Genomic DNA, 72,089 nt, shown 5'->3' with positions numbered 1-72,089 from the left:
TGAATGCAATCCCCACCCCGTTTTCTCTTTAGTGTAACACCCTGCCCTTTTTGTCTTGTCTTCAGACTTCTGTTCCTGGGTATTGTAGTTTTTTCTAGGGTCTTTGAGGGTTCCTCCGATAATAATTCCAGTGAGGTATCCATAGTATCACTATTAACTCGAACCCCCCTATATGATTTCGGGGATGTTATGCGATCTTGCAAGAGTAATGGAATACTACAATCGCTTGTCGGATTTTCTTCTATAACTTGTATGGGGGGGGGGAAGTTACTGTGATAAGGGAACCCAAGGAGGAATTTCTGTTGGCAAGTTCTAGAGACAGTCGGTGTTCAGCGATTGCTATCTCCTGATCAATTTTTGAAGCCGCCTTAGTTAAAAAGTGATCAAGCATCCCTTTATTTGACCCTCCCCCCAATGAGTTCCTGGCCTTAGTTGTTCGTGTAGTCATCTTTTCTATCAGACAATCTAACACAACCTGCCGAGCTAGAAAGACAGTCCTTGGGGGTTAAAAATGATAAAAAGTTTTTTACCGATATCATAGGCTAGATACACAAAAGGAAGTCTTTACTACATGGGCAGTGTCCAGTGTCCAATATCCAAGGGGAGGGTCCCAGCCCCGGCCTCGTCTGGCCACAGACGAGCCTCCCTTTGCCCGGGCTTAGCCCGGCACCGCCCGCGTGCATCCCGCGACGTGGAAGGAGCACCGGTCTTTTGTGCGCCTTCCGGGCGTGGAAGTGGGTGGAGGAGGGCGGAGTGAGCAGGCAGGGGATGCTGGGGGCTGTAGTCCCCCCGCTCGGCAGCCACGTGGTGTTCCTGTCGCGGCGGCGGGGGGGACAGGCAGCCAACGGTGAATGCAAGCGCTGGTAGCGCTGTGGCCAGAAGAGCTCCCAACACGAAATATCTGCAGCCCCAGTATTCACTTCTGGTCAATTTTTCTTGCCCCGTCTGTCTAGACACCCAGACTTCTCCACGGGTATTACTGCAAGACAATGTTTCTCTCCCAGCTCTCCTCACAGAGATGTAAATTGGAGGATCGTGCCAAGAGAATTTTCTATGGGCACTAACAGAGGGCGCAGGGACTTTTTCCAACTGACATGGTTTGCATAAACGGCACTAGCAGAGGTGCTTTTCTCCCTTTGTAAGTCACAATTAAAGCTATACAGGAGGCTTGTGAGCAAAAAATAAATACATTGAATTATCCTTTCTGCACACGCTGTAAAACGCTGTATCACTTGTTGCCAAAATCCAACCAAGTCGCATTCAGCTCCTCCTCACCTTGCTAACCTTCCCCTTTCGCCGCTTTTTACTGATTTAATGATCCTTTAGCCACTCGCTCTTCAGTCTTTTTCTCCCAGATGTGTCTGCCGCTGCAGCTGCTTGAGATGAAGCCACCGAGGGAGGCGGATGACTGGCTTCGCTCCATTCACTCCCTCTGAACGCACTCCCCCATCCAGCCACGCTTCTCTGCTCTCACTGAAAATGCTGCCAAGAGTGTTACCTCGCCTCGCTCGCACGCCTCTACCACGGGAGCTGCCTGGCTTCACCGTTCAATCTTCACCGGCAGCAGTGGCTCGGAGGGGGTAACTCCTCCACAGCGCCTTTACAGAGGACTGCACGCCGACAGGTACCTCAGGTGCGCCATTGCTGGGGACGGAGTCAGGGATCACACAGCACCAGTAGGGTAGGAGTTTTTCCTGTTTCGGTGTTTCCACTCTTGCAATCATTAAGGATGCTAAATGTTTCAGTGTTATAGATGTATCTTCTGCCTACCACCAGCTTTTACTCCATCCGAATTCAAGGCATTTAACATCTTTCGTGACTCCTCCGGGTGCATTCAGATTCATTGCCTATTAACAATCATAGCACATTAAATACATAGGCACTTTGTGTGTTTGCATTTATACAGCCTTGAGGAAGTCGTGGGAACAGACCCCCCAAAAGCGACAAAACACGTGTTGGCCTCAGCTGTATTGACTACTAAATGTAAATGTCGGAATTTGTAAAGCGCACAGCTACCTCCACCGGAGGTGTCCCGGCGCTGTCCGTATACCGCTTAGGAACCCTTCCTGGCTTTCCTGGGAAATGTCCACTCCTGGGCACCCCCCAGGTGCAGCCAGGCATCCCAGCGCTTTTGGGGCCGTTGTGGAGACTAAGCAAGCTATTGCCCAGAGTTGCAACGTGGGACCCATGATCAGGACAGGCACTGAGGCGAGAATATCCAGTCAGGGGAATTAATGAGCCGGAGACCCGCCGAGGCGGGAATCGAACCCTGGTCCCTGGCCAGAGCTCTGCATCAAGGTCTGCCTGCTCTAACCATTGAGCCACACTTCTCCACTGAAAGACAAGAACAAGGAAATAAAACAACGAACAACGAATAACCAGAAGGAATTGTTGATTATTTACCTGTATGATCATGATCAATTGAATGTTTTTCAACCATAATAGGGAAACCTTTTTGTGAATCTGACGTGTGCTGAGGAGTGAAATCAAGTGGCATGGTGGTTCCAATGTTTCTGCTCGTGATCGTGATTCTGATCATGGTTCTGATGATGTGTTTGAATGGTTTGGCCCTCGTGATGATCCCAGTTCTGGTGTGTCTGATCCGAGGAGTTTCAGGAGGTTGAGATCAGACCATCTTGGCTTCAAGACTATGAAATGTCCTGATTAAGTGTGGTCTATTATGGCCTATTGGCTTTGTTTGCCTCTGCTCTTATATTTTCGCATTTTATACATTTCCAAGTTTTTCTCTTTGTGTTTGCATTCTCTCTGTTTAATTTTGAAATATCTTCCTTTTGTTCATTTGTGTGGGAGGGAGATGTGCTGTGGGTTTATCCATCTCCAGACTAGTTAATATATTTCTGTCCTGGTTGCTGGGCTGCATCCCTGCATTCCATGTGTCATCCATGACAACACAATGCTTGAGCTTCTCCAGCCTCACTTCTGGCAGTTGGATGTTAGCTGCTGCCTGGGCTGGTGGTCTGTAAAGTATGACTCTTCCAGATAAAAGGAGATAAGGGTTTATTAAAACAAACACAGGAGCAAGGTAGGGCGCAGCCTACACAGGACTTAATTCACAGCAACTGTCCTGCTGGCTCTGTACAAGAATGCAAACTACAATAGAATCATGTTGAATAAAACATTCTACAACCTAACCTGAAATGGATTTAAAGCAAATGACACATCTTCTTCTGTAACAAAACAACAAAAAAAAAAATAAGAATTAACACACAAAATCATTTAACCATTTAGGTTTGACAGGAATACGTTTCTTAAGGTTATCTACATTGCTATTTACAACGTTACTATTTACAAAATCAGAATTAGACAGCTTATCATTGCAAACAGTAGTGGCATCACAAACAGGATCATGCAAAACTTCATTGCCAGAATAACCAGGCCCAAAAGTAGCATCTCTAGAAGATTGAACAGAATCTGTAAACTCAGGAGACTGAACCACCTCCTAGACTCCACCAGATGAACCAGTAGCACATTCTGAAACAATAATGCCACCATGATCCTCTTTTTGAAGAGTATGGGACTCACCAGCTCCAGAAGGTAATAAAGAGAAAGACATAACGGAATCATTTCTATCCTCATTCTTACCTCTGAAAATGGCTATTCTTCCAAGGTTCCATACCTTACCATCACTTAAAAGTACTGCATTACGTAAAACTTTCTTCACTAACAAAGGTTTAGAAAATTGTGATTCACCCTTTCTTACTTTCCAAGGTTTTTTGACTTTAACCCACATACCAGCTTTAACATCAACTAAACCATCACCAAATTTTTTACCACAATTACATTTGTATTGAAGATGCTTCTCCAGAATTTTATTTTTAACATCTTTCATATTGATGTCAACACAAGATTGCTTATGTAACCAATCAGGATTGCACTTAGTTCTAGCAATACGGCCTCTCATAATCTCAAAAGGAGACATTTGTAACGCATCATGAATATTAGTCCTATAAGATCAAACTGCCTTAAACACATGTGCCTCCCAATCTTCACCTTGGACACCAGCAATTTGGATGGCATTTTTGAGTACTTTATTACATCTTTCACAAAGACCGTTTCCACTAGGATTGTACAAGGAAGTGGTTCTATGAATTATGCCAGTCCTTTCAAAATAAGATTTTGCCACTTTAGACATAAATTGTACTGCATTGTCACTTATGATTTGAACTGGAAGACCTTCCTCAATGAAAACCTTATCCAAAAATTCCAAAACTTTAACGGAATCTACCTTATCCACGATGGTAATGTTAGGCCACCTTGAAAAAACATCAATGATAGAGATTATATATTCATGAAAATCTCCCAAAGGCCCCAAGATGTCAATAGCAACAGTATGCCACGGACCATCAGGAATGATAGGTTCACACATGTCAGGTCTCAAAGTATTAAGTACCTTATCAGAATTGGCACAGGTGATACAATCACGAACAATTCTTTCAGCAGCTAAGTCAGCACCAGGCCACCAGTACCATCTTTTAACATTTTGGGGCCGATTAGGATGGCGGACGGACTTGCGTCCGTCCGCCATCCCAGAGGTGGAGGGACCGTCCGCATGGGCTGCGGCGGTCCCTCCTTGCAAATTAGGATGTGACCGCCACCCTGGCGGTCACATCCTGGATATTTAACATTGCGGCGGTGCTGCTTCAAGCAGCACCCGCCGCAATGTTAAAAGTGCATGTTTTACATTTACATGCACAAAGCGGCAGGCACCGCGCGGTGCCTGCCGCTTTGTGCATGTAAATACTGGGGGGTACCATAGGTACCCCCCATGTGCACCCCCCACCCGCCTACACCCTGGGGGCCCGCAACGGGCCCCCAAAATCAAAAGTACACATGCTTTTCCACGGCGGAAAAACCGCCGCGGAAAAGCATGTTTACTAATGCATCCTAATTTGGCTGGCGGTGTCTGATAGACACTGCCAGCCAAATGAGAGCTTTTCCGCCGCGGTTGTAATCCGACCGCGGCGGAAAAGCAGCGGACAGAAACCAAGACCCACCAGCCATCGTAATGCGGCGGTGGGTCTTTGGTGACTCCGCAGAGGATTTTCCGCCTCCTCCGGGCCGGCGGTGGCTTCCGCCGGCCCGGAAGAGGCGGAAAATCCTCCATCCTAATCGGCCCCTTTGTTTGGTCTTAACTATTCCACAATGGTCCTTATGACATAATTGAAGAATGGAATTTCTCAAAGAAGTGGGAGGAACAGCCTTATCGCCACGAAAAATTGTGCCCTCCACAACTGTTAACTCATTCCTAACTTCCCAAAAAGGTTTAACCTCCGAAGTCAAACTGTTTTTGTTAGGCCAACCATGACAAATATAGGAAATGACCAAAACCAAAACATTCTCCATTAAATATTCCTCACTGCATTTCCTTTTATCTATGCAAAAATGATTCTCATCATGAACTAATGGCACTTGTAATGAATCCCATTCATTCACATCACACTCCTGTAAATCAGAAGGCATGCAAGATAAAAAGTCCGCTAGAACATTGCTTTTACCAGGAACATATTCAATTTTAACCAGAAAGTCTTGAAGGCGCATAGACATCCTTGCTATCCTGGCAGTAGCATTGTAAAGTCCATCAGTAGAAAGGAGCTTGGTCAACGGTTTATGATCTGATCTGACAACACATTCTTTACCCCTTTTTTTTTTTTTTCCAAAGATGAACAATATACAAGTTATATTTTTGCTCCACTTCTGACAAGACCCCCCCCCCCCCTGGCACCAACTCAAAACATTTGTTTACAATCGTTCACTCTTGTATTTTCAAACATAAGCGGGAATAAGTTCAAAGGTATTAGGTACAGAAGAAAAAAGAAAAAAAGAGAAAAAAAAAAGAAAAAGCAAGGAGAAAAACAAACAGTTCCTAATTCCCAACTACTACTTAACATTCCAAAGCAAATACAGTAAAAAAGTTAAAAAATCAACAACAAAAAAAACAATGTTTTGCTAGCATGCGGCTTAATTCAGCTTTGAATGCCCTCTGCCCATTTCTCTAGATGTTCCCAGAGCACGAGGCCCTTCTTCCTGGCCTTCTTCCCTCTTTTAGCATAGATTGCCTTTTCCAGTTTATAAATCACCAGTAATCTGGCTTGCCACTGTGTGAATGAGGGAGGGTTAGGGTCTTTCCAGTATGTTGCAATGCAGATTCTGTAAATAGTCATAGCTACAAAGATAAATGGTCTCCCTGGTCTAGAGTTGCCATCGCACCGTAGCAGCAATTCAGCAGGGGTGAATTCTATCCTTTGGTCTAAAACCACCCCTACAAATAATTGGATTTGCTGAATGAGTGGATTTAGTTTTAAACAGGTGGCAAACATGTGCATCTGATCTGAAGCATATTCTTGACATCAAGGGCATACAGTCCCCGCCCCGTTCCCCCAAATAGCTATCCTGGCTGGTGTAATGTATAAGAAAAAAGCCGTTTTATAAAACTGTGCCTGCAGTTTAGTGGAAAGTAAAACATTTTGAGACATATCGTGGGCATTAGTGAAAATATTTGGCTCGATATTCAATTTTGTTTGCCACTTCAACCCAATCCTTTCTAAATCATCCGGCATTTTATCATTAAGACTCGAGTAGATGGTTCCTATCCTTGGCGGATTACTTGAGCGCAGTCTATCCATAATGACATTTTTGTTAAATCCGACTGGTCCACCGGTCTTGTGTTCCAAAAAGTTTTTAATCGCATAATATTGAAATAATTGGCTCTCATCTATCTGAAACCATGTTTTAATGTCCTGAAAGGTCCGAACCCCTTCCTGATTAATCAGATCACCCAATTTGATAACCCCCGCATTGTACCATTTATAAAGATATGAGCCTTTAAAAATTGCTGGTAGTGGTGCATTATCTTTGATTGGAGTGTAGTAATTTAGTCTGCCTAGTCCTACCAGTTTTCGTACTTTTGTGAAAACTCGGTAAATATTTATTAAAGACTTAAACCGCACCCGCTTGAAATAACCAAATTCAAGTTGTCTCCACAGTATTCCTCGAGCATTCACTCCAACCAAAGATATGTAAGGAGAGGGAAGATCTGCGGCGCGCTGTGCATCGTCATCAAGCAGCAGCCAAGGGCAATACTGCAAAGCAACCGCCCAATAATACAATTTAAGATTCGGTAACGCCCACCCCCCTCTTACTTTTGGTAAAGATAGCCATTTGTAAGACCTTCTTATATTAGAGTAAGACCATATGAACTGGCTAAAAATGTGCTCAAATAGATAGAGGGTAGCATCACTGAATTCTAGAGGGATAGTTCTAAAAAAGTATAGCAATTTTGGAAAGTAAGTCATCTTTATTACGTTGCTCCGGCCGACTATTGTTAGGTGTAAATTATCAATTCTTTTTAATGCTTTTTTAGTATCCTTGGCAAGTGGGTTCAGGTTGTTCCCCACTATTGCGTCTAGATTTGCAGTGATGCTTACCCCCAAATACTTGGCCTTTGTAACTACTAGGGGGCTGGACCAGCTTATGTTTTCATTTATAATTACCTGGGTTTTTGTTCTATTTAGTAAATAGCCTGACATCTCTCCAAATTTCTGTGTCTCATATTCCAGGGCTCTAATGGATTTATCGGGATCGGGTGTAATTATCGCCAGGTCGTCAGCATAAAACCCAAACCACAGCCAATGTTTTCTTTTCAATCACAGAAAACGTACTCTCAGGAGTAGAAAGAGCTCTAGAAGCGAATGCAATAATGCACTCTTTTCCATTGGTATTGATTTGAGAGAGAACTCCCCCCAAACCTTTGTTACTAGCATCTACTGTAATTACAGACTTCAAATCAGGATCAAAAGGGCTCAAAACAGGAGCATGAATAATCTCTAATTTGATGTTATTGAATTCATTCTCACATATTGCTGACCACACAAATTTTACATTGCTTTTGAGTAATTGTCTGATGTTAAAAACTTTACTTGAGAATCCTTTAATGAACTTAGCATAGAACTCTACCAAGGCTTAAAATGATCGAATTTCATCTTTATTTGCAGGAGGTGGAGCTTCTTTTATGGCATCCACTAATTTAGGTTTGGTAGAAACACCATCAGAACACAATACATGGCCTAAATTTGTAACTGATTTGACACCAAACTTACATTTTGAATATTCTATGGTCAAACCTTTATTCTCGAGAATATTTAAAACCTCTTCCAAATTAGCATTATGCTCAATTTTGTCCTTACCAAAAATAAGGATATCATCCTGGAAGAATCTAACGTTAGGATGCTTGCCAAATAATTGATGCATAATACGTTGAAAGATGGTGGCGGCCGAAGCGAACCCAAATGGCATTCTCTTAAATTGAAAACACCCATTGGTGTGATAAAGGCGGTGAACTGTTTACTATCCTCATTTAGTAAAATTTGGTGGTAAGCCGAGGATAAATCGACTGTAGAAAATATAGTTGCACCTTTCACTGAAAAGAACATTTCCGAAATCTTAGGTAAAGGGAATTTGTCAACAACTATATTGTCATTTAAATGACGAAGGTCAATGCAAAGACGGATTTTCCCATTAGCACGTCTGGCAATAACGACAGGCGAAATCCATTCTGAGGACTCAATAGGTTCAATTATGTCCGTATTCGCAAGCCTGTCTAATTCTTTCCCAACTTCATCACGAATTAAAATAGGTATATTCCTAGCTTTAAATGGTTTAGGATTGGCATCACTTTTTAAAACAATGCGGTGTGAAAAACCCTTAAAGGTACCAATTTTACCACTAAAGACATTAGGAAATTTAGTTAGCATATGATTTCCAATTTCCACACCTTCATTAACAATGAGAACAGGGTCAGGACTATTTGGGTCCAACATAATGTCTAAATCCCCTTGGTCATGCCAGCCTAGAACAGAAGCTCCACGTTTGGCAACATATAATTTACCAAGAGACTCTCTTCCTTTAAATCTTAACTTCAAAGGTCTAAACCCTAACATGTCAATTTTAACCCCTGAAAATCCTTCAGGAGAAATATCCGATTGGTAAAGAGTGTTCCCTAAATAACGCACAAAATCTGAGTTCCATACTTTCTTGTTAACGATGGTATATGGACAACTAGAATCTGCGTACATATTGATAGGAACTCCACCTATCAACATGCTACAAATTGTTTTTTTCCTAATTTCTTTATTGAAAGAGTCATTAATATTTAAAATAAAACTTTTTCCAAAGGTTTAGGATCACACTTCTCCTCCATAGAACAGTGCATAACTTTCTTTACAATACACTCTTCACCATCTGAAGAGGAATCGCAAATAACCTTCACTTTCTTGTTCTTAGTCCTATTACAAGCCCTTGAATAATGACCTATTAAACCACAGTTGGAACACTTCTCTTTTCGAGCTGGGCATGAATTGTTGTTGGCTAAATGCGAATCACTGCCACAGCGAAGTTGCTCATTCTTTTTGGTTTCTTGAGGTTTGCTCTTATTCTGAAATTTCTGTTTAAACTTAGTTTTATTTTGCACTTTAGTAACGGTTTGATCTGTAACAGTTTTATCAGAAAAAAGTTTTGTCATTAATTTTAATAGCTCTAGCACTTCTGCCAGATAACTCAGCCTTTCTGACAATTGCTAGAACATCTTTAAGGTCAGAATCCGCGTTAATCCATAGCCTATCTTGAAGAGCAGGATCAGAAGCAAGCATAACAACCTGATCCCTAATGAACTGTCCTTGAAGATGATCAAACTTGCAATCTTCAGCCATTTTTTTGAGTTCAGAAAAATAAACATCAATAGTTTCACCAGGAAGCTGTTTTCTGCGAAAAAAACTTATATCTGGTAATACCTATGCAAACCTTTGGGGAAAAATGATTGTCAAAATCCTTCAAAATATCAATGAATACATTAGAATCACCACCCCCAACACTCTTACTCATTTCATCATAAATCTTAAGTCCACAAGCACCTACAGAATGAAGAAATAATTTCTTTTCCCTCTCAGGTTTCCTTTTACCATCTTAATCAATAGTTTCAATAAAGTTAAGGAAATAAGCTTTCCATTGTAACCATTTCATACATGGTTCCGAACCTGTAGGCCAAAAAGCTTGAGGTGATTGAATTGTAAAATTTTGTGAAGACATAGTCAATTATCTAATTGATAAACAATAAATGAAGACCTTACTAAAAGTACTTGAGCCAGAGTCTTCTTTTCGAAAGTTAAAATGTTAAAGAAAATAACTTTTTCCTTTTTTAAAACAAAAATGTAATTTCCTTTACAAAAATAAGTTCAGGGATTCCTAGTGTTTCTTCTCCAACCGCGATCCCCAATTGTAAAGTATGACTCTTCCAGGTAAAAGGAGATAAGGGTTTATTAAAAGAAACACAGGAGCAAGGTAGGGCGCAGCCTACACAGGACTTACAGCCTGATTCATCAAGCCGAAATCGGCTCGCAAAGGGCCAGATTCCGAGAATCTGGCCCTTTGCGAGCGCTATTTTTGCATTTGGGATTCATCATCCCAAATGCAAAAATCGGTAATAGCGATTTCGCTATTTTGCGACGATTTACATTTAAGGAATCTCTATTTGAGATTCCTTAAATGCAATTCATCATCCATTTAAAAATTGCGAATTCGCAATTTCGGCCCGCTATTTACCGCGAGGTCAAACCTCGTGGTAAATAGCGAAAACTTTTAAAAGCATTTTTCTAAGTTGCATGTTGCTCACACACATGTCCTTTGGACATGTGTGTGCGCAACACCTGTTTCAATTTGCATTTAAGGGGTGCTACAGGGTGTCCTTTGGACATCCCTGGCACCCTTTAAATCGCTATCTTATTTGCGGATCACTGAAAGAATAAAGACGGACAGAATATCGACCATCAAAAATATCGTTGAGAAAATATCGACAGTCAAAATATCGAGTTTCTATCTACAAACAGGTAAGTACAAAAATATCGAGTTAAAAATATCGTTTACAAAAATATAGTTGTAAAAAAATATCGTATTTACTAAAAACAGTGTTAAATTAAATTAATATTAATAATTAATTACTAAAATATACTTAAAATTACTTAAATTAACTTATAATAATTAAATAATTAATGAAAGTTAAATAAATATTTTTTTATTTCATATTTATTAAACATATATATATAGTAATAAAATATAGTAAAATAATACCCAAAAACTGAAAACTGACCCTGAACCCTAAAAATACCCCTTTACCCAAAAACTGAAAACTGACCCTGAACCCTAAAAATACCCCTTTACCCAAAAACTGAAAACTGACCCTGAACCCAAAAAATACCCCTTTACCCAAAAACTGAAAACTGACCCTGAACCCTAAAAATACCCCTTTGCCCAAAAACTGAAAACTGACAATGAACCCTAAAAATACCCCTTTACCCAAAAACCCAAAACTGACCCTGAACCCTAAAAATACCCCTTTACCCAAAAACCCAAAACTGACCCTGAACCCTAAAAATACCCCTTTACCCAAAAACCCAAAACTGACCCTGAACCCTAAAAATACCCCTTTACCCAAAAACCCAAAACTGACCCTGAACCCTAAAAATAAAAACGATATTACTTCACTTACCTTAAAAACGATATTACTTCACTTACCTTAAAAACGATATTTTGGCTGTCGATATTCTGTCCTGTCGATATTTTCTCCAAACGATATTTTGGAGTCGATATTCTGTCCAAACGATATTTTGGAGTCGATATTATGTCTGTGTACCCTTATTTGCGATTAGCTAATTGCTAATCGCAAATAAGCAATACTCCCTAATCATTCCTATGGGCCTTTTGGCCCATAGGAATGTATGGGGAGTTATTCCTTATTTGCGATTAGCAATTTGCTTTGCTACTCGCAAATAAGGAATGTGTAGGAATCGCTATTTATTTAGCAATTCCTACATGAATCCCGTTTTGCAAGTCCTTAATAGCGATTCCTTATGAATCGCTATTAGGGGCTCGCAAAACGGGAGAATGATGAATCAGGCTGTTAATTCCCAGCAACTGTCCTGCTGGCTCTGTACAAGAATGCAAACTACAATAGAATCATGTTGAATAAAAACATTCTACAACCTAACCTGAAATGGATTTAAAGCAACATGACATAGTCTTTACTTTCATTCCTAAATAAATCTGCTTGGGACTTCCAGATCATGTCTTGGATTTCTTTATGTTACATAAAAAATTAAACTAACACTGCATGCACAATAAACGAAATTGTGACTGGAGGCACAGTGCTTTCCTTTTCAATGTATATTTATTATTTAAAATAACTTGCAAGCCGTCAGCTTTAAGATGAATGTAGAAGCTGTTCGAGTAAATTCCCTGTGAAATAAAATAAGAGAAAATCCCAACTACCACATCTGTAACATCTAGCTTGAGGTTTTGGATTAGTGCAATCTCTGGAGGTAGATAGGGGTTATTTCTTATCAGATGGAATGCTAACTTTACTAACTACCTCACTGGCATTATGTTCTTGTTTAAGTACATTTGTACACCTACTAGATATTTCTGCTTTACGCACTATGTCCAAAATATCATCTAAAGGTGCATCGCCATTTACCCAGAGTTTATCCTGAATTACAGGGTTGGAAGTATGCATTAGGACTTGGTCTCTTATGGTCTCTTATGAACTCATCCTGAATTACACCAAACTTACAATCCAATGCTAACCTTTTGAGGTCTGAAACATACTGGTCAACAGTTTCTCGGAAAAAAATGGTATCTTGTTATACCCATACAAACTTTTGGCATAAAGTAATTGTCAAGATGAACAAAGGTTAAAACATACACATTTAAATCACCAGAAATATCAGCTTTAGTCATGTCATTAAAAACTTTCAACCCCATAGGTCCCAAGGAATGTAATTGTAATCTTTTTCCAAGACATCTATGTAATTAGAAAAATATGCTTTCCATTCCAACTATTTTAAAGTAGGTTCAACCCCTGAGATCCAAAATGCTTGAGGGGGGTTGATGTTGTAGCTTTGGTGGCTCCTGGTGGATAGGCAAACCGTGTCCACTCTTCACCAACAGGACTAGTTCACTGTGTAACTTCCACCACAACAGCTGCTTAAATATGCAGAACAAAAAGAAAAATGCAAAAAAAGTCTTACCAAAGCACAAAAAGTAAATGGAGTTTTTACCGAAGTATGAACTGTGCTAATAAGGCGGTAAACACTGTTATAATTGCATCATCCGATTGCCGATGTGCCGATGCTCAGAAGTGAATAAAGATGGCCGCTGCATGAGGTTGCGTAACGTGACCCCACTTTGAAAGTTATGACACCACAGCTCCAAGGAAGAAGGAAGACATCACACTGAGGTAGGCAGATGCGGGCACAGGCTCTCTGCTTGGCGTTGCTAAGCAATAGCAGCAGTTTGAACAACAAGGCTCCAATGTCGACAGTAAGCCCGTTTTAAACACTAATAAAAGTAGAATTAGTGAAATGACACAAGGCTCACCATACTCTCATGCCATCTCACGCTGTCTCTTTGTGCAAAAACCCTTCCTCAATACTCAAATTCCTCGGAACAGTCAATCATGGAAAATGGACAAAAAGGAAGAATCCTTTCCCCAATAAACAAAATGGGAAATCACAGCATAGGTTCGTAGGCTCCTCAACACTCTTCGTTGAGGACAACACTCAGTGTTGCAAAGCAGGACAGCTAGCAATCCTTTAAGTAATCCTTTATCAGTTGAGGAGAAATCAAAGTCATGGCCGAAAACTCCTGCAAACTCCAATCCAACTGGCACAGAGGATTGAGTATAAACATTCCACATGACATATAGGACCTTCCAGTATCCTGTAATCTAAAGTCTTACCTCATAACATTCTAGTACAAGAATTCTAATACAAGCATAAGAACATAACAGAGAAAATTCCAAGACGCTCCCAAATGTTTATTTTTTATTATTAACACATGCTGAAAAACAAAATGGTGGTTGTGCATGAAGCACTGTTCATGTCATAGTGTGACACATTCAAGGTATGTAAAACAATGCCACCTGAATTTATTGAAAGCCAAGAGACAATATATACAACTTCCCCATAAGGAAATTATCGAAAAACATTTTCAAAAGGCAAGAAAAGATGGAAAACTCTGCTGATCCATCGAGCTTGAGTTAGCCATTGTCATCTTGAATAGGGCACAAGCCATGCCCATCCCCAACACATTCCACACCTATATCTGTATCCCTTCTGTTGTATCTTGGTAATCTCTTGTTGTTCCTTTAATGTTATATGTTGCTATGCCATGTTCACTGGATTCTAGATTGTGGAATCCAGGGGGCAGACCAGAGATGTAATATTGCTGAAGAAGTTGGTCCTTGGCTGCCTCTGGGGTTGTATTACTGAATAAACCTTTTTATTACTACAAACCACTGTACAACAAGTCATTTCAGTGGCCACGAGGATGGGATCGATTTGAAGATCTACAATACCGATTTTATGAAGATTTGACTTGATGAAGATCTACTTTCAACCCCTAAGGCAGTTATAATTTTGAACTTACAAAGTACTTGATGAACATTTTAAACCTTTCTTCTAGTCAATCTCCGTTAAATATAAAAACAATTCTAACTTTGCTTCTAACAACAACTTTCTTATCGTTTTTGGAGTACTGAATACTTTAAAGTTTTTTTCTCCTGCCTTGATCGCGTTGTGAGTGAATTTCATCGTTTACAACTATTTTCTGTGATTGCAATAACCCTTTTCTGAAGGATGCAACCTTTTATTTCAAGATCGCTATATTGTTTACATACGATAAAATTGCTTCGAGTTATTTCAAGATCGTTACCTTGTTTACTTTCGATAACCTGCCTCGAATGCACGTGCAGTGTTGATCTTCAAGCTGTCATTCTTCACGCGCTTCCAAACTGTTATGCCACTCACTCGTCACAGTGCTGCAATCACGTTAAGCATCATCGCATCTTCACGCTTTTGACGCACGGCGGCCATCTTTGATCCCCATGACAACTGTATACAAAAGTATATATCTCCATAATGCATACGACGTCAGCTTCGTTCTCGTTAAGGAAAACCTTCCTTCAAATTGAAATTTCTACAGCACAACTTGAACGATCTTAAAACATTAAATACAGAACCATAACGCTTATCGGAGATTAATCACAGAGTAATTTTGGAAAAAGCATATAAACTTTAAACATCGATCTTTTTGGAAAGTCAGCAATTATTCTAATTCAAAGTCAGCATTCTGCATACAGTGAAGTGTGAAAAAGTGAAGTGAACTTGGATTATTTAAACAACAGATCCAGACATCGGTGACTACATTATTTATTTTAGTTCATTTTTTATATTTCCTATTTACACCGTGAATGTATTAATTCTTGATATTGAATTTTCTTAAGATAATATGGATGTTACATCTTCTGTTGCAGCTCCTCCTAAATTTTTACAAAGTCCAGGACCTCCTTCCATGAATTGGGAAGATTGGTCGGAATCATTCGAAACTTACCTAGAAGCTATTGGTGGCGATGTATTTTTACCATCTAGAAAATTGGCTTTATTAAAACATAATTTAGGAGTTGAAGGGAGGAAAGTTTTAAAAACCCTACCCGTGATAAATCGTGTAGTTTCTACAGTTGTTAACACTGTTGATGAAGGTAGTGAAACTAGTGAAACCAGTTCTAATGACACATCTATAGACGTTTATTCTGAAGCCCTAAAAGCTTTAGAAGAGAACAACTAGCATTGTCGTAGAAAGACATACATTTTTCTCAAGGGCACAGTTACAAGGAGAAAATGTTCAACAGTATGTAGCTTGTTTGAGAACTTTAGCCATTACCTGTAAATTTAAAGATTTACATGAAGAAATAATTAGAGATCAATTTATTAATAGGATTAAAAACATCAAAATTCAAGAACGTTTACTTGAACTTAAAAATCCTTCCTTAAAAAAAACTCTTGCCACGGCTAGGAAAATGGAAATCACTTCTCATTACGTTAAAGAATTAAGTTCCCTGCAACAAAAAGAGAAAGGTGAATCTAGTAGTGTTAATGTCATAAACAATAGCAAAAAAAAACCTGAATTTAGAAGGGATAACAAAGATGTGAAATTTAATATTACCAAGAACAAAAGCAGTTTTAGCAAACGTATTTGCTTTAGATGTGGAAGTCAAAAACATACTGCAGATTTTAATAAATGTCCTGCTATTAAAGTCACTTGCATCAAATGCAAAAAGATAGGTCATTTTGCTAAATGGTGCAGAACTGGTGATAATAGCAATTGGAAGCGTTCTGTTAATCTCGTTGAACGTCAATATGATAGTGAGGATGATGAAAATGAAAACAATGAGACTGAAATTGAAGTAACGGTTGTACATGATGATTCTGTATGTGATATTTCTGAAGATTACCAACCTCCTAAATGTAATGTGTTGATAAACCATGATAACATGGCACTTTGGGCAGACTCGTGTTCACCATATATAATCATAGATAAATGCATGTGGGAAAATGGGAGCAAACCAACATTAATATACTCCGATGTACATCCCAAAGGATATTGTGGTGTAAAATTACCTATGTTGGGTTATTTTGATGCTCAGTTAACATTTAAAGGGAGATCTTGTATGAGCCCAGTGTATGTGGTTGAACAAGGACGTGCCTTATTAGGGTGCCGCTCGTTGTGAGAGTTTCCTGTCATTGCAGCCTGACCCTTCGCTACAGGAGTAGCCCTCAATTTGAACTTGTCTGCCAACTGATCGCCTCTACAGCGTGTGGGAAGGACCATCTGTGTGGCCGCAGCGGAGGTGAGAGGCGCCGCTCCGGGACTGCGAGGACCAGCATTCACCAACAACAGCTGGTCCTCTTCCCGCGTGAGCCGCGCCCCCTCCCAGTGCCACGCCCCCTCTCCGCCCAAGGGAATATCAGCAAGACCTACGACGCGCACAGCGGGACGCGCGCGGGTCGCAGCCGGGGCGAAGACCGGGCAAAGAGCGGGCCGTTTGAGGCCGTTCGAGAACGTGAGGAGACCGGGCCGGGCCCTCCCTCTAAGTCCTCATCTCAACATCACCCTGCTGCATAGTAACGAGGCAAATATCTCCTAATCCACCTCATTGAAAATGAATACCAGGAGTAACAAACTGAAAAAACTAAAAAAGGGAGGGATAGGAGAACAACTTTTAGGTCCAATGGACGATTTTCTTACCAAAGCTAATACCTTTATCGACCAAAGCATTAGCTTGATAGAGGGAAGAGTATCTACAGACCTCGCGATTGCGAGACGTTCCTCTTTGGGCCCATTGGCCACAGCAAGAACTCCAGAGCTAGAGAGTGCCTTAGCCGAATCACTACAAGGCAGTAAAAGGCTCAGTCTCCCGAATAACGTAGACCTCTCAGCCTCTCAACTTTCCATTTCACTTACTAACTCCGACCTAGAAAAAACACCTGAACTCTTACGCGAGCATACGCCAGAAATAGAAAGACAAGCAAGAGGGAGGAGGGAGGGGGCCGTCAAGAAAAGGAAGGATAAGGGAAAAGCAGATACAGCCAATGGAATCGAAACAGATGAGACAACTGACCTAATTACGCCCCCAAACCTGGCGTGCACGCCACCAAGAGTGGCGGATACCATTAATCATCAGGTTTTAGTACACCATTCCTCACCTAATAATAACATAAATACTACTGTTACAGGCTCACCTGTTATTATTCCCCACAGCAATGAACCAGGTCCTTCTGATCTGGTAAACAAAATTACCTCAGTATTAAAATCTTTATTTCAACCCCTTGAAATAAGATTAATAAATATCGAGAGCCAAATGCTAATAATTACTAAATCGTTGCAATCTAACTTAACCTATGAAACCCAAAAAAAGGGAACAAATAACCAACCTGTATCCTCCCTACAAAGTAAACAAGTTATTCAAACCCATCCCGTAACAAAACCGCAACCAGCTGCAAAAGATCCTGTAGTAGGAAAATTGCTTCCGGCAACAATAACTCCAACTCATAACTCCAACACACTCCCAAGAGTCCCTGTTACAAAACCAACAAAAGTAACCACGCCAGCCCCTAAAACGCCAGTTGTTACAAATATTCCCCAGAGTAAACCAAATCCCACGGTTAATAAAGGTGCCACGAGGGGAGCTTTTGAAGTCAGATCTTACATGCATCTACCACCTGAAGCATCGCCATTCGTGGTCGTAATGACGGGAGTACCAGAATTAGTAGGGGAGACAACAGAGCCTAATTGGTCCTTAAAGAATAAGGTCCAATATTGGCTGAATACAAATCGTCCTTCTCCTCCTAATTGGACAAGTAGGATAGCAACAGTTAGTAGGACCCCATGGGTGGGACATACAAAAAAAGTAATACAGGGTGATTGCATCGTGATCACTTTTGAGGACCCCAAAGTTGCTGAATATATATGCTCTTGGGATCAACATACCCCAAGCGGGGGTATAGATACAAAGAGCCTTTCCTTTTTTTATCCCAAAAAGCATTATAATAGCCATTACAATGAACAAGACAACTTGTGGCGTAAACCAGTCCCACAGCCTTGGGATTTTACTAGTGCTAGACCCAAAATCCCCCCACAGCAGAATGGCCAAGAGCCCTCCTGGTGGTCGGCCGACCCAAATTATCACCAACAGGACGGCCCATGGCAGGTAATGGGACCCCGTAATAGAAGAAGAGACTGGGAACAATGGGGTGTCCCATCACAGCGGCTCTTTAGACCCAGATATGGAGATACACCATACTGGGAAAATTGGCTGGGTATCCCAACAATGAATCGATATAGTAGCCTGGAGATGGTCGACTGACCATTACCAGATTCCATCAATGATAAACCAATCATTTCATCTCGGGTCTCGGAAAGGAAAATGACTACAGGACAAGATAACAGCCCACGATCACTGTCTGTCATTTTCTGGAATACAGCGGGACTCCGCCCCAAAATAGAAGATGGTTCAGCAGCCCAATTTTTGGAGGATGGCAAAATAATATGCCTCCAGGAAACATGGGCCACAAAAGAGCTACACATCGCAGGTTACAAAACTCTTTTTTCCCCAGCCCTTCCTAGCATCGCGGGTAGGCCCAAGGGGGGTCTGATCACCTATATAGCTAATACAATCCCTAGCCTGAAACTCCTTAAAATTGAGAATACACCAAACTTCCAACTACTCTCCATTTCAGTTGGCAAAGAAACTACTGTCATCCTAGTAAACCTCTACAATAACCTAGAAGAGGACAATTTCATCAAAATTCTACTGACAATCCAGGAAAAAATTGCTAGATATACTAAATTATACGGAAAAAAAGCTACTGTTCACTTATTATGGGGAGGAGACTTTAACATACATCCCTGCCCATCTTGGAACAACCATAACTGTGGGATAGTGGACGAGCAAGATAATCCCCTGGCTCATTTCACCCATGATGGAAAAGGGGAAGCAATGAACAACCTCCTTACAGACCTGGAACTGTCAATAATAAACAAGCAAAACCCGGATGATAATACTTTCTCCCCTACATATTTAGGGAGGGGACACGAGACCACTGTCGACTATGTCCTCTTAACGGATGGGCTGAGACAGCTTACCACGGATTTTACTTTATTGGCAAATAACCTAAGCGACCACTCAGCGCTTAGAGTGGATTTGGACCTCTTAAAGCACCCAACACAGACAACCATAATCGCACACACTCTTTCTCAAAACCGGTTAGAGGTGGGCAGAGTAAATGGTTTTACGGTGAAATGGGGTAAGATTGATCCAATCCAACTAAGCAGTAATATAATAAAGACTTTATATCCCTACATAATAAAATGCCTAGATTTGGACTCTGATGATAACACCGTTCTTGAAAACTTCAAGATTATTCTGGATAAAATCAAACTAATGCTGACTCGGGAAAATAAAACAAATAATACAACAACACCAGGCTGGTTTAATCATGACTGTACCACCTCATTGAACAAGCTAAAAGAGGCCCTCAGACAACCAAAAAGAGACAAACAATTGATTAAACACTTAAGACTCCAGTATTAAAAGGTCAGGAAACAAAGAAAACAAGAGCTGAAACAGTCCTTATGGAACGATTTACACAAAAGCACACTTGCAAAAAACAGTGAGTCTTTCTGGCGGATTGTGAAAACCCCTTTTCTTTCTGACTCTAGCAGACCTCAGATTGACGTAGCGATAGAAGAGGAAACCTGGGTAAATCACTTCTCCCATATATTCAAATTAACATCACCAAATGAAGAAACAACTTACTCTCATCCTCCTGTCGACTTTCCAATAAATATGCAGTTTGATATCCTCGAGGTACTGAAAGCGCTGAATCTAAGCAAAGGGGGCAAAGCCCCAGGACCAGACGGGGTCCCTGTGGATCTTTTCAAACAACATCTGGATCTTTGGGCCCCTATACTCACTAGAGTATGCACTGCTACAGCGAGATTGGGCTTAATTGAGTCCTGGTCCAACTCCATTATGGTTCCTATTTTTAAAAAGGGAGATCGCCAAGATGTCAAATGTTATCGACCGATTTCTTTATTAGACTCTGTAGGAAAAGTAGTTGGCAGAGTAATCTTGGAACAACTCCAACAATGGGCTGACGACAGTAAGATTTTATCGGACCTTCAATTTGGTTTTAGAGAAGGGTTTGGAACCGTAGAACAGGCTCTCAACCTAAGTCTAATCGTTTCCAAGTACATCCACGCAAAGCAGGGGACAATGTACATGGTATACGTGGACTTGTCCTCTGCCTTCGATTGTGTCTCCCATTCAAAGCTATGGACCCTTTTGCGAAACATGGGGGTGGATCCCCCACTACTGGGCTTCCTAAGGGAATTATATACGGACGCTTCCGCGAGAGTGCGCTATGGGATAAAGGGAGAGCTTACTGCGTCATTCAAGGTAGAGCGAGGAGTCAGGCAGGGGTGCGTCCTAGCCCCCTTCCTCTTCTCCCTGTACACAAATGGGCTGGAAGAGAAAATGCTGAGAGGGGGGCAGGACCTCCCAAGACTAAAACAACGCATGATCCCGGCACTGCTCTACGCGGATGACGCGGTCATCCTGGCACGCACCCCCATAGAACTTCAGAAATCCCTAAATAAATACGCTGATTTCATGGGCGCACTAGACCTGCACATAAATGTGAAAAAAACGTTTGTAATGGTGGCTGGTGGTGGGAGAAAACGAATAAAGAACATTACTCTAAATAATCAAAACATTGAGAGAACCCCACAGTATCCTTATTTGGGCATAATGATCGACGAGAAACTAAATTGGAAACCAGCTATCGAGTCGAGGAGACACCTTTTCAGAAGAGCCAATACTGCCCTGATTAGTTTCTCACAAAGACTTGGAAGGAAATCACCAGTGGAGATGCTACAAATCTATTCTGCAAAATGCCTGGCCATTGCTCTGTATGGGGCCGGCGTTTGGGGACACGTTGACGCTGGATCTCTTCAAATAGCTGAGAACTCTTTTATAAGATTCCTTTTATCTGCCCCCAAGTGCTCATCTACATACGCATGCCACATGGAATTGGGAATTCCCTACATAGAGGACCTAATAAAAGTCCAGCCATTGCTACTCTGGAGGCGCATATGGTTATCCGATAAGAACATGCTGACCAAGGCCATTCTAGAGGATTCAATGGCCCTGGATAACGCGCACAGGATAGCCTGGCTTACCTATGTCAAATGATTCTTTACGGATATGGGTCTAGAAAGATTTTATTCTAGTCCACAATCTCTGACTGAGATAAGCAAGAAAGAGCTGAAACAGAAAGCAATGAGTCACCTAGAGTCACTCAGAATTATCCTGCTTTCAAATAAACAATCTGTACAACACGCAAACATGGTACAGCTAACGCCACAAATTCAGCCTTATCTTGCACTGGAAATTAACTCATACGAAAGGATGCTTTTGACCAGGTTTAGGCTCAATCTGTTCCACAGACTAGTAGTTTTCCCGCAAACGAACACTTGGGAATCAAATTTGACTTTATGTCCCTGTGATGAGATTTCAGCACAAACATGTATGCACACGATACTGTTCTGCAAATACCATCTCCCCCACAGGAAAATCTGGCTATTTCCATTACTAAAAGCCTGGGGTTTCAGACAATGTCGTCCGGCCATGATTTCCTTACAGATGTTAGACTCTGAGCGCACCTGCTATCATATATTGAATTTTTTAAAATGTATCATCAGGCACCGAAGGAATCTTTAAAAATCTTTTTGTGTGATTTATTTTTATGCTGTAAATCTTATACTGTTGCTTTTATGGTTTTATAATGACAAAAACCGAATAAAGAAATTTATTATTATTATTAGGATGGAAGGATGTGAAAAAATGGGGCTAATATTAAATCCCAATCATCCTGATCAGATATTGTTATCTGAAGATTATTCTGATCAAGTTTTGTTAACCAATGACAATTATTCATCCAAGTTGGAATCTGTGTCTCCCAAGTTGTTCAGCAAAGAGCTTGGATGTTTGGTTAAATTTGAACATAAAATGATTCTCAAGGCTGACAACATACCAACAGTTCATAAAGTAAGAAATGTGCCATTTGCATTGCGAGATTTATTAAGAGAGGAGTTAAACAGGTTGTGTGATGCTAAAGTAATCGAGCCTATTGAAGCTTCTGAATGGCTTAGTCCTATTGTTTTGGGTCGAAAACCTAATGGAAAAATTAGGATGTGTGTGGATCTGAGAGATCTGAACAGGAATATTTGGTTTGACCGTTATCCTCTCCCACACATAAATGAAATGATATCTAGCATCAAGGATGCCATGTACTTCTCATCAATTGACCTGTCCAATGCATATCACCAGGTCAAATTACATGCTGAATCTAGACATTTTACATCGTTCATTACTCCTGAGGGTGCTTTTCAATATCTAAGAATGCCATTTGGACTAGCATCCGCATCTTCAGTTTTTCAAAGAGTCATGTGCAGCATTTTGAAGGATGAAATAAACGTAAGGTTATTTCAAGATGATGTTCTAATTTGGGGTAAAGATTTATCTACTCATGATAAGAATGTGCACAATGTTCTTCATAAACTTCAAGATGCCGGTTTGACTGTGTGTGGTGAGAAATGTAAATTTGGTGTAAAACAAATTGATTATCTTGGACATACTATTTCCAATGAGGGAGTTAAGCCAAAAATGAAATTGTTGGATGCTTTTGAAAAGGCACCTCATCCAATTAATAAAGATCAATTACGCTCATTTTTCGGACTTGCGGAATACTATTCCAAATTCGTTCCAAATTTTGCCGACAAAGTACATGATTTGAGATTATTGATGAAAAAGGGTGCTTCTTTTGTTTGGTCCACCTTATGTCAGCAGGCATTTGATAATATAAAAAGGGATATTACCAAAGCAGTTGCTCTGAAGCCTTATAATCCCAGTCATACCTCTATTATTGTTGTAGATTCTAGTGCATATGGTCTAGGTGCTGTCCTTATGCAAAGAGACGATGGTGTCGAACGGATTATTGCTTTTGCTTCTCGCACACTCAAGGGTGCTGAACCTTCTTATTCTGTGATTGAAAAAGAGGCTTTAGCGTGTTGGTGGGGTGTGGACCACTTTAAAACATTCATTTGGGGAACAGCATTTGAATTGTGGACAGATCATAGACCTCTCATTGACATCTTCACTACAAAAGGCGCTTCTAAGGCCACACCCAGAATAGCAAAATGGTTATACAGACTACAAGAGTATAATTTTCAAATAAACTACGTTCCTGGTCACAAAAATATCAATGCAGACTGTTTGTCGCGTCTTCCTTTGCCTTGTGATGCAAATAATGTAATAGAAGATAAAGATGAATGGTTGGTAGCCAGTATTGAGGAATCATGCAATAGTGCATTAAATGAACAAGAATGGATTCAAGCTGTAGCCAATGATGATGTGTTTCAACATTTAAAAAATCAATAGTAGATCTGGTGCAAATTCGCCCCTTGTTATTTTGGGTTCGTCTTAGAAGGACCCCAGAACTCTCTAACTATGCCATGGTTTTGGATGAGTTGATTGGTTTGAATGTAGCCAACAAAATCAAATGGTTGAATAATCTAAAGAGGCTCGTGAAAGCCATAGGTTTGGAGGAGAGTTGGATCTCTCAAATGCCACCCCCAAAAACAATTGTAAAGAAATTATATTGGGATTGGGTTGTTGCAAAAGATCTTAGGAACCAAAATTGGGGCCAGTTAACCAACTCCTTCCTTGATCATAAGCCCCTTGGAAAATTGGAGCCCTTTTTGGACTTTATCCAGGTCCCTCGAGATAGAACTTTGTTTCTGGAATTCAGATACGGCATTTTACCTCTTAACACATTCAAAGAAGGTTGGAAGGGATATAGCGGTACAGGGGTTAAATGTCCAGGTTGTCCCTGCCCGAAAGAATCATTAGGACACTTCCTATTTGCTTGTGTAGCCTACAAAAAACCTAGAGATAGGTGGTTGAAACCTGTTTGTAGGAATTTAGGGGTGAGGGAACATAAATTAGCCATGCGTATTTTACAAACAAATGTCATTTCAATGCATATGATTTGTGGGGTGGCTAAATATGTGGCGAATGCTTGGTTCATTAGGTCAAAATTTTTGCCCATTGTCTGAAATTATTTTTATGTTAATAATCTGTTTACTGGTGAAAAATTTTAATTTTTGTGTATAGCTTATTTTGGATATTGTGTGTTGTACTTTTATGAAACTTGTTTCGAATAAAGTAAATAAAGGTTAAAAACATATAATCAATAAGTTGCATGTAGGTGTAGATTCCTCATCTTTGAACAAAACTATTCTTGCTGATTATAAAATGGTTTGGTCGGAATTATCAATTTTTGATGGTATCCTTAGAAGAGGTGACAGATTAGTTGTACCTTCAACACTAAAGGAAAAGATTTTGAGTTTATTGCACGAAGGACATAGTGGTATGAGCAGCATGAAAAGAAGAGCTAGGAATGACTTTTGGTGGATTGGTATGGACAAAGACATAGAGGGATGTGTTCGTAATTGTTTGGCGTGTATGTGCAGTGATAAATCTCACAAATCTCAGGAAACTACTATATCTGCAACTTCTTTTCCCGATAAACCTTGGGACAAAGTCGCTATTGATATTTGTGGTCCTTTTCATGTAAAAGGCATTGAAAATAAATATGCTATTGTTCTGATAGATTATCATTCCAAATGGCGTGAGGTTGCATTTGTGAAGGATATCAAGGCTTCCAACATGATTGATTTTTGTGAGGGAATCTTTCGTAGGGAAGGATACCCTAGTGTGATCTTATCAGACAATGGTCCACAGTTTGTGGCAGAAGAATTTGCTGCCTACCTTAAAATGGTGGGTGTAAAACATATTACCACTTCCGTTTACAATCCAAGAGAAAATGGTTTATGAGAGAGATTTAACCGGGTGTTAAAAGAATGTATTCAACTAGCCAGCAACAATGATGATAACTGTAAAGATGCTGTCAAGGATATGTTATGGTGCTATAGAAATACTCCTCATACCGCTACTGGAGTGTCTCCTTTTTCCTTATTAAAGGGACGAGTGGCGGGATCTAAAGTTAAACCTTCTTGGATGTCCAAAAATAATAGCATGAAAATTTTGGATGGCAAGGATGTCTTGAGTAAGGTACAGGGGTATCAGAATAAATATGTTCATGATCATAATGTTAAGGTTAAGACTTCCTCAAGATCATTTAGAGTTGGTGAGTGGGTACGCACACAGCAGATGGGGAATAAAAAACCTGGTTCTTCTAAATGGTCTAAACCAAAACAAATTGTTTATTCCGCAGGAAATATTGTTAAATTAGATGATGGTAAGCGATGGAATGTGAGGAGTATAACGAAATGTAATGATTTGGAATGTAAGCATTTTGTGAGTCAAGGAAATATTCTTTCAAAAACATCTGTTGAGAAGGGAGGTGAGGTATCTGTTCCTTCGAAATCTTTAGTCATTGCATCAAATGCAGATATGAAGGGAAGGTACAATCGTCCTAAATTCAAACCAATATGGATGAAAGATTATAAATGTTCTTAGTTTAGTGCACTTTAATTGTAAACATTGTATAAAGCTCGCCGTATTTCTTTCTTATGTTTCTATCCTAATTGTATTTAAATTTTAGTGTAGTTATTTATAGGAAGGAGGAAATATATAATATCTTTTATCAATTTTTAATTTAATTTTATTTTGATTATTTTATAGGAAGGGAGATATGTTGTATCTTGGTAATCTCTTGTTGTGCCTTTAATGTTCTATGTTGCTATGCCATGTTCACTGGATTCTAGATTGTGGAATCCAGGGGGCAGATCAGAGATGTACTATTGCTGAAGAAGTTGGTCCGTGGTTGCCTCTGGGGTTGTATTACTGAATAAACCTTTTTATTACTACAAACCACTGTACAACAAGTCATTTCACCTTCCATAACCATCACTTACAAAAATAAATATGGACTTCCTCCAAGGATTCAGTATCTTTATCCATCTCCTTCCATCCTTTTCCATTATCCATGATGTAAATATATAGAACAGATTCATTGTCCATGCATGTAATAACATGTTCTGCTCAATACTCTCATCTTGTGTTATCCGGTCTTAACCATATACTTCTTATCTACTCCTTTTACCATCAGCTGTGTACTATCCCTTATATTTTGGAACACATAGGTAATCAAAATTTCTAGATGGCTACTACCAATTATTCAGGCCTATTCACAAAGTATTTTTTTAGCTTAAATAGCAGCTCCCCAGAAGTACTACTTCCAATACTCTATCGACCTGCTGTATCTAAAGAAGAGATTATCCATTAGTTTCTCGATTGCTACATTGGGCCAGGATACTGTTTTTCTCCTATCTATCATGGCTTTCAAGACCCAGGATTTAGGAATTAAATTTTAATGGCCAGGGTGGGATGTAACCCAATCTACTCTTCCCGCTCACACATGATCAGGGTACAGAGTAATAGTCGTATTTGTCCCTGCCCTCTGAAAGTTAAAAGTACCCTTGTGCATATTCTTATGGACTGTGCCTTTTTTCTTGCAAATATAATAAAGTTTTAAGACCTTTGTTTTTTTAATATGATGCTCTCCATAGGGATAAAGAGGTGGAGTTATTGTCTGAAATGTGTCATCTCGATGTGACCGTTGGAATTGCCGGATTTCTACGATCTGTAAAACAAAATCTTAATCCTGAAATGTAGTGTAGGGGGGTAGAGTAGCTAGGAGGGGGTTCCTTTTAATTGTTTTTAACTGTTTTAATGTTTTAATTGTCTGGGGTGTTTTTTCCTTTAGAATGTTTTATGGACAACTGTCTAAATAAACTTGTTTTTGAACCTGAACCAATACTCCCAAATGCTATTCCCAAAATCCAATCAGCTGTTTGTCTGTCCTATCTTAATGTGTGGTGAATTCTGCCCGAGTGCAGTGATCTCCACATACAGAGGAATACATGTTTGCAGTATTGTGGGAGTGGCAATGGGGAGTGGCTGGAAAATGAGACATGTTTACTATTGAACAGATGAAGATTAGAGAAACTAAAAAGTAGTTTGGGAGAAATTAAATAAAACACTCACAAAAGAGTGGGGCGATTGCTTTTCTCAGTAGTGAAACCTAAATCTACTACAGTAGTTAAACTGACAAAACAGATCCAAATGTACTTCAGCCAAGCCTTGGAGTAGGCCAAGGCCTGCAAAAGGCCGATTAATGGTACTGCAATACACTGTCCTAGTGATTAAAGTCAAGGAACAACACTAACAAGCAGTCCTGGGTGAAATGTAATATCTAAGCTGGAGTAATTCACATAATTTCTTGATATGCGGAATGTCTGAAACTGCGCCATTACGCAACTTTGTGTAATTATGTACCATTTGCAGGAAACAATTTACCATAAATTCGTCACTTTCAGTAAAAGTTTACCAAAAAGATACAGAGACAATAGAACGCGAGTGGCTGTTTGAGGTGCTTTTGCTAAACGTATCCGCACAAAATAGATTCAAAGACCCTTTTACAATACAATATATAGCAAAAAGACAGATTTCAGGTACTTGGCTATTGATGTGAGGAGACTGATAATTTAAATGTCTGGTGCCTTTGAATAAATAGAACAAACAGCCTTACCATGTATTGGGAAGTCTTTCCAGATACCCGGATATAGGTCCAGATCCTCGGTGCAAAGATGGAAAAAGCCTGCTGTCTCTGTTTCTTCTTTTTTAACACTTTTTTGTCTCCAGAAGGGCTACATTCACTAGATGAAGCAACTTTGTGTCCGAATGCCATGTCAAGTTAAGTGACAGAAATGTGTTAGGGTCCACCCTCTCGCGTGACTGCAGTGGCAGTGTTTGCAGAGATTGCACACACTCAATGTACGTAAGAACTGTGTGACAATTAAATTGATTTATATATGATATATATGTTGATTTATATGTGGTACGTAAGTTTAGGATTTACAAGCTGGCTGCTGCCTGTTATAGGTTGAACATCTTTGATTTTTGGTTTACTTTTTCGTGATTAAGTCGTTTTATGGTGTTCTGCACACTGCACATTCTGATGGGTTTACATCTCATCTAAAAACTCCTTATATTTGATTTAAAGTCCCTTGCTTCCATAGAGCAAATAGGTTTTGCATTTTAATACATTTATTTGTTCATACAACCTTTGTGATTGAAAGACGATGTAAAGTATTTCAAAAGGCAGCGTCCACAAACTAATTCAGTCCAAAATCAACTCCCCCCTCTGCCTATGAAAAATATGAATATTTGCATGCATCAACACTTTTGAAGAGTCGTAAATTGACTCTGTTATTCTGAGTTAAATTTAGTCATGCTAACTACTTGCTGCTGCAACATTGTTTTGAAGTTCATTGACTCTTTTTCTTAATAACAAGGCATTTTTGCCTCATTTCACCTGTTTGCACGATTGCACATTTTAAATGGAACTCATTACCTGTAGGAAGAATATACCTTAACAGTAGCATTCTTTTAATTGCAAATGATCAGGGCACTAAAAGTCCTAATTTTAGACAACAGTTCCCTGGAAGAAAACAATCCACATGCAAAACATTGGCAATAAAGTTTATTGCAGTTTCCATTTTCATGCTGTTTGGTCACATTTCGCTGCTCACTTGCTGGCTGTTGATGTGAGGCGCCTGATAACTTTAAATGTCTGCTGCCCCTAAATAAATAAAATAATCAGCCATACCATACAGCAGTTGTCCAATCCTTGGCTCAGGCCACGCAGTACAATCTTCCTAACATTTCCTCTGGGCATTTCTACTAGACAGATGTCTTCCCCACCCTATCCTTCCTATGTTGTCTGTTTCCTGCGCCATCTTGCATAAATCTTTCCATTGACTTCACCTACCAGCTCGGGTGTTTTTTTCATATATGTCATTTACAAAAAAGGTAAGAAAAGGTGCCTTTAGATATTTGTCTACTTTGAAAGCGTTGCCATCAGGGTTTTAATACAACAGTTTTGCATTGGGTAACATTTAACCTAGCTTCTACATAATTAACTTATCATGAGCTTTGGTATGTACTTCTCTCTCATATGAGTTTCAGTTTTAGGTCTCTGCAGCCAATGAGTTTAAAACGCAGATTATTTGTCAGACTAAGCAATGTCAATTTTTGTGTCTTTTATTTGATGATTTTGAGGAAATAAAATCAGTTTACTGAATTTCTTTTTGTCCATGTCACTTTAAATGTATTCTTTATACTTTTAATTTCGTCTGAAGCACAGTCAGGCACAGTCACTTAACAAAGCGTCAACAGTCCTGCAGAGTGCCTCATTGTGAATTGTCTCTTAAATTAGTTAGTGGTTTAGATCGGCAGGTACAGTCAGGTACTGAGTACCTGTACTTCTTTCATTTGTAAGATACCTGCTCTTCTCAGCATTCCTGCAATACAATTATTGAGAGAGTTCTGGTACTTCTCAGGAGCAAACAGGTACTCCATTTAAAGCCCTGCTCTGGAGAACCAATGCCACACATGATGGTAACATCTCGTTTATGGAAAATGCGGCCCATTACAAGTTGGATCCTGAGGGTAGAATAAGAAATGAGAAATTACCAGGTCAATTAGTAATTCTGAATCTCATTCACTGGTTATTCTTCAGACTTTCATTGGAAGATTTCGGCTGCATTTTGCACCAAAATCTCGAGGTGATAGTAAATAAATCTGAGGCATTCCCTCAGTTCCTTACATGTGCTGGACCCCTCGTTAGGAGTGTATCACGTGCAGAGGGAGACTGTGCCACATTTCCCCACGTAGCCCTGCAAAAAACCCTGATTGTAAAAGGCCTTGATAGAGCGCGATAATGCTCTTCAATTCGTTGGGGTGCATTATAATCACGCGTAGTTTGCACCTGCCTATATTATTGTGTTGTGCTAGCCTTTGATCTTTAGAATGTGAAATGTAATAACTTGTAAAGCACTGTTTTTTTCAGTTTAGTAAAGTTTTTTTATTTTGTTTAAGAAAAATGGTACAGCATAATATAACAATATGACAAAAAAAAACAGAACCAATATGAGATAACCATGAGAGATAAATGGAGATGAAAAATGGTTCAGATAAAATATGAAAAGGAAGAAAATGTATGAGAGAAAGAAAGAGAAGCAAAGAAAGGAAAAAAGAGGGAGAGAGAAAAAGAGGAAGGGAGGGTTAGGGAGGGGGATAAGAGGATAAGAAGGTAGAGAAAGGTAGCCATGTAAGGTCAGATTTAATTTTTAAAGTGACAGAAGAAGAAGAAGCAATTGCAATTCTGTGCTCATCATTTAATTTTTAAAGTGACAGAAGAAGAAGAAGCAATTGCAATTCTGTGCTCATCACATACGAAATTCCATCATGTATGCACGGACAATTTAGTGTTATCCTTCCAGCAAGACAAAATTACTTTGAAAGCAGTTGCAATGAGAAGATCAAATAATTTAGCATTATACGAATGCAAGTCCAAAACATCAGATAGGGAACCTAAAAAAATGTGCAACGATGAGAATGGTTCAGAAAAATGAAAAATACGCATGCAATAATCCCAAACTGAGCTCCAAAAAGTAAGGACAGAGGGGCAATCAAACAAGAGATGTTTGAGTGTGCCAGGGTGGGTGGAACAGGACCAACAAAGGGGGGAGGAGGAAGGGGAGAATTTGGTTATGCTTACAGGGGTAATAAGAGCTCTATGGTAAAGAAAAAAAAGTGATTGAGTAATACGAGCTGCAATCGAAGTCTTAAACAATTTACACCATAAGCGATCCCAAACATCAACAGATAACGAGAAAGATAAATCAGTTTCCCAAACAGTTTCAGTAATGGTTTTAGGTCTAAGGCCAACATTATCCAATAACAGTTTATAAATTAGAGCAGCTTTGGGGATTTGTTGAGTAAACATAGGATATAGAGGAGTGGAAGGAGTAAGGGAAGGAAGGAGATCAAAAGTAGGAAGGGTAGATAGGTGAGATAAAATGGCAGAAGTAATAATGTCATATTCCTTGCGAAAATGTATAGGTAAATCAAACACAGTTTGCATTACATCAAATGAAATAATGGAGGAATCAGAGAAAAATTGGTATACAAACATAATATCCTTTTCTTTCCAATACTTGAAATAAAAAGATTTACCCTTGTACTTAAGATATTTGTTATACCATACACTAGAAGAAAGAAAACTTTGTAAGGGGGACGAATCTTTCGAGAATACATTGTGCAGCAGAGTATGTGAGTATTTCAGTACAGGGTGTGTAGTCAAGAATGAACAATTTGACATGAAAAGAGATTGTTGGAAAGTAAAATCTTTTAATAAGGACCGTTCGACTGCAATCCATTTGGGCAGAGGGGTATCATTGAAATCGAAAGCCAATGAGAAGGCTTGTTTTATTAAAAAGGCAGAGTGGTATGCCTGAAAATCAGGGAAGCGAACCCCATCTTCAGATTTTGGGCGTATAAGTTTATGCAAGGCAATACGAGGTCTTTTATTATTCCACAGAAATTTGGAGCATCTGGAGTTCAGCCGATTGAAATACAATTTAGGGATTTTCACAGGAAGCATGGAGACAGTGTATAAAATATGTGGGGAAATCATCATTTTAATGGTGTCTAAACGACCCCACCATGAAAGGAAAAGGGGAGACCATAATAGAAGGAGTGATTGAATTTTTTGAGTAAGGGAGGTAAAGGTCAATTTAAGTGTTTCACCTAAGGTAGAGGAAAACCAAATACCCAAGTATTTGATCTTGGAGGGACACCAGGCAAAATCAGTTGATGCAAACATATATTGGTAACAAGATGAGTTGAGGGGTAGGACCTCCGTTTTAGAGAGATTAAGCTTATAGCCAGAAACAGAGGAGTATAAGCGGACTTCTTCTAAAAATGGAGGAAGGGAAGAGACAGGATTAGCCATGTAAACCAGGACATCATCGGCATAGGCTGAAATTTTTGTCTCAATCGATGACGATTTAAACCCATGAATTAGGGGGTTAGAGCGGATTTTAATGAGGAAGGGTTCAAGGCAAAGAATAAAAAGTAAAGGGGAAAGAGGGCAACCTTGTCTCGTTCCTCTGGATAAGGGGAAACATTTTGAGAATTGGTTATTAACAAAAACACTTGCACGAGGAGCAGAATAAAGTAGTTTAACTAAGGAAATGAAATAGGGACCAAACCCAAACCATTGTAATGATTTAAACATGAAATTCCAATTAATACGGTCAAACGCTTTCTCAGCGTCCAGGGACAGGGCAGCTAGGGGGGTTTTAAATTGTTTACTGTGTGAAATAATATTGGCAAAGACACGGGCATTGTCAGCAGCAAGTCTACCTTTCACAAAGCCAACTTGATCGGTGCTGATTAGTAGAGGGATAAGGGATTCGAGGCGGGCTGCTAAAATTTTGGCAAAAATTTTACAATCGTAATTAATCAGTGAGATGGGACGATAGTTTTTACAAAGGGAATGGTCTTTGTCAGGTTTGGGGATGATGATTATTAGGGCATCCAAAAAGGAGCCAGAGGCTTTGGCATTTGCAATAAAGGAGTTAAAAAGTTGTAAAAGATGGGGGATAAAAATAGAATGCATGTTGGCGTAAAATTCAATTGGAAGACCATCTGGACCAGGAGCTTTCGCTTTCTTTAGGGAGGTAATTGCTTTGAGAATTTCCTGAGGGGTAATGTCAGACTCTAGTTGATGAAATTCGGTAGGGAGAGATGGGGGAGGAGGAAGGTCTTTGAAAAAACGGGAGAGGTCATCATCATCAGGGTGCGTATCATCAGTATACAGGAGTTTATAGTAGTTGTGAAATACTTGTGCAATATCCTCATCAGAAGAAACCAATGTGTTGGTTACTTCGTTGAGAATAGAGCCAATTGATTTCCGCTCAGATTTAATTTTGAGATAGTTCGCTAGCATTTTCCCAGCTTTATTCTGACCCCCATGAAATTTAGATTTAATCTTCAAGAGGGTGTTACAAGCTTCAACTGTGGCAATTTGATTGAGGTCAGATTTGGGTTTGATAAGTTGGAGGAGAGCGTCAGGATTCTTGGACGAAAAGTAAGAGTGTTCTAGGGTCTTGATGTTGGAGAGTTGGGCGGTATATTTATCACGGTTGAGCTTCTTTTTCCTAGATACATAAGAAATTGTGAAACCTCGTAAAGCAGCTTTAAAGGCATCCCAATTATTCGAAACTGACGTGTCATGGGGTAAATTGAGGGAAAAGAATTCAGAGATGAAATCTTTAACTTTAGACATAAATACAGAATCGGAGAGAAGGAAAGTGTTAAATTTCCATCGATTGAAAGAGGAGGAGGTTTGGGCCAGGTCAAAAGTGGCATAAACAGGTGCATGGTCCGAGAGAAAAATAGAACCAATTTCGGACTTCTGAATCGCAGGGAGAAGGGATTTGCTGACTAGAATATAATCAATTCTGGACCGGGTGTGGTGAACATTAGAGTAGAATGTATATTCGAGTGAGTTCGGATTGCATGTTTTCCACACATCAAAAAGGGGACGTGAGGCAATGGCTGATTGGAAGGATTTATGTGTCTTATCAGGCTGGAATTTGGAGGAAGATAGTCTATCTGAAAAGGGATCTAACCATTGGTTAAGGTCACCAGCTATGATAATGTTAGGGCAGTCAATGGAGGAGATGAGGATTTTGACGTCAGTCCAAAATTTAGGGTCTGGTCGGACAGGACCATAAATATTCAGGAGCACCATAGTTTTGTTTTGTATAGTCACTTTTGACATAACCCAACGGCCTTTATCATCTGATTGAGAAGAGAGAATTTGAACATCCAAACCTTTACGAAACAATATAGCAACACCACCTTTTTTATCAACAGCAGGAGAAAATACAACTTGACCCACCCATGCCCTCTTAAGTTTCAATGATTCGACATCTGTACAATGAGTTTCTTGGAGAAAAGCAATCTGAGCATTTAACTTGGATAGATGGGACAGTACCTTTTGACGTTTAACAGGGTTGCCAAGACCACGAACATTCCACGTTACAAAATTACACATGATGGAAGGCAAGGGAGGAGGGTAACATCTGGGTCCAATACACTGCGGGTGAACAACTACAAGGAAAGACAATGGAGACAAACATGTTAGAAATGAGAATCAAATACAAAATATGAACAAAGGCAAGGAAAATCGGGTAAATATAGAGAAACAGTAGAGGAATGAGCATCTCAAGCATAGGAAAAAGAGAGGGGGAACAATGAGGAGTACAAGAGGTAACAAGAAGAAAGGAAATAAGAGATACAAAAAAAGAGAACGGAACATAAATGAGCAAGGGGAAAACATGAATGGCCTGTGAAAAGAAGAAAAAGAGAAGAAAGAAAAAGAAGGAGAGAGATAAGAAACAGATCAAGGCAAAGACGCCAGACCTGAGAAAAAAGAGAATACCTAGACATTAGGAGCATGGAGACGCCAGCGCGGGCGCCTACCCCACAGAGCGAGGAAAACGCGGGAATATAGATAGGATACAATCAAAAAAAAAGAAGAAAAGTTGTAGCAAAGAATTACAATGAAGAGACCGGGACAAGGCCACAACAGTCGTCAAGACAGAAGATAAGTGGATACAGAGAACAGAAAAGAGTTATTTTCAGTCATTAGTGTCCATCGTGGAAGCAGAGACAGTTTGGAGATACTCTCGAAGCTTCAGAGGATCATCAAATGTACGGGAACGACCATTGTGAGTTATTTTTCAGAGACAAGGATGTAGGATTCCATATTGAATGCTCAATTCCCTCATACGTGGACGCAGATTAAGGAACTCCTTGCGACGTGCATTCGTGGCGTTCGATAAGTCTTGGGCTATAAAGATGGTGTGGCCCGACCAAATGAGGCGACGTTTTGATCTTGCAGCTTTAAGAACAGTCATCAATTCGGTGAATTCAAGAAAAAGCAGGATAATACCTCTAGGTTTGGTCGGGTTGGACGTTGGACGGCCCAAACGATGAGCACGCTGTATGTTTAGAGGAGTAGATTCTGGTTGGAGTTCCAAAAGTTCATAGAGAAATTTGCGGATGAAGGACACCATATCAGCCTCCCCAAGGGACTCCGGAACACCATAAATACGGAGGTTATTCCTCCTGTTACGATTTCTGTGTGGAGTTTCAACTGCTGTATCTCTTTTTCAAGAATAGGAATTTTCGTAGATACATCCTGGACGTCACTGATGCGTTGTTCTAGTTGCAGAACTTTGTTCTCCATGACGACCCATCTATCCTCTATCTGCTTGAGCTTCTCGTTAGTTGCCAACATGAAAGGTTGTAAGCCACGAACCTCTTCTAGAATAGAATCCAGCACGGGGTTCTGAGAGGAGCGAATTGGAGGTGGAGGGTCATTCTTAAGCGTTTCGGTGTGGTACCGGTGACAGACGATCTCGCGTGGCCTGCGTTCTGAGACATGATGCCAACAGAGGGGCAAACTAGAAGGACCGCAGGGATGGAAGCCACACCGCAATAGACAAAATGTTGAGACCCAATATGTAGAGGTATAAGAAGTACTGGATGGAAGAGGTCAAATATGAGGTAATACGGAGCAATGGAGAAGCAATACCTCAAACCCACAGGACTTGTGTCAAAATGTAGTAAAAATCAATTCAAAACGCAGTCAAAAAACCATCCAGGGATATGGTATCAGAGAAACAGCAAAGCGTCCATAATATATGGAACCCAAGGGGATCAGTTGATGTTCCACGGAGGATTGTCAGCAGAGGAAAGGAAGGTATTGAGCATTGCGCAGGGAGCACCACAAAATGGCCGCTGCTATGTAGTTTTAGCGTAATTAGAAGTTATGAAGAGAGCTTTGGCGGTAAAAGTCATGACAACATAGTAGTAGCATGATGCGCATTCCGTAGCACATACCTTGTCAAAATATGACCATTTGTTGCAGCAGGAGGATAACAGGCTGCTAAGGCGGTAGAGATGACAGAAAAACGGGACGCGAGCGCGGCGGCACAAAATGGCGGCCGCCCGCGTCCCGCAGTAGCTGAGGAAAGTGCAGCGGTAAAAGGAGATGATAGCGGCAATTACGAGAGCCGCTGCAACTCGCAACGCACGGGGACCATGTTCCGCCATGCAGGGATGCCGTTTGCCGGTCTCCGTATGCAGGGAAATTACCAGAAACACAGCCGGGATTCCCGCGTCTTCACGGAGCTCACGAAGGCAGCACCATCACTCGCCGGCGCATAAGCCACGCCCCCCTTGTAAAGCACTGTGATAGAAGGATTTCATGCAATGTGGAGAAATTAACATTGTAACTGTGCTTTGAATGGTAAAGTCTTAATGCTCGTTTTACAAATGACTAATGAGAAATTAATTTAATGCCATGTAACACATTGATTTAGAAGTGCACAGTAATAATGCTCATGTATATGTGTGTTCAGCGAAGATCTACTGTGATTCTTATGTTAGCAGATTTTTTGTAGGCTTCATGTGTATTTTTCCCTGGCTCTCATAACTATAGCATTTGTAATGTTCATGTGTATGCCAAATTTTTTCTTTCTCACTTTTCTGTTGCAGGTGGAGAAATGCATCTTTATTAGCTATAATTACGCTTTTGTTTTAAGAGTTATGCATGGGGAGGAGAGGATACATTTGAACGAGGTGTGCTGATAATGTGGCATGGTGTTCTTTCTCACTGGAGAAGGTCTGGGAATAAAGGTCATCAAGGTCATCAAGGAAGAGGCTGGGAGGATGGACCTCAACTGGAAAGTTACCTATGAGGAGGTGTCCAGCCGGATGGGATGATCTTGTGATGAGAAGATGGGTGTGTCCTAGGATTTTGATGCTGGAATTAAGGACAGTGCCCCAGGGCTTGAGTTAGGAGAGGAGATCTGTTGGATAGAGAAGGAGCATCTTAGAACGAGCTCTGTAGCTTTATGCTACTTGACCAATTCAACTTGAGTGTACTTCTTAGGTCTAAGTAGGGATGTCACATTAGTGGTAGTGTAGGGACAGACTAGTGCTTTTCACTTACAAACCTCAAATGAAGAAGACTCTTGATAAAGGCGCAATGATTATCTGCGTCCTGATTTTGTAGCTGGTCATTTTTTACGTGCTTCACAGATTGAACTTTGCCCGTAGGTTTGGCTTTGAATTAGTTCCAATGTATTTCTATGCCCTTGTTCGGAGGTGTTTGTATGTCCAATTGTTCTTGACTTTGTAATAAACTAACTACACTTAGAACGTGGAGTCAGGGATTCTTCTAGGCCATGGGTTATTTGAATAGTGAAATCTAATTAGCCAAGACATTTCTCCCCTCTACACTTTTAAGCAGGAACCAACGGTCTATAGACCAGGGGTTCCCGAGTAAATCTAAGATGTTTAACCCAGCCCTATAAGTTGGTAGCAATGTCAGATGGTTTCCTCTTGAAGTGAGGGGAGAATTTAGAAAGTTATAGTAGAGCAGAGCCCCAAAGAATGAGAGCCCAAAAGCTTGTGGGCCGAGAACGACACACTTTTGCAGAGACCGACGGAGATTGATGGTGTGGCGACAACAGCAGTGAACGGTGGAGTGAGTATGACTAGGGATTTTGTGTGTTAGAATGTGGTGATAATTTGATTGTATGATGTCTTGCGGAGATGCGATGCTAGTAAGTATGTGCCGAAAATCCGTTCCGCTCGCGGAATTTGCGGATTTTCGGCAATTTCGCAATCCGTGAATCTCGCGAAATTGCCGTAAAATCCGCAAGTCCGCTCGCGGGCGGATTTTTTTTTTTCACATACATTTATTTACCCCACGAGGTAGCACTTACTGATTAACCAGTAGAAAGTACTTCAGTTGAGTAGAGGTATGGCACAACACAGTGGTATCTTTGAGGATAAAATATGCAGGCAGGATTTATTCTGGCACATTGCTCCTGTCACAAAAATTATTAAACCTCAAAAGGAAGCACTTACAGATATAAATAAAGCAGGGGCCCGAGTTGAAGCTCAAATTCAGTAACGCATTATAATCAGCTCAAAAAACTACTGAGCACGGTCGAGGCTATGCAGGTGTGCTTTCTCCCCAGATCTACCGTCTACAGTTAGCTGTAATCCTTGATGGAGGTCTTTGCATCCATGAGTTTCTCGAGCGCAATCCCCATGTTCTTCCTGTGACCAGGAGGCTGCTTTCTCCTCATCTGCTGCTCTGATCGGCCTCTGACCCTTTATAAACAAGAGGCATGTAAACTCGCATAGAAGCCCCGTCCGTTTGGCCCCGCACCACACGCTCTAGGGTATGCAACATCTTCCCACCCTTTCCCCCACTGTGATGGACAGCTCACTCGAGGGACCTCGGCGCCTATTGGCGTGGTGGCAAAGGTACAAACACTTGGTCACTGGAGACAAATCTTTTGGCCCCTTTACACAGCTGTAGTGTAGCAAAAGCACTATAAATTTACCCAACGAGGTAGCACTTACTGATTAGCCAGTAGAAAGTACTCCAGTTGAGTAGAGGCATGGCACAACACTGTGGCATCTTCGTGGATAAAATATGCAGGCAGGATTTATTCTGGCATGATGCTCCTGTCACAAAAATTATTAAACCTCAACAGGAAGCACTTACAGATATAAATAAAGCAGGTGCTCGAGTTGAAGCTCAAATTCAGTAACGCATCATAATCAGCCCAAAAAACTAGTGAGCATGGTCAAGTCTATGCAGTGGTGCTTTCTCCCCAGATCTTCTGTCTACAATTAGCTGTAATCCTTGATGGAGGTCTTTGCATCCACGAGTTTCTCGAGCGCAATCCCCGTGTTCTTCCTGTGACCAGGAGGCTGCTTTCTCCTCATCTGCTGCTCTGATCAGCCTCTGACCCTTTATAAACAAGAGGCATGTGAACTCGCATAGAAGCCCCGCCCGTTTGGCCCCGCACCACACACACTAGGGTATGCAACATCTTCCCGCCCTTTCCCCCACTGTGATGGACAGCTCACTCGAGGGACCTCAGCGCCTATCGGCGCGGTGGCAAAGGTACAGACACGTGGTCACTGGAGACAACTCTTTTGGCCCCTTTACGCAGCTGTAGTGTAGCTAAAGCACTATACATTTACCCAACGAGGTAGTACTTACTGATTAGCCAGTAAAAAGTACTCCAGTTGAGTAGATGTATGGCACAACATGGTGGCATCTTTGTGGATAAAATATGCAGGCAGGATTTATTCTGGCATGATGCTCCTGTCAAAAAAATTATTAAACCTCAACACGAAGCACTTACAGATATAAATAAAGAAGGTGCCAGAGTGGAAGCTTAAATTCAGTAACGCATTATAATCAGCCCAAAAAACTAGTGAGCACGGTCGAGTCTATGCAGGTGTGCTTTTTCCCCAGATCTACCATCTACAATTAGCTGTAATCCTTGATGGAGGTCTTTGCATCCACGAGTTTCTCGAGCGCAATCCCCGTGTTCTTCCTGTGACCAGGAGGCTGCTTTCTCCTCATCTGCTGCTCTGATCGGCCTCTGACCCTTTATAAACAAGAGGCATGTGAACTCGCATAGATGCTCCGCCCGTTTGGCCCCGCACCACACACACTAGGGTATGCAACATCTTCCCGCCCTTTCCCCGACTGTGAGGGAGAGCTCACTCGAGGGAGCTCGGCGCTTATCGGCATGGTGACAAAGGTACAGACACACGTGGTCACTGGAGACAACTCTTCTGGCCCCTTCACGCAGCTGTAGTGTAAGAAAAGCACTACACATTTACCCAACGAGGTAGCACTTACTGATTAACCAGTAGAAAGTAGTCCAGTTGAGTAGAGGTATGGCACAACACTGTGGCATCTTCGTGGATAAAATATGCAGGCATGATTTATTCTGGCACGATACTCCTGTCACAAAAATTATTAAACCTCAACAGGAAGCACTTACAGATATAAATAAAGAAGGTGCCCGAGTTGAAGCTCAAATTCCGTAATGCATTATAATTAGCCCAAAAAACTAGTGAGCACGGTCGAGTCTATCCAGGTGTGCTTTCTTCCCAGATCTACTGTCTACAATTAGCTGTAACCCTTGATGGATGTCTTTGCATCCACGAGTTTCTCGAGCGCAATCCCTGTGTTCGTCCTGTGACCAGGAGGCTGCTTTCTCCTCATCTGCTGCTCTGATCGGCCTCTGACCCTTTCTAAACAAGAGGCATGTGAATTCGCATAGAAACCCCGCCTGTTTGGCCCAGCACCACACACACTAGGGTATGCAACATCATCCCGCCCTTACCCCCACTGTGATGAACAGCTCAATCGAGGGACCTCGGCGCTTATCGGCGCGATGGCAAAGGTACAGACACATGTGGTCACTGGAGACAACTCTTCTGGCCCTTTACGCAGCTGTAGTGTAGGAAAAGCACTAAACATTTACCCCAATTTGTGCAAATCCGCGAGTTCGCTAATTTTTTCGCGAACTCGTGGATTTTTTTGTTATTTCGAGGCCGCAAAATACGCAAAATACGCCCATACTTAGATGATAGTCGAGTGAATGTGTTTCGGGCTGAAATCACAGAGTCCATGATGATTTGATTCGCTTTGATGCCAGGCTCGAAGAGTAGCCTAAGATCCCGGGATAGATTTGTGATGTAGAAGACACCAATTTGATGTAATTGTCTGACCAATGATTTGCGGGAAGTCGTGAAGCGCTCTCGATGACCCGCCTGAGATAGGGAACCTTTTTGAGAGTGGACCTGTTAGAGTCATCTAGGAAGCCCTGTGCACAAAGGTGGACTGTATAGACCCAAGTGGCCAGCGCAGGTCACAGATCACAGTGTGTGAATGTTCTTGAGTGACTAAATTCTATCGATCTTGCAGAGAAGAGACTTGTTAATGTGACTGTCTGGTCATTTCGTGGACAGACAGTTACTTGATTTGATTTATGTGACTGGTCGTTTCATGGACAGTTACTTGTTTGTATGATTGAGAGTGTGAATACGTAAAGAGAGAGTGTGAAGGAGGATGAATGGCTGTGAGTAGGAAGAGTGATGTCGGAGTGTGCCGCGCTGCAATAGGATGGGTGGTGGAATGCCACGCTGGGATTGGTGGGTTGTCATCAGGAAGTTGAAAAGAAAACATCTTGTGGGTAAGGAGTTTGATTCAATCAAACAATGCTTTAGAGTATTATGAGATCTTTGTAGGGGAGATAGGGGAGTGGTGACTTGAGTGGGTGGGGATGCACCACCCGAGGAAACACCAGCACATTACATGGCAACGAATGTACCCGTTGATACACCAGCACATTACATGGCAACGAATGTTGGACTTCAGACTATAGTTTGGCTTCAAAACTGGCACAAGATTACTGAAAAGGAAGGAGATTTGGCTTTTCCACATAACAGCTCCTTTCAATTGGAGGGGCTATATCAGTAGTGGGGAGTGATGGTTTCATTGGGACCTCGACCTAGGACAACACCGTTTGAGGCATTAGACACGAGGATGCGAGCAGCTTAGGCGAAGAGCAGGGATAGAAGTCAGGGAAGGATGAAAAATGCGATGAAGGCATCTCAGGATGCACGATGGGATGCACAGTTGGAGAGTTGGAGAGTAGACACCATTGAGGGAGAGGCTATACCCACTGTTGGTGAAAGAGTGAGAAGCTTGGAACAGGAAGGATGAGGATGATAGTGACACCGATGACAGTCTGTTTGACAAATTGTTCGCAGAGCGTCCTCCACCATACAACCCAGACTCGGACGAGGGAAGATGGGAATTGGCAAACATAGTGAAAACTGAGAGAATGGGAATACCGCAAGCTAACCCTGAGGGTGGTGGGGAAGATTTCAACTGGAATAGAAGGAGCAAGGATATCAGTGGGAAGCACAGAGATGAGAGGAGTTAATGCTGCTATGCGATTACCAGAAGTTCTCATGGTTCCAGTCACCATTAGACCTGTAGTGCCAGTGTATGAGCGAAGTCAGGGGGAAAGTAGGAGTCAGCTACAGTCTGGAAAACGGGAAAGAGTCAACTTAGGAGGAAATGTTACAGCAAACGGAAGTGATCCATATGTGATGCCTGTAGAAACTAGTACTCCAATTGCCAGCAACTGCAGATTCTTTCTAGGGTGCGTGTTGGGTCTAGAGCAGTACGATCAGTGTCATTGGTGGATTGACTTTCTGATTTGAGGATGTGGGAATCTCCAGTCAGAGGACCTGTGGGGAGGATGTCAGCAGTAGGAGTCGATCAGGTAGCTTCTGGGGGTCCGACAAGAAACCGCCACAGAAATCAGAGCAGTGAAAGGGAAGAATGGGGTAGCATGTAAAGTCAGGTAACCATCAAGGTTTGCAGTAAAAGCCAAAGTGCTGGATGTTGTAAGGCTGAAGGCAGAAGTGGAAGTCTGCCTGTGGAGAGGATAGAGCTTTATGAGCAGGATGAGTTTGTGGCGAAGGATGTTTCTTGCAAGGCAAGGCTTGCACATGAGAAATTAACAGAATTTGCACAAAAGTCTGATGTGGATTTGTCAAAATTGAAAATGTTACAGGGAAGTCACAGGTTAAATTACAGTGATCAAGAATTTGAAGAGAAATGGGTCATATGGTTGAGAACACACATTCGAGAATTGGTTGTAGGAATACGTGGATGGAGTATGCTTGAAGGGGAAGGAAGATGGTTGAAGAAGAAGAATTCTAAGAAGGGGAAAGGGGATACACCACCTCTGGGAGGAGGGGGAACAGTAGGAGTAGAGGGTTACCCATTGTGAGAGGTACCGAGCAGAGGGTATATGCATGTGCCTTGGAGGAGGGGAGATATGGCAGCATTCACGAATTACTTTCCTCAGCTGAGAGAGAAGCCTGAAGAATGGTACACAAAAGTTGATCGCTTTGTTAAGATCTCAAAAGTATTGTGAATGGATTTGAATACATTGTTTGACATTGTGGTATCTAGTGATTTGTGGTCTGCTTGTAAAATTGCTGTTGATTGGCCATATGCCGAACTGGATCCAGACCCCATAACGCATGGTCCTTCACCCTTATCATGAAAATGTTTGAGCAGGTAATCACATGGCTACAGTCTAAGATCTCGCCACAAGACAGCGATTGGGTCAAGATAGATTGAACTACTCATGATTACTTATTATGACAGGCTTTTACAAGCCTTTAAGCAGTGTAGTTGGTTGGACACTCTAGAATCTAAGGAAATGGGACGGTTTATTTCCAGGTTTGTCTTTAGATTGAGCTAATGATGATTCAGCAGCATCTAATTTGCTGGCAGAATAAGTCTGTGGAAAACCACTGCATGTCATTATTGTCAAGAAGCGCAAGTGTAAATTAAATTCCACAAACCAGCTTCAAGATTAGGAGGTAGTGCAGGTACCTGAGGTTATGAATACTGTAATGAGACCCAAGTCCATGAACAGAGGGGGCTCTGGTCTGCAAAGACACGTTCCCCAATCTCCAAGAATTCCAACGACCCTGAAATGAAGAAAACTCTTGATGTTTGCGCAGTGATTATCTGCATCCTGATTTTGGAGCTGGTCATTCTTTGCATGCTTCACAGATTGAACTTGGCCCATAGGTTTGGCTTTGTATTAGTTACAATGTATTTCTACACCCTTGTTCTGAGGTGTTTGTATGTCCAATTGTTCTTGGCTTTGTAATACACTAACTAAACTTAGAACCTGGAGTCAGTGGTCCTTCAGAGTCATGGGCTGTTCAAATAATAAAATCTAATTAGACAAGACTTTTCTCCCCTTTACACTTATAAGCAGGAACTAACAGTCTATCGACCAGGATGTGGAACACATCCCCATCAGCCTCAATGAGACCCGCCTGCCACAGTACGGCACATTATTGAAGACTGCATGTTATTTTAGTGCTGAGCTGCACCAGGAAGTACTTTGGAAGACTCATTCCTACGTTGGTGCCCATAACTGGATAAAACACAATTTTAATTCAACCCATTTTGTTTTAGGTATCTGCTGACACAGCCCTGCCACTGTTTGCACAATCAGAATAATTATCTTTTACTTATATGGCACTTTTATCCCAAGTGCTTTTTAAAGAACATAAGATATAGAAATATGTATTTCTAAAAGTAATTGGTAATCCTTTTACCAATCACTGATGAAGAGGTCGATGTTGGTGGGGCCTGAACCTGTTGATATCACCATGGAGAAACAACTCCATAGGCTGTCTTACCAGAAACTGGGATGGAGGGCTTTATAAGGCAATAGCGGGCAGTGTTTTCTGAAAACAGGTAGGCTTTCTATCTTACTCCTCTTTGCACTGAAAAGTGGAGATAGGTGGACAAACACATTAGGGAGAGCAGAGCCAATGGTCTTTCTCGGATCTTAGAGCCCGTGCATGAGCCGAGTCCTGAAAATGTTTGCTATGTAAATCATACAACCAACATCATGTAACATATGATAAAGTTGATTCAAAATTATATATATTTTTTAATTTCTTTAACTTGTACAAGCTCTGATGATATGTGTCACATTACCTCCTCATCTTCCAATCCATGTCCCACTCCACACTTGTGGAGGGAGTGTTAGGAATCAATAGCCTTGACATGCGAGGTTGTTGGGCTGTGGTCTTTTACCCAGGTCCCTACAAACAAACAGCCTGTTCTTTTTAGACGCTCCCTAACCAGTGAAAAGAGGCACGGCAGAACATAGCCTTTGCTTGGCTTACTGTTCCGGTACCACGCCCCCTCTTCACTTCCTGGTTCCTGGCTCGAGGTTCGGTGGCGTCTTGTGGAAACCTGCGAGTCTCCTCGGACCCTTCCCCGCTTCCTTGCCTTCATTCCCCTGTCCTTGCAGCCGCTGGATGGTTGTTTGAGAGTGAGAGCGTCTTTGCCGAGCTTCGGCATTTCTTGAATTCCTACGCGAGAGTTTACTCGCGACTACCCTTGCTTTTCTTACGCATTTTGCGGGCGTCATTTCGCTTGGATTCTTTTTCTCGCTTCTGTTGTATGAATGAAATACATGGCGAGTTCTTTGTTTGTTTAAACCCTTCCTGTGAGAGTGAGCGCTCCGCCCTTACCTCCTTTGAGGGCCGGGTGTCTCTCCTCGTGTGTGTGTGTACTGCTCCGCTGTTTTAGCCCACAACAGCCGGCCGGTGCTCCTCACATACCCCATTTTTGTTTTTGTGTTGGTCTGGTGTGTATGTCCCTCGAGAGCTCTATTCCTCATAGCCCGTGGCTCATTATCCTGGCTACCTTTCCTAGAACTCCTCGAGAAAGCCTGCCTAATCTACAATTGGGGTAAGCACACCTGAATAATCACGCATGTCAATGATTCCAGCTTGAAGGTTAGTGAAGGAATGATATATGTGTACACTGCCTATTTTGTTTTCTAGCCTGGACATCCACCTACGACTACTCCTGCTATACCCTGCTTACCCCCTCGTATGAGGAGAGTGGTGGACACTCCTAGGGTAATTCCCTCATACTTTTAGGGGACAGTAGACAGGAGTGTGTATTTTATTCGCATTCTTGCTTCTGTGCCTTGGAGGTGTGGGGATTCTTCTTCGCTCCCGTGGAACATTGGTTACTAACCTGACAGGGAGTGTGCAGCATAATCACTCCTCACATAACACCTATAAAAAAGCTGTTTTCTCCTTCTATGAAAGGGTCATAAGGAAGTTGTATAAAACCTCTCCCCCTCCTCTATCTCTTCCTGTTTAAGTTTTTCTGTGCCCTGTTTCCTGTAAGGCGGTTGAGGAATTGCTAGGCCCACCTCTTCTAATTCAGTTATTTTTATGTTATTTGAATGCAGCTGTAAAGGCGCTGCATATACATGGTATTTGGTTTCGTTTACCTGTCTGGGTGCCACATCTTCTTCAGGTAGTGTGATCGGGGCAGCTGCTTGGGTGCCTCGGCTTACAAAACCATACCTCTGGAGCTGTGAATTGGTGCTTCCTGGGGACTTTGTGGTTGTGAGTCTGTGGTTGCGAGGGTACCGCAGATTCTAGGTTTGTCAGTTGCTGTTCTGCAAACTGGCTTTGAGCGCATGAGCATGGGTTGCCTCTGACAGACGTAAACCTTTTTTTTTTTGCAAATGTAGGTAGTACAGCGTTATTTCCAGTGCCGAATGCAGCCGCATGCATTTATTTTTCTGTTCATTTTATGACATTTTATATTTTCAATTGCGGCACTGTACTTTAGCTTTATACATCTTAAGCTAAAACTGGGGTGCCGCAATTGCTTCAAAAGTAAAGGGATAGAAAAATAAAATGTGCTTTTTTTCTATTTCTTTATTTTTAAATCAATTGTTGCCTCTGCACTTTAGCTTAAGATGTTCGGACGCCATTATTTTTCCTATTTGTTTTACTTTTGTTACAATTGTGGCACCTGTGCTTTAGCTTTTCACAGATTAAGCTAAAGCTTGGGTGCCAAAATTGCTTCAAAAGTAAAGAAATAGGGGCGTGTCCAGGATGGCGGCGTGATCGGTCGCAGGTCCCCGGGGCTCCCTGCCCGATCTCGCCAAAACGCTGCAAACTTCGCCTAATCTCCCCCGGGAGACTGAGATACAGCATGAGGGGAGGTGCTGCACAGCTGCGGTGACCTCCGGAGTGCAACCATAGCCCTGTGGGCTGTGTTTGGGGACCCAAACAAGGAGAACACCACTCAGCGGTCTGTGATGGCGGCCGCGCTCGAGATCTGAGCGGGTTGTGCGCCGCTGCCCCGGAGTCTCTGCGGCGGACTGAGTGAGTCTACAGCATGAAGAGCGGAGCGGCCTGGTCGGTGCCTTCCGCCGCTGCCGCCGGAGCTGTGGGGTCAAGAAGAGACGCATCGTCAGCCTAGAGACCCGGCCGGTAACTAGAGCGGACCCGGCCGGCGGTCGCGAAACTTAAGGCCCTGGCTCCAGGCCTACCTCTCGGACATCTGCACTCCTTGGCGCAGACCGGCCGGAGTGACCCCGCGCGGACAGAGCGGGCCATACTAGCGAAGTGACCTGGCCAGCACCCCCCGCCGCTACCACTAGAGTTTTGGGGGCAAGTAGCGACGCACTGCCATCCTAGCGACCCGGCCAGAACTTAGAGACGATTCAGCCGGCGGTCGCGAAAATTGAGGCCCCGGCTCCAGACCTACCTATCGGACATTTGAACTTCTTGGCGCAGGCTGGTCGGAGCGCTCCTGCGCGACTGGAGCGTGCCCCACCAACAGCAGACAACACAACGCTGCCCCCCCCCCCCCCACAACGGCTCGAGCTGTGGAAGCCCCAAGAGGTCAGAGGAAGCCGCAAAATGACCGGCGGGGCTGGCGCTGGAGAGGCCTCGCGACCCACGATCCCAGAGCACTCAGGGAACGCAAAGGTGAGGAGAGCAGAGGTGGGCGCAGGGGAAGATTCGGGGGGCACGATCGAGCCCCCGGCGTGGGGCTGGCTTACAAGTCCGAAACTGCATCGCATGTGAGGTTGGTCCGGGCACGTTAAGCAGGAACTGTGGGGCCGCAATTCACAAGCCCTAATGCAATATACTGTACAGTGTTCCGGCGGAGGGACAGATGGTTGCCTGAGAAGAGGCCGGCCTCACTACCCTCCCAGCCGGCTGGGGAACACCCGGCTACATCTGCCCTGACCTCGGGTGCTGTGGGGGGGTGACCTGGACTGCGCTGGTGTACTCTCCCCCCAAAACGTATATCGCCGTCCCCCTACCTCTAACACGGGTCCCAGGACCCGCCGCCTGCCTATCTCCGAGGATCCCCACACTATGGCGGGACAAAGAGGGAAAAAGGGGCCCCAGACGCTTCCTGAACTACTGGCTAAGTCACAGCCCAAGATTGGCAAGGATCCACCGTCCCAAGTGACCCAGAAATCGCCGCCAACAACAACGGATGACCAGGTGCCCATCACCAGATCCTTTCTAGAAACATTATTTAATTCGCTCAGGGAAGACTTCAAATCCTTACAACAGGAGGTTGCGGGAGAGGTCCGGGAGCTCCGACGCGATGTGGAGGGCCTCGGTGAACGTGTGGTTGCTGTGGAGGAAGCTGACCAGACCAGAAGCAATGAAATTGAACAGCTCCAGCAGGAAGTCTTGCGACTCACGGATCAACAGCTGGACCTCCAGGCCCACGCAGAGGACCTTGAAAACCGTTCCCGTCAAAACAACATACGGGTCCGGGGGGTCCCTCAGAAAGCAGAGGGGACTGATGTCACCGCATACCTGCAGGCCCTCTTCAGGAGCGTCTTGGGGGAGCCGGCGGACTTCACCATTCGCATCGACAGGGCGCACAGAGTAGGTCTACCTCGAAGAGCCCCAGCCCCGCCACCAGACATCTTGGCTTTCCTCCCTGACTTTCCGTTAAAGGAGAGGATTCTCCGAGAGGCTCGGCGAGCCCAGCCCCTTCAATTTCAGGGTCATCCCATTGCCCTATATCAGGATCTCTCCTCCATCACTCTCCAAAAAAGAAAGGAATTCACACGAGTGACGGACTTCCTACGACACCAGGAGATCCCCTACTCGTGGGGACACCCGTTTCGTATAATATTCAAATGGAATGGACGTCTACATCAGTTACGGTCACTTAAAGACACTTGCACCCTCTTGGGACTTGACCAAGAAGATGATGATCCTATGTCACGAGACTCACAGGGACCGTCCAAGGGGGGCTGGCGGACAGTGATTTCTAAACGCTTCCCGTCACGCCGCCTGAAGCCAGACGCCTCTGTCACCTCACAGGAACGCGCAACAGCGGTGGCAGAGGTGGCCAAAGAAACTTCTACTTCTGAGTGAAAATTCCTTTTCCGGGGGAGATTGCCTATAGCACATACTCTGCCCCTGCGGCGGGTGCGATCGGGTGGGGGGACCAGAGAGGCCGCCGTCGGAGATGACCCTTTCAGAACATTCTACCACGGCCCTGTGCGGACTAACAGGACTGGGACTATGCATTTCTTTGGTTTTGGGGTTGGGAGGGGGGAGTCGGGAGGAGGGGGGCGCTTTCTAACTTTTCACACGAGCATACAGTTTGATTGTTGGGTGGTTTGGGGGGGTTTGGGGTCACGGGAGGGTCCGAGGGCAGGAACCAGTGTGCCAGAAGGGTTCTATTGAATGCAGATTTGACATGTCATTCCGATGCCAGTTACGATTCATGACGACTAAATACATCGGGAGGATCGAGAGGGGTCGGCGAGGTCACAAAGGGGGTTACTGTTTGCGATCTGAGGCGCCGATGCACTACACACATGGGAGGATGACATTGAGCTACGCCATATGTCCACCTGGCCATGACTGATGCCACCCTTAGAATATTGACCCTCAATGTAAAAGGGCTGAATAACCCCGTTAAGAGGAGAGCTGTTATTTCCTACCTGGAAAATTCGGGGGCCGATATCTGCTTATTGCAGGAGACCCACCTCTTACATAAGGACTGGCATAGAATGCGCTCTCGAGCCTTCCCACAACAACTCTTTTCCTCCACCCCCACGAAAAAGGCCGGAGTGGCAATCCTAATATCTAAACACTTTAGGGGGCGAGTGGGAGACAAGGTGGGGGAAATTAAAGGCCGCCTGTTAGCACACACGTTTCAGCTAGGAGATACACATCTCACAATAGGATCCCTTTATTCCCCAAATACAGGACAGGAGGCCTTTCTGAAAAACGCTGTCTCAGAGGCGCTTCAATCCTCGCACTCACCCCAACTCTTAGGGGGGGATTTCAACATCGTTATGGACACACACCGGTATGGAGAGACAGGTGCGGTCTCGTCGGGTGGCCTTGAATGGCTCACAGATAGGAAATTGGTAGATCTCTGGAGGGCCAAACACCCGACGGTATCGCAATTCACCTTTTACTCGCATGTCCATCACACATACTCCAGGCTCGATCATTTCCTAGGCTCATCGGCACTGCTCAAAACACTTGAGGATGTTAGCATACTACCTGCAGCCATTTCCTACCACAACGCGGTGGAACTGTCGCTCAAAGTCGGCGCGGCTTGTTGCCCTCGGGGCCCATGGCGCCTACGCGAAACCCTATTGCAGCGACCAGACATCACTAAAAGAATTGGCGATTGCATTACTGACTACCTGGTCACTAACGACACGCCGGGAATCTCCATGACGGCTCTTTGGGGAGCCCTGAAGTTGGTCGTTCGCGGCGAATTAATTGCCATATCGGCGGCTGAGGCCAAAGATCGCAAAATCAAGAGGGATGACCTCACAGCGCGTGTTGCGGAATTGGAAAGGGTCCACAGTCGCACCTGCACCCCGCGGGTTTGGAAGCAATTAAAAGCGGCTAGGGCCCAACTAGCCAGCCTGGATATCGATAGGGCGGAATTGGCGGCTTTCCGCCTTCGACATACCTACTATGTCGGGGGTAACAGAACTGGTCGTTTATTGGCCAGTGCCTTGAAGGCCAAGACTCAACGCTCTAAAATTACCGGTCTCACAGACGACGCTGGGGCAGTCCTCACGGAAGATGTCCAGGTGGCCGAAGCATTCCGCTCTTACTATGCCTCGTTATACGGGGCAGAAGAGACATCCCCTGCGATAATAGATGCATACTTGCATACGACGACCCTAACCGAGCTCTCCAAGGCAAATGCGGACGCTCTGGATGCCCCCATCCGCCAGGATGAAGTACTGGCGGCCACATCCCGTTTGCGCCCGCTCAAGTCCCCGGGACCCGATGGATTCTCTGCAGGTTTTTATAAGATCTTCAGCCGGCTGGTAGCTCCAGTGCTCACCCGCCTTTTTAACTCTTTCGAGGGCCCGGGCGCTATCCCCTCGGACATGCTAGCCGCGGAAGTAGTGGTACTGCCAAAACACGGTAAGAAACCGACACATTGCTCTGCTTTCCGCCCTATTTCACTATTGAACCTTGACCTAAAGCTTTTTACTGGCGTTCTTGCCGCACGTCTTGGCCCCTGCCTTCCCGGGATTTTGGAACCAGACCAATCGGGTTTTGTGCCCAACCGGCAGTGCAGCGACAACACTAAAAGGGTATTTCATCTAATTGACAAATCGCATTTTCAAGCCTCAGACTCCGCACAGCTCGCCATTGATGCGGAAAAGGCGTTCGACCGCGTGGACTGGGCATATTTACAACAGGTCCTGAGGCGTTTCGGGCTGGGTGACCGCTTCTGCTCTTGGATAGCAGGTTGCTACCATCATCCCCAGGCTAGGGTCCGGATGGGCGGCCTACGCTCAGACCCATTTGAAATTCAGCGCGGCACCAGACAAAGGTATCCCCTTTCCCCCCTTCTATTTGCTCTGTATATAGAGCCCTTGGCGCAGAAGGTTCGGGACAACCCCAACATTAAGGGTTTCATCTTTGGAAACGAACCTCACACGATTAGTTTATATGCAGATGATGTGATAGTCGCCCTTGACCACCCAGACAACTCCATACCTGCTTTCATGGAGGAACTCGAGGCATTCGGCTCCGTCTCGGGGTTCCGCATTAACAGAGGTAAATCTCTGATACTGCCGCTGGGCAAAAACACACAGACACGCGGATTTGCCACTGGACAAAGGAGCGGTCTTCAGCTGGTCGCCCAAGTCCCGTACTTAGGGATTACCCTCACCTCCTCAACGGAATCGACAGGATCAACCAACTACAAAGCCCTCGCTATCCGGATTCGGACAGATCTGGCGCGCTGGTCAAAACAGCCACTCTCCTTACTGGGAAGAGTGGCAGCAGTGAAAATGTCGATTCCTCTTAGGATCCTCTATCTCTTCCAGACCATCCCGATCACGCCTCCGGCGGGCACCCTGAAAGATCTACAGGCCGCTCTGCATCATTTCATCTGGGAAGGGAAGCGCGCACGTGTACATAAACAATTAGCGTACAACAGCATGGATGAGGGGGGCCTCGGAGTCCCCAACCTGCCGCAGTACTTCCAAGCCTCTCAACTCCGCTACTTAGTGGAGTGGTATAGGTCGGAATCGGAGAAGAGATGGCTCTTTCAAGATAGAGCTATGGCGCAGGCTCCGCTTTGGAGTATTCCGTTCCTCGCCAGGCAACATCGACCACGTTACTTATTAAAGTCACCTATAACTCGCACGACTTTACAAGTATGGGATAAGGTTGCTCTCAGGAGAGGTTTGACATCATTTCCTTCCCCATTCACCCCCATACTAGATAACCCAGAATTCCCTCTGGGCAATGACACGGGCGCATTCTCACAATGGCGCGGTACTGCATGTCGCTCAGCCGGCGACCTTTTCGATCTACGAGGATTTCTTCCTTTCGCTGACATCAAACAAGGGTACGACATAGAGAATCCCCATCTCTTCCAGTACTTCCAACTTAGACATTGGCTCACCGACCCAGATACCGCCGCCATGGTGGGCCGCCCTATGACGACCTTCGAAAAATGGTTACTCACCAAGGACACGGATAAACACCTCATTTCAGAAATTTACAAAATGCTCACACCGCCACACACTCCAGATAAAACACCAGGTCAGAGGCGCTGGGAGACTGAACTAGGTAGGAATTTAACAGCTAAGGAATGGCGCTACGTATACTATAGTGGTCCCAGATACTAGAATGAATAAAACATGACTGAGAAATTTTTAGAAAGAAGATCTCAGGCCATTTTCGAATGATATTGACCTTTCTTTTTATAACAAGTTCCTTCAAACAGTCCATTTCAAGAAAAATACTCTACAGCTAGTGATTGCTCTTGTGTCTTTAGGAGATTTTTTGAAGAAAATTGACCTCTAGGATGCTTATCTCCTTGTTCCAGCAGCTTTGATCTCACATAAGCTTTTCAGATTCTCTCTCGGAGGAGATCACTGGCAGTTTCAGGTGCTTCCATTTTTACTCGAGATGTCTCCTTGGGTCTCTACAAAAGTTCTTGCTCCAGTGTTGGATCACTTGCACTTCCATTCAATGATTGTTCATCCTTATCTGTATGGCTTGTTAATCCAATCTCCCTCTGCAGAAAACCCAGGAAGCCACATCTCAAACCCTAGGGTAGTTTGTTTTTCAGGTCAACCAGGCAAAGTCCATTCTTGTCCGTGTTCAGAAATTCGAATATATAGGGGCTGTCTTCAACACTCTCCAAGGAATGGTCTTCCAGATTGCAAATACTCATGTACTACCTTCTACTGGACCAAGAAGCTTCAGCAAGCAATTAGTTATAATGCCAAGGGCTTATGCTAAGCGGAGTACTTACCCTCCCTTTTGTGTTGCTTTCTTTTTATCAGCTGTATGTTTTTTTTTCTGTCTTTTCTTTTAGGCAGCACCTGTGGACGTTGTTCCATGGTCTCATCGCATGCTGGGACATGTGATTCAACATATACTTACCCATTGAAATGCAGTTCAAGAGAACTACAAGGACATGATTCTGGTTTCTACATTGACCCATCAAGAGAGGCTCTTCTCTTCTTCAAACACAACCAGTGGTATTGTCTACTGATACCAGAAGTTGGGGGTGGGGTGTTGTGCTTGAAGGTCAGACAGATCATGGTCTAGACACTATTTGAACTGGAAAGTGTTGAGTGCAGTTATAAATGTTTGTCTTTTCTTTTCAACTCTCCTAAAGGGTTGGGCTGTGTTGGTTGGCATTGACAACAGTATGGCAATGACTTACATAAATCACCAGTTTCTCTGTTTTTTCTCAACACGTAGGGTCTCCTTATCTTCAAATGGGCCGTGAACATCCTGCTGAGTCTCTGGGCCATTCTCATTTAGAGGACTCTCAACATTCAAGCAGAACATTTAAGCAGAGCATTTTCCTCTTCTCAGGAGTTTGTTTCGAATCCCCAGGTATTTCAGCAGATCTGCCACAGGTAGGGCACTTTGGTAGTACATCACTTTGTCTCACCTCAAAACACACAACTTTTAACATTTCCTTTCAAGGTTCCGTACTCAGGGGACATTAGGAGTTAATGCTTTAGCAAGCCCTTGACCGCCAGGCCTTCTGTACACCTTTCCTACCATTTGCCTGATCCCCAGGTTCCTTGCTCGCCTTTCTAAAGGGAATCTGTCAAAATAATTTTGAGTATTCTTCTTTGGGTCAGGAGACCTTGTTTCCCCTTCTTAGACTCATGTCCCTGGAACAGGAGTGTCTTTTTCCCTTGAATCGATCTCCCCTGAACAAGCCTGTTCTACCTACTCTAATCAAGAAAAAACCATTGGGCTGGAGGTTGAGATGAAGGGTCTGTTTAAAAAGGGAATCTTCTGTCAGTTTCCCACTCCCTTCAGTCTTCCATAAGGCTTTCTTCTAATAAAGCATATGATCATCATTTGGGTTCTTTTGATCATTGGTGTAGGGAGAGATCTTTATCTTCGGTCTCTGATTTTTTTAAATTTTTACAGGAAGGGTTTGAGATGGGTCTTTCTGTTTTGACCCTCAAACTTCAATGATTGTCCATCATGACTTTTCAATCCCCTCGGGACACTCTATCTTCCATTCAGCAAATGGTCTCCATATTATTTAAGGCTTTTCAGATTTTACCACCTAAGGTCCGTCCCTCTTTTCCTGCTGGGGATCTTTTTTTAGTCCTCTCACACCTTCAGAAGCATCCTTATGAACATTTGGAGGAGGTTCTTTTGGTAGCCATCACCTCTGCAAGGCATCTGTGGGAACTGAATGATCTTGTTTGCCGTCCTCCTTATTTGAAAGTATTTGACAACAGAATTGTCCTACCTCTTGATCCTAAGTTTGTTCCAAAGATTAATTATCTGTTTCATTGTGATCAGGAAATCATTCTACCTGTTCTGCGGCATGACACTTCTGATCCTGATTCTTTTATTCATCTCTTGGATTTATTGATCTATATAATTTGTAGAGCACACTGTGACCACACTGGTATCCTGGCACTAAGAGCTTTTATCATCTAGAAGGAAGATAATGGCAGAGAATAATACACCAGCACATACATACATTACTTAGGAAACAACCAGGTCTTCATAGCTTTCCCAAATTTAGGCAGCAGCCTATTCCATAGCTGAGCAGCTTAAACTGAAAAGGCTCAACCAGCTTGTCAGACCTTTAAGAACCTATGATCATTAATGCGCTTAGCAGTAACTGAACTTAAAGACCTCCTCAGAGCATATCTTTTCAATCTGTGTTGTAGCAGTGCAGGGCCCTTTTTCTGAAGGGCCTTGAGCACAATACACATGTACTTGAAAAGGATCCTCTGCTCCATGGGCAGCCAGTTGAGTTCCCTAAGGGCATTGTATGCAGAGGATCTGCGAGATCTATTTAGTGCCAATTTAGCTGCAGCAACCTGGACTCTTTGCAATTTCTTCACCAGGTAGTAAGGGGTTCTAGGAAGGAGAGCATTACAATAATCCAGTCTACTGAGTAGAACACGCTGTCCAATTAAGGACTAAGCATGGGTCTGTATTACAGGAAACAGATTTTCAAAGCCATGAAGCAATGCAAAGAACACACCAGCCTCTTTATTAAATGCTTCTGTAAGGAAAGATGTTCATCAAAGGTGACTCCAAGATTGCGTACTATCTTCAACGGGAACAGCTCAGTCTCTGTGGTTAATGTCAAATAATGTGGGGGTACTGTCAGCTGAATCTTCTTTGCCTTGAAACAGAGGAATTCTATTTTATCCCCATTTTGTTTGAGGGAAGTTATTCTTATTCTTTTTACAATATCTACTTAACCTGTCTGGAAGATGTTTACATCTTCTTGCTGACTATTGTTAAGTGACAAGATCAGCAGCGTGTCATCTGCACAATTAACTAAAGTGATATTGTGCGCTTATATTAGAGAAATTAGTGGCTCGATATAGACATTAAACAATTGCAGACTAAGTGCAGAGCCTTGTGGCACTCTGTGTTGGATACATCGAAGGTCCAAGCAATAGGGAGGTGGTAAATCCACAGCCTGCCAGCGATCTTCAGATAGGAGTTCATCCACTTCAAAACTGTACTACCAACACCAAAGGTGCTAGTCTTGCTAGCAGGGTGTGGTGGTTGACCATATCGAAAGCTGAAGACAAATCAAGCAAGATTAGCACTGTACACTGGCCACTATCTACCCTCATACAAATCTCATCCATGCCAATCAGTAGAGCTGTCTCCATGCTACGGCCAAGCCTAAAGCCAAACTGTTGCTCCTCTAACAGGGAATAAGACTCCAACTATTGAGATAGAGTCCTACTGACATGGCCTTCCAATATTTTCACTGGCAAAGGGAGGAGAGAAATAGGCCTACAGTTAATCACAACTGCTGGGTCAGCTGTAGGCTTTTTCAACAAAGGCGTAACTTTAGACTTCTTCCAAATTCAAGGTACCAAGCCTGATTTCAAGGATTGATTGCAAAATTGCTACATTAGTGACATTAACTCTTCTGTACAATTGTTCCACTGCCTGGGAAGGAGCACGTGTAAAGGAGACCCAGACAGGATGGACAGAGACCCAGAGAGCTGGAAACATGCCGAGATCAACGCCCTACTCAAGAATCCCAAGGCGGACCCAAAGGACCTCAAGAACTTCCGGCCCATCTCGCTGCTCCCGTTCCCGGCAAAAGTCATGGAGAAGATTGTCAACAGGCAACTGACCCACGTCCTTGAGAAGAACAACACCTTGGACTCATCCCAATCCGGATTCCGCAGCAACCACAGCACCGAAACTGCCCTCATCGCTACCACCGATGACATCTGGGCCATTCTGGACAGTGGCGAAACCGTGGCCCTCATCCTCCTGGACCTCTCACTCATGCCTGAAACAACACAGGGATCGAAGACGGAGCCCTGGACTGGATAACCTCCTTCCTCACTAGCAAAACGCAGAGAGTTCGCCTCCCTTCCAATCCAAAGCCACCACGATCACCTGCGGCGTACCCCAAGGATCATCCCTCAGCCCGACCCTTTACAACATCTACATGGAACCACTCGCCAACATAGTACAATCACAAGACCTCAACATCATCTCATATGCTGATGACACCCAGCTGATCCTCTCCCTCACCAAGGACCCTGCCAACGCCCAAACCAACCTCCACGAAGGAATGAAGGCCGTCACTGAATAGATGAAAAACAGTCGCCTGAAACTGAACTCGGACAAGACAGAGGTCCTCATCCTTGGCTCCACCCCCTCTGCCTGGGATGACTCCTGGTGGCCGGCCATACTAGGAGCTGCACCGACTCAAACCGACCATGCACACAACTTGGGGTTCATTCTGGACTCATCACTTTCAATGACCCACCAAGTCAATGCCGTCTCTTCCTCCTGCTTCAACACCCTCCGCATGCTTAGCAAGATCTATAGATGGATCACCACCAGAACCAGAAGGACGGTCACCCAGGCCCTCGTCAGCAGCAGGCTGGACTACCGCAACACCCTCTACGCAGGAAACACGGCCAAAGTGCAAAAAAGACTTCAACATATACAGAAAGCCTCTGCCCGCCGCATCCTCGACATCACCCGCCACAGACACATCACTGCGCACCTGAGAGACCTGCACTGGCTCCCAGTCAACAAGAGTATCACCTTCAAGCTCCTCACCCATGCTCCCAAAGTTCTCCACAACGCTGGACCAACATATCTCAACACACGACTCACCTTCTATACCCCGAACCACCAGCTTTGGTCCACGGACCTCGCCGCTGTTCCACACATCCACCGAAAGACCACCAGTGGCAGATCTTTGTCCCACCTCGCCCGCCAAGACATGGAACACCCTCCCCATCCACCTGCATCAGACCAGGACCTGCTGACCTTCAGGAGACTTCTCAAGACCTTGCTGTTAGAGCTGTAGCAGCCCCCCCCCCCTCAGCGCCTTGAGTAGTGAGCTCTACAAATGTTTGATTGATTAACATAGCGATAATGGAAAAGCTTTCCTAAGGGATTGGTTGAAAAGATTCAATCCTACAATTAGTATTCTTTGAGAGGTTCTGTTTATAAACATTCTTAAGACTGAGCATCTCCCAAGCATCTATACTGGGCAGGGAACCAATAGCCATACCAGGACTTCCGTTGGAAAGTAACTGGAGAACTTCCAAAATCCTCTAGAGTTTTGCTAATCTTCTTTTCAAAGAAGATGGCCAAATCATCACCCAGATTCTGCAAAGATATTGTATCTTGATTCAACAATGGGGGTTGGATAGGTCACAGAAGATGTCAAAGACCTTTTTTGCACTATTTGAGGCAGCTAAAATATGGTTTGTGTAAAAGCCATTGCTTTATAGACCTCCTTTTTGTAATCATTCAAAGCAGTCTTTAGATATTGTTTATCTTCTACTGTATAATGCAGACACTATTTCCTTTCCAATTGCCTACACACTAACTATTCTGCTTTTAGTGACTTGCTGTATCACGGGGCAGATGGTCTGTGGTGGGGATCCTTTTATCTAAATTTGCTGTAATTTCTTCATCAAAGATAGTGCAGTTAGTTTCTACTGAATTCTTAGGATCAATAAAATTATAGATGTCAAAGAAAGGCCCATTTGGAGGCCGATGGAGTTCATGCCATGCCTTTCTCTTTTTCCTAGAGAGTGAAGCCCTCGTAGGGGGGAGTGCTACCTGAATATGTAAGTGAAAGAATATTAGTGCATGGTCAGTTCTGCAAAGGGGAATGATCTCATTAACCAAGATCTACCATCTGGGGCAAGTATAATGTGGATATAGTATGAGCTTGAGAATTTACCTTATCAGGTCAACTGAATTTCATCAATCTTACAGTCTTTTTGTGTGATTTTTGGGCCTGTGAAGAAAGGATAAAAGCAGTCTTCCTCAACCCTAACCAGATGGGTGTAGACTGTTGTTTTCAGCTTCCTTGGCATAGGATGAAGAGATACATGGTGGAGTCAAGACTTGCTCTACTACATGGATGGCAGTGTCTTGGGCTGACAGGTCTGGTGTCTCTATAAAAGACAATTGTAGAGCTGCAACTTTGTCTTCCCCTTTCACCTTTATTTGTAATTATAGGCTGAATATTGCCCAAGGGTTCAAACTGGATTTCGGTACGAGTGTCTTGAATGCTTTCATGAATTCTTAGAGCATTTTTTTCTGTTACTTTCTTTATTTGTGGGCTTTTCTCTGTTATGAGAATCTGTTGAGTTTGTCTTTTGCATGTTATCATTAAAAGGCTGTGTATGATAATAAAATATATTCTTTCTATGTGTTTGATATGCATGTTTCTTCTTTTGGCTGAATGAAGTTTTTATACTGAGTCAACAAAAAGAAGGGGGGACCAGGAGCTCGTTATGATCCAGTGTATGTGCTCCTCAAATGTTAGCTAGATCATAAGGGACACTGTTCCAGGTGTACGGTGTGGTATGTCACCCAACCTGAAAGAGGAGATAAAGTCTAGGATAGGGGGGAGGTAGAGAAAAGGGGGTGAAAAAAGAGAGAGAGGCAGAGGTTCATCCCCAGTATCAAGGATCCAATCCCGAAGGGGAGGTCCAGGCCTTGCCTCTTAGTTGACCTCACACACCCCAAAGGATGTGATGCTTCATCATCGGGCTTTTTTTGCTCTATGCCGGGATGGCGCTGCAATGCCCGACGGGCCCCTGAAGGGTCTCTTTTACAAAGATCTTTTAAAGAGAAAAGCCGTTTGGTGAGTGTGAGTGTGTGTGGACGATCCAGAGAGAAGTGATGGTGAGGTGCGTGCGGAGGTGGATAAAATGACCTAGGGGTTTCCACTAGTGGGTTATTTATTTGTGTGGTACCCCTGGTAGCCTAAAAAACCAAAGGGTTAGTGAGTCACAATAAGGCATAATGTGGCAGTGTAACTAAACACAAGGTCGACATGTTTCACGCTATGTATGTCCTAGTGATCTGTAGCGTTTCTTCAGGACCGAAAAAGGAAAGTGAAAGTGCACGTCAGAAAGAGAGGGATTCCGTGTTGGTAACCCCGTTGCTGTGTGAGGTAGCTTGGGTAAACCCTAGGAAGGTATACCTAGAGGGGTCTACGATCTCTGTAAGTAGATGTGTCAAAGAGGTACCTACAAAGGGATGAAACAAAGGGAAGAAAAAAGGAAACTCATGCGTCAGGTGCCTGTTGGCCCAGCGATGCTACTGATAAGATCACGGGATAGCGGACCTGACAGCGTGACCAGACCAGAGTATATCTGAATACAAACACATACATAACAGTTAATACAGCGTTGCAGTCGTAACATCGTTGCAGTCAGAATACAGCACATACCAAGAGCCCAGAGGCCGGGAGATCAGGTCACACACTGTCGTAGTATGGCGTGCTAAAGAAATGACAGCAGTACCCCTGATTCCCCATCTGTGCACCTGTGAATGTTCCTAATTAGCCATAATCCCCTTCGCGGTAAGGGGCGCAGAGTGGTCAAGGGCGCAGGGTGCCTTGCTTGCCCCCAGCCACAGCAGAGTGGCCACTGTTGATGCCACAGTGTGTAGCAGTCAAAGCCCGAATGGCAGCTGGACCGCCTGTTCCAGTGTACACCCCTTACTTCCCAGGTGGCAAACTTGCTAGACGTTAGACAGAACATGGTAAAAGTTAGAAAAGCCCGGCTCTTAGATGGGGTGTGTTACTGCTTACCCTCATACTACATGAGAGAAGTATCCCACGGCTACGTAGCCGCTGGTTCAGCCGGTATCATAGAGACTAAAAGTCACCACGGGAGGAAGATCCTTCTCCTACTTGGCGGCCAAGACCTCCCCACCCACCTCCGTCTCACGCAGAACCACCTCTCCTTCAGAAAGCAACTCAAAACTTAGCTGTTTGATCAGTAACTAACCCTTCTCCCTTAAGCGCCTTGAGACCCTCTGGGTGAGTAGCGCGTTATACAAATTTCTGACTTGACTTGACTTGAGGAGTAAAAAGACAATCCAGGCAATATTAAAATACAGGCTGGCCCCGGAAATGCCAGGTTGTAATAGTTGAAGTTTGAGGCGTGCACCAGGTGGAGAACCTATCCCAACCAAAAGGTTGTAGTTTACTCACGGTTATGATGGATGCATGGACATTTCATGGCTTCCCATTGTAGGTGGTTAAAAAAACGCCCCTATGTTTTTTTCTGAACCCTCTGAAACGTCTATAAGAGTCATATTCAAGTACACAATTTGCCAGTTCAGATGTATCCCAAACCAGCGGAAAGTAATAAGTTGAGGTTGTAAAACAAATGCATGAACTCTGCAATTGAAACGCACATTGGAAACGAGCAATACATATTCATAGTAAAGATATGGTCTGTATTGTCTGAAATTATACAGTCCTTTCTGAATGTTTGGACATGTTTGTAAAATGATTTACTTTTTTGGACCTTCAATGTAAAGGAACATTGTGCTGATTTTGTTCAATTAAAATTTCGAAAAAATGTTAATGGTTTACCTTAAAAGTATTGATTTTGTTTTCATCAAGAACAATTTGTCAAGGTCAAATCCAGAGCCTCCTTTAACTTAAGGGAGGAAATTGGGTTGAGCAATGTCATGTCATTTTTCCTTGTGCACTGGTTTGCCAGATTCGACCAAACAAGCTGAACTCGATATTGCATTTTAAAGTGCCCTGTTTGTGAAAAGCTACAGTTTCTGTAAAGTCGATTTCTTCTACCCGTTATAAAAGTTTCTATTTGTAAATTTGTTTTAGACCAAAAAGTAAAATGAAACGTCGTAGGACGTGTCTGCTCTTTTCTAGGACGAGAATACAATATTCATGCTGAGGCAGATGAAAAAAGCACACACTTGTCTGGCAGGAAACACCAGGGAGTTTACAGTCTGAACTGGGGACTGACAGGATGCAAGATATCCCTTTGAGTGACTGCAGGATGCATTGCGTCCCAACCCCACGTTTATTGTTCAAAGTGCACGTGTACTTTTGCTCTTCCTGTACTCTTACTCGGTAAAGTAATACAGGTTTAAATATTGACAAATCCTACCTTTTTTTGTGGCCGCCTTTTTTGTGGGCAGTTGCTGCAGAGTCGCCTTTTTATCACATTTGAATCCTATCTAGCAGCAGGCACGTCTCTGTGTGGTAGTTTGAGAAGGTGCTGTGCTATTCAGTAGTGTGAGAATAAGTCAAGAACTAGGCGATTTGTTGACATTCATCACGGTTGGCATCTGCACTTTTGAATTCATCACCAGGGCCTTAATGCTCTCCAAACAGCACTACTTAGCATTTAGAATTCAAGAAATCAACCGTGTCTTGAAACTAGACTATACGACATTTCTCTCCTCTTTTTGATGGAAAAAGCCATGCCTCTGGATTTTCTTCTCTGTTCAAGCTCGTGGTGTATGGAATAGTTTGAACAATTTATAGTTAAATGTATTTATATATTTTACAAATGTCCTTCGAATTTATTTCTTTTGTGATCTAATCCTATATGGTCTTCTGTGCATGTTTCTTTCAAGTATGCCTTTTGTTAGGTTACGTTAGGTTAAAATAAGAGAAAGGAAAAACGCATACTGTTACATTATATATATTCTTGACCCATTGCCTGTAATATTTGTGTATGTTGTAATTATTTAAATCTGGTAGGCCACTTCCGTTACTTTATGAGTATTGAGGTTGTACCTAATGCTACATTTTCATTTCCTTTCTTTCTTTCAAATCAAAACATTTCAAAAGCAAGTCTCTTCATCAGCACAGAGGAATATCTTTTACCCAATTGTTGCTGAAGTTAATTTTAATTATAAGAAGAAAGTTTAAAAGCACTGAAGCGCACGTCATCATATGTTTACATCTAAGTATGCAGCTGATTAGATTTTATAAAAATACAATCAATGCGTGCTGGTGGGTTTGGGTGCATCTAAAACTTCCCATCTATATAAAGATAATCGGGTTTTGTTAAACTTTTAAAACTAAAATGCCACAATTGTTATTATGCTGGGTGTTTCTTAGGTTAAGAATTCGACAGGTGATCTGATTGATCTGCAAATGCAAACAGATACCTGTGAACTTCTAGAATATTTTGCATCTTACACAAAATGTTCAAACGTTTAAACACATCTGTGTTATTTCAAACCACTCAATACTGTTTCCACGCTACGTATAAGCGGGCATCTCGCTGGAGTTTACTACTTCTGAGTGTCTTGCAATGTATATTTGATAGAGCTTGGTACATTCTTCGTTTAACATATATTTCTATAGATAACGAGTGTTATCGCATTTACCTCCTGTGTGTCTATGTTAGATAGCTGAAATGACAATATGGGTGCGTCTTAAAGATGAGCATGTGCAAGTCCGTCTTTTCAAATCCCTTAGAGCAGTATCGCCAGACGAAAAGCGTCAAACGACTCAAAGGTGCCCGGTGTTCCAAGAACGAGAGTTTTCAGCTGTGATTTTACTGAACCAAGTAATCGGCACGGGCAGCATCACAGGAGCAGGAAGGAATACTGGATTCGCCTCCCAAAGCCAAGTGACCCACATTGGATTTCATGATCCCATTTACCTCTTGCCTGTGTTTAATTCAGAGGTCTTCAAACTTTTTTGATCTGAGCCCCCCTAAGCAAAATGTTTTGAGGTCGGGCTCCCTCCAAAACTTAATGGCAAGGATTGGGGAAGCAGGAGTGATATGGCTGCCTGCAGGGCTTGTGAGTTGATTTCAGGAGTACTTTTTATATTGCTTTCAAACCGCACTAAATGTGAGACTTATAAATCAGCAAATGCATGAAACAAAAACATGTACTATCGCAAACGTACTGCTCCCCATAATTGGGGTGTTGTGAGCTCTTCTTGCTTGCAACTACAGCTGCTGCACTAATGATAATTGCAGTCCTGCGTAGAGGGCCATCTCCTATGCATCTTTTACCTCTACACCACGATGGACCATCGCCTCAGTCCTAATGCTAGAAAGAAAAATAAGCACCCATGCCCCTTTTTTAAAGGTAGCAAGTCATAGTTGTAATGCAGTGGGCCCCTCAAACCCCTGGGCACCAGTCTGGCTGCATATACTTTCTTAATGATAACCAGCAGTGGCCACTTACACACCCGGCACAAATTCAGGTTACAGTGAGCAGCGTCTAAAGAAAGGGGTGAGGTCAACATTAAAGTGAAAGCGCTTATGGAGCTTTCACCCAAAGTGAAAACAATTAAAATAATTTCAAAGGCTTCTGTAGCGCGACCGATAAAGTGAAAGCGAACCATGCAGTATATTAAATAATTAAATAAGCACAGCCGCTATAGTTAAAGCAGACCGCACTGTAATTCGAATAAATACATTACTACTAGAATAAAAGCGGGTGGGTGCTGTGATGTTGTGGATGGAATAGGGGAAGAGCATTAAAGAAAATAGTGCTTACCGACTTATAAATCAGACTGTTAGAATTTCCAAGATCCCTGGTTGGCTAAGGTAGGTAATGCAGGCCAAGCAGAGACCTGTGAGCCCCAACGTTAGGGAAAAGATAGGTCCTCTCCAGAGATAGCTCCCTCTCCACCCCCTTGGTAGATTGACACGAGCAGCCAGGCATATCTTCAAGGCTTAATGTGTAAAGTGTTTGCAATTACGCTCACAGCAATCCAATAATGACACCACAAATAGACTCCACACAAGTTTCATAGAAAACAAGTATATGTTTATAAAATGATATACAATGGGACCACACAATACTAAACCAACAGATGCATCGGGGTAATGTTCCCCCAGGCCTATTATTATTGAGCTAAACTAAACAATCCTACGTAATCCTAATGTCGTAATATGCAATTCAATATGCAACAGTCAGGTACTTCACAACATAAGAATAATGCAGATCATAATACGGTTATCTGGCGATTTGTACTGTCATTGTAATGCAATGCGTAAAGCAACGATGTGGTAAACAGTTATGCCCCCGTAATGCAATGCGTAACGTCCCCCTTTGACGACTCTGGTGGGAAAAAGCAATGCAGCGTGTAATACAGTTATCAGGCAATTAGGACAAGGCGTAACACATCTATTCGGCAGATTGTTATGCAAACCTAGTGCAATGTGTAACACACTTATCAGGCAGTTCGTTAGGCACACTAATACAATGGCCAATACGACAAAACAGGCAGTCCATAGTTCAGAAATAAAGCAATGCATTATACAATCATCAGATACTCCGCTACGCAGAAGTTATGCAATACGTAATTTACTCCAGCACCGTTCACCGTGCCTCCGGCGGTTATTCCGCCACTCGTGCTGGATTGCGGTTAGTATCCGGCCACAACGTCCATCCCCATGGGTAAGATAGAACAAAGTAACTGCAGCTTCGCACTCAGGCCCCAATACTGTCACTCCCTTGGCACATGGGCCTCAATCTTAGTCTAAGCAGAGGCACGCACTACAGAACAGAGAGAGAGGCCAAGAGCGTCTCCCTCCATGCCCGCGCCCCGCCCAGCCCCAGGAGTCGACACACATTACCTGAAGGGTGCAAACCCACTCTCCACTCCTTGTCCAGCGACTTGGGCCTCCGATGCAATCTCTGACTTTCCAGGCAATAGGAAGATCCCAGGCTGCACACTACACCCGCACTCAAAGTCATTAAGCCTCACAGGTGCACGTTAATCAGACAACTCCTCATGACACACGCACGCAGCATCACTGAGACACACATGATCTTCTTGTGCCTATGATCACAAGGCACAATTTGCGCAGGTCTCAGGTAGTAGAAAACACATGCACTCTGCGTCGCTGAGAGACACTTTATCCTATGGGACCCCGATCAATGAGCACCTCTTGGGCAGGTCTCAGACAGTAGAAGGTACACGCACGCAGCGTTGCTTGAAACACACTTTGTCTCCCGGTGCCCCGGATCACAGGGCACCTCCAGTGAGGGTCTCAGGCTGCGAACAGCACACACACACACAGCATCGCTGAGGCACACTCGCTCTTCTGGTATGCATGATCATGGGCAAATCCACATGAAAGTCTCAGGCTGACCCCAAGCACATGCACACAGCGTCGCTTAGACTTACTTGGCTGCTCGTCTCACACGTTCACAGGACGCTCCTCTCGAAGGACTCAGGCTAGACAAAGCACATGCACACCACGTCTCTGAGTCTCGTTTGGAACTCCCGGTGCCTGGGATCACAGGGTACAAATTGCAAAGAGCACATGCACCCACGGCGCATCTGACTCTTCTCTGGAAACTTTTGTGTTCCTGTGTTTCCAAACAGGAAGCAAGCTCATCTCAGGCCCTTGGGGATAGTTACTTCAGGACACTCCACACAGCAAAGTCCATCAAGCAGGGGGACACAGCACACAGCAAAGTCCCTACAGCCTTTCCTTGGTTAAAACAGCAAACTGCAGGCCAGCCCCAGATCACACAGCAAGAGCAGTTCTATCCAGCAGTCTACTCAGTTGTTTATTCCTTGGCAATGGTTCCTCTTGATCCACGAAGCAGCCCCAGTTTTATTCACACTTGATCAAGCCATTCTCCAAAGTCCAGGGGATTCAGCTCGCATAGTTATACCCCTCAATGGCTTTTAAGTCTTTGTCTTACAGGGGGTACTGACCCCTGCTCAAACCAATTCTGGGTTCCTCTCTACCAGTGACCTATTCTCCCTTTGATTAGTGGGGGTCTGGATTCTCAATCACTCAGCAGGAGATGGGATGATTATTTTATAGCACCATCCCAGGCCTCTTCACCTCTAGGCCTACTCCTCCTACACACCAGATACAGGTCAGCCCGTGCCATCTCACCTCCTCCCCTGGGTCAAGACATACCCCAAATCCTATCTCTTTCAAATCCAGCCAGTCAATCCACAACCAGGCAGAGGCACACAGAAATGTTTAAAGGACAAATACCCAGCCACTTCTTAAAGAGTAGCTTACAAACACAAAATGCAAAAAACATCTTCATAAACAGATGTTTTATTGCAGGGTGAGTTCAGGCATGCTAAACTTCACCTTTCCATCTTAAGCCCTTGGGGAGATAGGCTGGAAAACATATTACACGGCCTCCCCTTTCTATTTTAATGGGCAAGATGGCCTTTCAGCAGTGAAAATGAAATGGAGATTATTTCACTGCCAGGACATGGCACACACCGTGGTGCATGTCCCATCTTTCACATGCACCGCACCCTGTCCAGGGGGTACCTTAGACCTACCATAGGGGTGCCTGATGTGTATGGAAAGGGAAGGGCAGGGTCTGGTAAGTGCATGCACTTACCAGAGCAACATGACAATTCAGGAAACTGCGTGCAGGCCTTGCAATGGGAGGCCTGAGTTCCCTTTCAAAGGGTACTTGAGTGTGTGGTACAATAAGGGCTGCAGGCCCACCAGTAGCATTTGCATTATTAGCCCTGGCACACATAGTGCCCATCAGTAGGGACTTTACTAGTAGAGCAAACATACCAGTAATGGACAACCAATCATCATTACACTTTACACAGGGAACACTTGCACTTTGACACTGTTTAGCAGGGGCAAAGTGTCCAGAGCTTCTAAGTTGGCAACACATGTCAGAAAAAAGGTCTAGAGGAAAAGCAAAAAGTTTAGGGAATTTTTGCCAAAAAGGCCCAAGTCACCCACAGACCCTGTAACAACACCAGTAAAAGGTCCAGTCAGTATGGGAGGGAACACATGCAGACAAGGCGGTACCAAAGAGGGACAAACAAACCTGTTAATGACTTGGAAGCCAGCATTTATGATGGACAATGACAGAAGCCAATTAAAAATATGGGTGGATAGTGAGCAGGGCTTCAAAGCCATACTTTATGCTGCCTCGCAGCAGCGCAAGCGCTGCCCAGCCGCGGCCTAAAAATAAGCACCCATACAGTGCTCCCTATTCTGGGCCTTCAATTTGTAAATAGCAATGAATCTGGCTAGTTTCCTCCGTCTCCTGGACCGTTACTGTGAGGCCCCAAGAGTCAAGAGGATTAGGGCTCTGCCCCTGAATGCAACTCTGCTGGCCTTCTACCTGCCACCCCAGGGACTCTGCTTTCACAAAAAAAAACTGCACCTGAATGGTTAATGCTGACTTTGAGGTACCTCTGCCTGAAACCAAAGGGTGCGGTGGTAGTGCAGAAAGTTAAAAAAGAAACAAGCCTTCTTTCCAGCCGTTAATTGATAGTCACTAAAAGCTGGGTCACTGGAATTATGAGTTTCTGCAGCAGCAGCATTTCCCACATAATTATGATTTTACTGCATTTGCTACATAAATAATCTAGAATCTGCTGCATAATCTGCTGCATAACCTGCAGATTTCGTTTCTTCTCTTTGGAGGCGCTCACACAGATTGTTATCTCCTTGGTTCTGTCCAGATTGGATTTCTCCAACAGTCTCTATCTTGGGCTCCCGATCGGCGAGTTAAAGCGCCTCCAGCTGATTCAGAATCAGGCAGCCAGACTCATTCTGAATCTACCTAAGAGGCAGTCTGTCAGACTGGGCCTAAAACAACTACATTGGCTGCCTGTTGAGCAACGGGTGGCTTTTAAGACTGGTTGTATTTTATTTAAGTCCTTACAACAATCAGGCCCCCTATTCATCAGAGATCTGTTTAAAAAATATGACCCCCCTAGGAATCTTCGCTCCATGCACAAACATCTTCTGACTGTCCCTACTTATAAAAGGAAGCGTCTTGGAGGCAGCTGCTTTGACCACCTTGCAGCTGCCTTCTGGAATTCCCTTCCTCTTCACCTTAAAATGTGCGGAAACATCCTTAGTTTCAGACACTCCCTCAAAACATGGCTCTTTTCTCAAGCGTTTTGATGAGTTCCTTTTTGCTTCCTGTGACTGATGCGTTGTGTCCCTGTCTATAGCGCCATGAAGCCCCCGGGCGAACGAGCGCTTTATAAATACATCTCAATATCAATATCAATAACAAACAACCTTGATTCTAGCTCAAAAGGAACAAAAGTTACTTAAAACGTGTTCAAAATGTTCCTCAGGGCAATATATGACAAAAGAGTGTTAACAAGTGTAAAAATGGCAAAGTAAAGTAATAATGGCATGACAAAATATGCAGCATTATACAGCATAATGTGCCTTTGCTTGCTGCATAATTTAGTGAACCCTGCTGCATAATTTGTCCTCCTGCCACATAATTCCAGTGGCCCTGTTAATAGTTCTATGAGGTCCCAGTCTGTGGCAAAAAGCACTGTGAATACGTAAGTCATTACTTTAAAATAGCATTTACATAGTCTAAGCGAGGCTGCTGCAAAATGATGCAGTAATTGAGATAAAAACAAGTACTTACGAAATATACTTTTTAGTAATAAGTAATGAAACTGTATCTAATGCAGACATTTTTGTGAGTGACTCCCTTATTCCAGATCTAAGCTGAGAAAACACCCCTACATTATGTCTCAAAAAGAATAAATCTTTGCCACCATGAAACTTTAATCAGAGCCACTGGAATTATTCAGCAGGAGAGGACCACATTATGCGGTAGGGTTGACTAAATTATGCAGCAAGAAAAGGTAATTTATGCGGCACAATGAAGCATATTTTGTGGTTAGCATTACTTCATTATTTTGTCATTTTAACTCATGGTAATGCTGTCAGGAAACATATTTCACCTCATTAGTACCAGTTTAACACCCATATACAGCAGTAAGCAACTACAAGATTATCAGTCAATCTTTGCAATGGGCTTTCCACTGCTCTTGAACACTTCGCCATGCTATATGTGGGTATTAAAGAGGTACTTATATATATATATACCCATATATAGCAATAAACAACAGAAGCGTAACCAGACAACCTTTAGAAAGGGCCTTCCACTGCGGCGGTATGTGTTACTGCATTTATAGTAACTTTTGAACTATTTGAGCTAGAAACTATTTTTTCTGATAAAATCTTCAAATTATGCAGCAGGTGATGGATTATGTGGCAAAATGGGGGAAATCCATAACTATGCGCATAATGGGAAAACCGCACAATTGTATAATTTCATTGGCCCTGACTGTAAATACAAAGGTCACTATTCTTCTGCACTGACTAAGGTTCAAGTATGTGTCAGTGAGCTTTAACACACACAGACATCTGCAGTGATGGTAGTTGCTGAGGTTTCTAAACCTAAATATGTACATGTATCCCTAGTTATTTAGCTGTTAGTGCATTATTTTATGCACACTTACATGACTGTGGAAACACAAAACATTTAGACTTGTAATTTTTTTCAGCAACCTCTTTGGCCCTTCAAGCGCACATACTGCCCCCCGCCTCCACGGCACTCCAATCCCAGTTCCCACTACAAGGGCTTGGAGTAAATGAAGACAGACTGGAAATGCAGCAAATACACATCGCCGCACTTCCAGGTCATCTTAATTTACATGTACTTGCAGAGGCATTTGCTCCCCTGGGAACCCATTCATGCCCCCAAAGGGGGGCATGCCTCACAGTTTGAAGATCTCAGGCCTAATTTGAGCTGGTGGTTTCCGGTACTCAGCACCAGCACTTAATTGTCAACACCGGTGCTTGTGACTGTGTTCCACAAGGTTTTAATTATTAAATAACAAAACAAGTGCCAATACCAGGTATTGTTCAATCACCTTAAAATTGACCTATCTGAAAGAAACAAAAAGGTCCGTTTTTTAGTTTACGTCACTAGTTTATTTTTGATTTAAATACTAGTGGAAAGGAATTATTTTTCTGTAACTTATTAAGTAACTGACACAATGACCACACAACCGGTCGACGCGTTTCGAACTCCTCAATGCGGAGTTCTCCTCAGGACCAACAATCTTAGGGGGTCATTAGGATGGCGGACGGACTTGCGTCCGTCCGCCACCCCTGAGTTTGAGGGACCGTCCGCATGGGCAGCGGCGGTCCCTCCATAGCAATTAGGATGTGACCGCCACCCTGGCGGTCACATCCTGTATGTTTTACATTGCGGCGGATGCTGCTTGAAGCAGCATCCGCCGCAATGCAAAAAATGAAAGGTGTGCATTTGCATGCACAAAGCGGCAGGCACCGCGCGGTGCCTGCCGCTTCGTGCACGCAAGGGCAGGGGGGTACCATAGGTACCCCCCATGTGCACCCCCCACGCAACCTTCACCCAGGGGGCCCGCAACGGGCCCCCAAAGTGACTGTCCGTATGCTTTTCCACGGCGGAAAAGCCGCCGCGAAAAAGCATGACTCACCCTGCATCCTAATATGGCTGGCGGTGTCTGATAGACACCGCCAGCCATGTTATTGCTTTTCCGCCGTGGTCGCCTTCCGACCACGGCGGAAAAGCGGTGGACGGATTGGGAGACCCACCAGCCATCCTGATTTGGCGGTGGGTCTTTCAGGCCTCCTCGGCGGATTTCCCGCATACTCCGGGCCGGCGGTGGCTTCCGCCGGCCCGGAGTATGCGGGAAATCCGCCATCCTAATGACCCCCTTAGTTTGGTGAATCAAATACTCCCCCAATGTTGTGTGCTTAACACGATGGACAGCTTAGGTCAAAGTGATTGGAACAATGTCGTTTGTTTGAAGTTCAGGAATCCTTTTTCAATTTTTCGGAACAAGTATGACTCAATCAACAGCGCCCGTGGGCTTTCTGGAATCCGCCTCCCAAGTTGGGTTTCTTGGCATGTGGTCATTGTGTCAAAAAATTTAATTTTTTGCTTTAATTAGGTCCAAATAAGATAGGGTCGAACATTACTGTATATAAAAAAAGAAAAAATACTCTAAAATGTGAAAACTGTATATATGTATATTGACACTGTTATATATACCTTTGCCTTTTTTGACATTTGACCTTTGGGATTTGTACTGTTTGAGTTGGTTGAATGCAGATGGATGAATGTTTGTGGCCAGCGTGCAAGTTTGAATGTGTCTAAAATTGATGGGAACTGTCTCTTGTGTACTTTGAATTATTTGTATATGCTAATGTATTAGTCTCTTTTGTAAACACACCAAAAAAACAGTTACTTAATAAGTTACAGAAAAATAATTCCTTTCCACTAGTATTTAAATCAAAAATAAACTAGTGACGTAAACTAAAAAACTGAC

This window comes from Lissotriton helveticus, chromosome 2_2 (genome assembly GCF_964261635.1).
Source record: "Lissotriton helveticus chromosome 2_2, aLisHel1.1, whole genome shotgun sequence".
NCBI classification, from domain to species: domain Eukaryota; kingdom Metazoa; phylum Chordata; class Amphibia; order Caudata; family Salamandridae; genus Lissotriton; species Lissotriton helveticus.
This window is presented reverse-complemented; position numbering follows the sequence as displayed.